Source organism: Dama dama, chromosome 5, assembly GCF_033118175.1.
Source record: "Dama dama isolate Ldn47 chromosome 5, ASM3311817v1, whole genome shotgun sequence".
Classification (NCBI taxonomy): domain Eukaryota; kingdom Metazoa; phylum Chordata; class Mammalia; order Artiodactyla; family Cervidae; genus Dama; species Dama dama.
The window spans coordinates 13296777-13368865 of NC_083685.1; positions in this window are offsets into that span (position 1 = coordinate 13296777).

The window sequence follows — 72089 nt, forward strand, 5'->3', positions numbered from 1 at the left end:
ATGAATCTGGAGTCCATGATCTAAACCACACCATTTCTCTCCAAAAAGAACAAAAAACCAAAGGCTACACTTTTCCCCTGAAGAGACCTCACATCCTAGTCAATTTCTTCAGAGAGTGGCAGTTACCTAAAATCTTACCTGTCTTAGTTGATGAAGAGCTGAAAGTGTGCTTTAAGTCCAGAGGGTGAGCTCAATGGCCCCTCTTCTTTGGTGGCACATTTATGAACAGATGCGAGACAGGAAATAGGTACCCTCCACCCCAGCCCCAGGGTGTCTGCAGACAGAACAAAGAGCAGGGTTTTGTGCCCGGCCAGCATGCAGAGCCTATATAGCATGATTGCTGCCTGATGGTGCGAAATGGATTCAAGGCCCAGGTCCATCTGGTTTGTGTATCGTCAACGAGCTGTTAAAGTGTCAGGACTTAACTTCTCTGGATTCGAGGAAGTCTCATGAGGTTTTATTGAGCAGTTAAGATGGGTGTAAACCTCACTGGTTGGACCCACTTCTTCCCTATGAACTAAGAGACATGAACGGTTCAGAGGATGGAGAAGTACAAGGCTTGAAATAAGAGGATGGAGCCCTTACCCCCCAAATTAAAATGCTGTGGATTTGGAATTCATTGATTATGCACCATCACATAAATTTATTCTCTCCCTCTACACCTCAGTACCTCCTTCCACTGAGTGGTAGGGACAATTACCTTGCCCAACTTCCAGAACTGTTTGGAAGTGACAGATAATGACAGTTGTCATGGTGTCTACAAATGGGAGAAGTAGCCACTCACTTGCTTTTGTTTCCTCTCTCAGAAAGAATCAGATAGAATTACAGGGACCTCTTCTCTTGTTTCTGTTCACCCTCTCTCCTGGTCAGAATGAGACAGTATTTCTATAGTTAGTGTTCGTTGCTCAGTTGTGCCTGACTCTTTGAGACCGCATGGACTGTAGCCTACCAGGCTCCTCTGTCCATGGGATACTCCAGGCAAGAATACTGGAGTGGGTGGCCAGTCCCTTCTCCAGGGGAACTCCCTGACCCAGGGATCAAACCCGAATCTCCTGCATTGCTGGCAGAGTCACCAGGGAAGCCTAGTATTTCTATACATAAGCTTCTCAAGATTCTCAAGAATGACTTGCAGCTGCTTTGGATTCTATGCTCTTGGCTGGTTCTAAAAGTCCATCAGCCTTGGAAAGACTATAAGAACACGGCCCCAGGCAGAGGAAAGGACAACAGGAAGTGTGCTGGTTTTAAAACATGTTTGAAAATTCCTTGGCACACTTCTCATCAAAGGATGGAGCTTAACTCCCTTTCACTTGAATATGAGCCAGGCTTGGTGACTTGCTCCTAATGAACAGAATATGGCAAAGTGATGCCCTTTGACTTTTGAGGTAAGCTGGGCAGTCCCTGCAGCTTCCTCCTGGTTCTCCCGCGTGGGGCACTTGCCTTTGGACTTCTGAGACTTGACACATCTCTCCCTCTCCCTGATCCATCACACCTTGGTTTTCCTGTTCTCTTGTATAATGACCTCATTTCCTCCTCCTGAAAACGGATCTTCTGTGTGGGATTATAGGTAGGGAAGAAAATGGTCAAATAAATAATCATTCAAGCAGATAATTACAGATACGATAGCTGCTGACATGGATATCTGCTCTTTTTTTGTTGTTCACTATCTTATTCCCCCTTCCACCCAAAACTCCCTACTTTCTTTGGGGAGCTGCTCCTTCTCCATACCATGTGGTTTCTGCTAGGCCTGATGGTAATATCTGGCATACTTACAACCTTGGTCCCAAGGGTGGACATGTGACCCATTCTGGCCAATCATAGTTGTTTACCCCTCTGGATCCACTGATTGGCTAAGGGATGGGCACATGACCCAAACAGAGCCGACTGGAGTTCCTTCTTGGAAACGCTGTGGCCAAAAGGAAATGGGAAGGATTTGGATGGAGCTGTCCGTCTGCACACATACTCTCTCCAGTTTATATGCAACATTTTTTTCAGGAGGAAAAAAAATGTGAGTCAACATATAAGAAATCAGCCAAAGCAAGATTTGGGCACAGAGAGAGAATGAGAGTGATTTCAAGTTCTAAAGATCTGTGGGTAGCCTCATCTCTAGAACTCAGCTGTCACATGAGCTAATATAGCATCTTTTTAGATTGAGCTGGCTTAACTTGGGTCTCTGTTACTCACAAAGTAAGAACTAACTCAAGCAGGAAACATATGTATATATAGAGAGAGTTATGAGAGGGCATAAGAGGGAAAACTGATAATGTCCACAAGGATCAAGAAGGCTCCCCTGAGAAAGTGAATCTTGGCTGAAATGAGCAAAATGAATAGACTTCAATTAGATCAAGAGTAGGGTCATGGGTTGAGAAGAGTGTTTTCCAGGTAGAGGATGTGACAAATGCTAGTGGCTGGAGTCAGGAGGAAGAGAAGTTGGTTAAAGAAACAAAGAAGGTGAGTATGCCTGGAAGGGAGGGGTTGGAAACACGGCTGGCTTTCAGTGTAGGAGGGCTTTACTGAGAGTCCTAAGAGCCTGAAACAGGCAATACCTGAAGCTCAGTAACCAACATGCCTGCCCCAGGAAACTTCTTTCTAACTCTCTCTCCATTATCTCTTACATCCAGCCATGTCCTCAGGGCCTCTTCTTTGCAACCTCTTCTCTCTTCTCATCTTTTCAATCTTGATACCTCACCTCCTGTCTCTGGCCCACCTGCAGGAACCAAAAGCCCCTTCTTTTATTATGTGGGGCAGGGGGCTTTTAAACTTGAACATGAATTAGAATCAGAATCACCTGGAGGGCTTGCAAAGACACAGATCCCTGGGAATCCTCCCCAGGATTCTTGATCAGCAGGTCTGGGGTTGGGCCTGAGGATTTGTATTTCCAACAAGTTCCCAGGGGATGCTGATGCTGTGAGTCTCAGGACCAAATTTGGGTACCACTGATGCAGAGCAATTTGTCTCTCTACTGCCCTTCATCTCTCATAGTATGGCCTCCTCTTCTTCAAAGGATCATCCACTCCATCACAGACACATGGCATATCCTCAGTTTATGGATCTATAAAATGCAGATAAATAATGGCACCTAACTGGTAGGCTTATTTTATGTATTTAAATGGTTAGAACTATGACTGATGTTACTTAGGTGTTAGCGGTGATTGCTTTGGCATTTTGTATTTCTCAAAGATAGCCACAACAATACCTCCAATCTCCTATGTTTGTCTCATAATGTGACCTTGATACTCCTCCCACTGAGTGTGGGGACTACATCTCTTTGAAGCTGGTGAACCCTTGTGACTTCTTTGACCAACAGTGTAGAAGAAGTGATGCCTGGGGACCTCTGAGGCTAGCTCATAAGAGTATCATGCAATTTCTCCTTATTCTCTTAAATGACTAATTCTTGGAATGAGCTGCCATATTGTGAGGAAGCTCAAAAGCCCACAAGGAGATGCCTCATGTTGATGTTCTGGCCTATAGCCCAGTTGTGGTCCCAGCCAACAGCCAGTATCAATTGTCAGACATGTGAGTAAAAGCACCCCGTGATTCCAGCCCCTAGCCACTGGATCCCCCACTTCTGTTGTCAAACCTTCCAGCTGAGGCCCCAGACGTCACAGGCAGAGACAAGCCGTTCCCGCTATGTTGTTGTTGTTTAGTCGCTCAGTTGTGTCTCTTTGCGGCCCCATGGATTGTGGCCCACCGGGCTCCTCTGTCCATGGGATTCTTCAAGCAAGAATGCTGGAGTGGGTTGCCATTTCCTTCTCCAGGGGATCCTCCCAACGCAGGGTTGCCCTGTGCAAATTCCTGACCCACAGAATGAGTGAACATAAATAAAATGGCATTTTATGTCATTAAGCCTTGGTGTGGTTCGTGACACCTCGGTAGCAAGCAGAACAATTATTATTAATTGCTGTTACATATTACATATCCCAAGAGACAAATTGCCAAACAATACCACTCCCCAAGAAAGCAGAAAGGGTTGTCATTGATTTTTGCTTTAAAAGATCTTTCCCCCCTTTTCCCATTTTATTTTGTTCGTTGTGTTACTTTAGATTAAGTCACGCAACCTCTCTGTGCCCCAGATCCTAATATGTGAATGGAGAACAAAACTCTATCATAGGAAAGAAAGGACCACAGAGATGAGAGGCAGGAGGACGCTCTGGGTAAAACTTGCTCTCTTGACCTTTGGTACTGACAGCTCATGAATGAGAAGCCTCAGCCCTCCCCCTTCCATGGTCCCCCCAAATCAAGGTTGCAGTAAAAGGCTACAGTTAGCTCCTATGCAGAAACTCAACAGCTGTCCCAGCTTACACGGGAACATTCTATGATCGGGTCAGGGTGGGGATGCAGCTGCTAACCTCACCCGGCTCCCTTCTTCCCCACCAGCCTGCTTGTTTTGGGGAATGAGAGTTCATCTGTTCCTTCTCCTTGGGGCTTGTCTGAACTCTCTTTGCCTCCTTTACGGAACCTCTGTCCTCCAGGCTTGAACTAGCACCTAAGGAAATGTGGCCAGTCTTGCTTTTGCCCTTAAGGCTCCCCTGGCTTCAGCTCAGCTTCCAGGGACAGGGGGCAGAGGGCTGGGGCAGGTGGGTAAGAAGAGTTTGCATGCCTCTGCTTGAGGGTCTTGAGGTTTCTCTCTGCCTGGAGTGATGAGACCAGCATCCCCGGTGCCCTCTCTCTGCCATGCCTGGCTCTCTTCCCTGTCGTCTGCTGCCGTGTGCCCAGCCAGCCTGCCCACTTCTCCCTGCCTGTCTCTGATTCTGATCAGATTCCGGTCCAGAATTTCCTTGGTGGGAATGACCGCGGATGGTGGCTGCTCAGTGCAGGACTACGAAACCCAAACCAAATGCTTCTCTTTCGAGCCAATGGACTCTGCTGCTCTGACCCTGGGACCAGTCAGCTTAAAACCCTCCAAGGGCTCCTTGTTCCTCTCAGGACCCCTCTCAGAGCCTTCAAGGTCTTGGGGGTCCGGCCAACCCCTCTGCCCTCACCTTGTGCCTTAAACCTCCATGCTATCAGGATTCCAAGCATCCTGACAGCCTTTCAGGTCCTTGAATACCATGTGACCCCAGGCCCCAGCACTTTGCTCATACCCTTCTTTCTTCTTTGGTTGCTCTTCCCTCCCTGAGTTCACTCTTCTACCTCTTTGGGATCTCAGTGCAAGTATCATTCCTGTTGGGAGGGCCCCAGGCACCGCCCCCCCCACCTCTGTCCTTGCACGTGCTCAGAGCGCTGAAGCCCTCCCGTCTTGTCACATTCACAGTCACACACTGAGCGTTGCACTGATGTCTGTTTGCAGTGTTAGGTTTTCAGCCCTTTGGGAGCAGGACACTTACTCAGGCTTCCCCTCATCTCCCCAGTAAATACAGCAGAGTGCTGGGTGAATCAGAAGTACTCACTCCATATCTGTGGATAAATGAATGCACAAGCAGGCATAACCCTTTCTGGTGTGTGATCTTCCTTTCAGATTTTTGTTGGCATAAAAACCCTTCCAGAAAAGACAGAACAAAACGCAGTTGTAAAGTAGGCATGTGGCTTTTTACCTGCTGTCCTTTGCTCACTTTCATCCCAATAGGAACCTGCAGCCCTCAGGAGAAGTTCAGGGCAACACGTCTCGGGCTTGTGTTTTGACTTTTCTCCTTATTATCTGTGTGACCTTGGACAAAGTACTTACCTCTTATTTCTCATCTATAAAATGGACTGATAACATGGTCATGTTTCTTTTTTTTAATTTTTAAAAATATTTGTTTATCTTTGGCTGCACTGGGTCTTTGTCGCTGCACACAGGCTTTCTCTGGTTGCCGTGAGCAGGGGCCACTGTCTAGCTGTGGCACATGGGCTTAGTTGCTCTGTGGCACGCAGAATCTTCCCAGACCAGGAAACCCACATTGCCTGCATTGGCAGGTGGAGTCTTAACCACTGGACCACCAGGAAAGTCCAACGTGTTAATAGATGCACAACACTGAGAACTAAGTTGAGCCCAGAGTAAGGACCCTGAGCTTGATATTATATTATTACTATTTATTATTAGGAAAGACTGCCCTCTGCTAGCCTGTGCTACCTCCATCTTCCTGCCCTGTCCACAAGCCATCACGGGCCCCCGTCCTGGTGTTCCCTCATCCTGGTTCCTCTGGATTTCAGAACTCCCTACACAGGAGCCTGGCCCTGGAGCATGACGGTGACCCGTGGACAATGCATCATGCCTGTCAGGGTCCTATTGCTTCAGCGGCTGGGGAGGCAGTGTCCTGCTGGGAGATAACTTCCCATAAAGATGGATGGTCTTCCACTCCTTGACAGCACTCCAACTGAGAGAGATCAGGGACCCTGCTGTGGGAGGGGAGGGGGGTTATGTGTTAAGTGGTCACTGGACCCAGTGTGGGGGGACGAGGAGGGGCATAGAGGCTTGGTTCATTTTTGTATTAATAACACCCAGTCTTGAAGACTGACAGGCCCTCTCTCGTTGTAGAGGTAATTGCACAGTTGTGCAAGGATTTCTTTGCACACCGATGAACCCCAGGGTTTATACGCATGTGTTCTGGGGTCAATTGCTTTAAGAATGAGTCTATGCTTTGCCATTGTATTGATCACTAAACTTGGACCCACTGAACCAGAAAGCAGCCGCAGACCATAAGTAAAAGAATGGGTGTGCTCCAACAGAGCGCCAATAAAACTACTCACAAAAGCATCACTGGGGTTTGGCCAGTAGGCCATAGTATTAATGGTGCCACAGATTGCTGGGAGGGTTATATCAGATAATGTCTTAAAGTGTTTAAATGGTAGAGATGATAACAGTGACCTTAGTGATAATTATGTTGATGGTGATAATGATGATGCTAATAATGTGTCCTGGTGATGATGATGATGGTGAGAGTGATGGCGGTGGTGAAGATGGTGGTAGGGATGGTGATGTTGATGATGATGGTAGTGATGGTGATGGTGATGATGGTGGTAGTGATGGTGATGATGGTGGTGATGATGGTGGCGATGATGGTGGTAGTGATGATGGTGATGGTAGTGATGGTGGTGATGGTAGTGATGGTGGTGGTGATGGTGGTGGTGATGGTGGTAGTGATGGTGGTGATGGTAGTGCTGGTGGTGGTGGTGATGATGGTGGTGGTGATGGTGGTAGTGATGGTGATGATGGTGGCGATGATGGTGGTAGTGATGGTGGTGATGGTAGTGATGGTGGTGGTGGTGATGATGGTGGTGGTGATGGTGGTAGTGATGGTGATGATGGTGGCAATGATGGTGGTGGTGATGGTGATGATGGTAGTGATGGTGGTGATGGTAGTGATGGTGGTGGTGGTGGTGATGATGGTGGTGGTGGTGGTGATGATGGTGGTAGTGATGGTGATGGTGGTGATGATGGTGGCAATGATGGTGGCAATGATGGTGGTGGTGATGGTGATGATGGTAGTGATGGTAGTGATGGTGGTGGTGGTGGTGATGGTGGTGGTGGTGGTAGTGATGGTGATTGTGGTGGTGATGATGGTGGCAATGATGGTGGCAATGATGGTGGTGGTGATGGTGATGACGGTAGTGATGGTAGTGATGGTGGTGGTGGTGGTGGTAGTGATGGTGGTAATGATGATGGTGATGATGGTGGTGGTAGTGGTGGTGATGATAGTGATGGTGATGGTGGTGGCAAAGGTGGTGGTGATGATGGTGGTAGTGATGGTGATGATGGTGGTGATGATGGTGGTGGTGATGGTGGTAGTGGTGATGGTGGTGCTGCTGTTGATGATGATGGTGATGTGATACCTTGGCAAAATTCATCCTCAGTCACTGTCACTGACTGCCAGAATACCAAGACCTATGTTGAAACATCATTTTCATCACAGCCATCCCTGGTAGGACATGGAAAGAAGTTGATTGGTTGTCTCAACCTAGAAAGGGCTTGGGGACCACATACTAGAACAGGCCTGGAAATGAGAGGACCTGGTTCTCCTTTTTGCACAACCAGCACTGATTCTTGTGTGTCCCTGGACAAATTAACCTCTGCCCCCTCATCTGGCTCTGAACTGTGTTCTTCCTAAGCTGAACAGTGTAGACAAGGTGGAAGGGAACTCAGATTCAGTGAACTTGTGTATAATGTCTGTGAGCACAGGTTTCCCTGAAGAGACCATGACTACATTCTTGCTTCTTCAAGACACCTGTTCAAGGACTTCCACACATTTGCCTTTTACACGTTTGTGCATAGTGTGGTACCCAGTACATGGAAGGATGCTAATGACTGTTTATTTTGCTAACAAGGCATTAGGACTTACTCTAAAGGGGCTTCCATCACAGCTCAGATTCCCCAGGAAACAGACTCTGAGATGCAGATCAGCAAACAAGAAACTTAAGAAGAGGCTTCAGAGGTGGCACAGTGGTAAAGAATCCACCTGTCTATGCAGGAGATGCAGAAGACGTGGGTTCAAACCCTGGGTCAGAAAGATCCCCTGGAGTAGGAAAAGGCAACCTACTCCACTGTTCTTGCCTGGAAAATTCCATGGACAGAGGATCCTGGTGGGCTATAGTCCATGGGGTTGCAAAGAGTAGGACACGACTGAGCGACTGAGCGCACAGACTAAGAATCAACACCTGGGGAGGTGACAGGAAGGATGCAGGAGTCAGCAGAGAGAGAAGTTGGGCTGACAGTCTGAACGAAGTTCTCAGTCAGCCTCACAGGGAGCCTAAAGCCAGGATAACCCTCCAGAGCTTCTCCCACTGGGGAGAAGGACACACCTGCCCTGGGAAGATGGGACATCCTTGGGTGAGGTAGCTCTTCTCCGAGCTGAGGCAGCTGCCAGAGAGATTGACAGCTGAGGTTTAGCCGATGACAGCGCTTCTAACAGCGAGGGAGCAGGTCCCGAAGTGAGACCTGGGACAGCACATGTCAGCATCCAGCACAGATATCGCTATTGCTACTAAAAGTGAGGAATCCAACGCTCAGAGCAGCATCAGAAACTGTTCAAGATCTCATAATTTGTAAGGGGAAGCACTAGGATTCAACTCTAAACCTGTTGGACATCCAATCAGTTTTGTTCTTGTTATGCTCAGAACTCACCAGAAGACAAACTTCGGGGAGGCATACTTGCCCACTTTATTGAGTAAATGAGGCAGCAGGGGAGGTTGCCCAGAGAGTCATGGAAGGGAGAGGAAACAGATAAAGAATACATCAACCAGAGGAGACATTCTGTTGAACAGCGGTTGTTTCTGCCATTAAAATAATTAGCTGGTTAGGAAGGGTTATTCCCCAGAGGAGTGGTAATGCCATCACCTACTTCTTCCTCGAGAACAGCTATTCTTTGTTTCCTTCAGAGAGGAAATTCAGAGTGAGTTGCGGTTAAGAACACTGACTCTGGACTATCAAAGACGTGGCTAGGAAGTTCCATGTCTGCCCTTTCTAGCTGTGTGACAGTAGACAGATAACTATCCTCTCTGAGCTTTCCACAATATTTACAGAGAGAGGTGGCATTTGTTGTAGTGATCAAAAAGATCGAACAACAGACCTGTTTAAATTCTATGTACATTTTCAAGGAAATTGTTTCAGTTTCTGTATTTAAAAGGTACTCAGTGAAAGCAATGCCTCAACTTGAAATCATGAGGACAAAAAATTTTGTTTAACGCTTGTTTATGGCTTGAAGAGTTAGGGAATCTCTTGGCATTAACCCCATCAGTTTCCTGCTCATCCACCAACCTGGTTCTTTCATAATTCTTGGTTGATGCATGGTACCCGACACTTAGCTCAGATCTCAACGCCCCCACGTGTAGATGTCTGCCAAAAAGGAGTTTCAAGTGTTAACTGACTCATCGTTATATCTATGGTCACTTCATTCTGTTTCCCTTGAGATCTACCAAGGGAAATCTTCGAAGACTTCATGTGTGAGGAAGGAAGAGAGAGAAAGAGAAGGAGCGAAGTAGGGAGTAGGGATGAAGGAAGAAAGGAGAAGAGATAGGACCAAAGAAGAGTGGGCACATGTTTTCTGCATGGACAAGGGGCTTCATCTGGAGTCATCGTTTCCTGGCTATGTGACCCTAAGCACATGACTGAATTCTTCCAAACCTCCATTTCCTTATGTATGAAATGAGAAGAAAATATCTACTTGAGAAAACTTCCAACAGAGGTTGACTGAGATGCTACATGTCCTACGAAGTATGAGGGTCAACAAATAGCAGGCACTCAGCAGTGATCCCATCTTCTTTATAATCAAGTTTTAAATATTAGCACAGCTCCTTTAAATAGAATAGCACCCAAGAGCGGTTTCTCGGTACAGCAGTGGCTGCAGAATTTGCAGTGCCTAGTGCAAAATGAAAATGGGAGGGGGGGTCCCTTATTCAAAAAATAACCCAGCCCAATTATGCTAAGTGAAGTAAGTCAGAGAAAGACAAATACTGTATGACATCACTCATATGCGGAATCTAAAAAAATATAACAAACCAGTGGATATAAAGAAAAAAAGGAAGCAGACTCACAAACATAGAGAGAATACTAGTGGTTACCAGGTGGGAGAGGGAAAGGGGAGGGGCAAGATAGGCATAAGAGATTTAGAGGTACTAACTATCAGGCCTAGATAGCATATTAAAAAGCAGAGACATTACTTTGCCAACAAAGGTCCATCTAGCCAAGGCTATGGTTTTTCCAGTGGCCATGTATGGATGTGAGAGTTGGACTGTGAAGAAAGCTGAGTACCGAAGAATTGATGCTTTTGAACTGTGGTGTTGGAGAAGACTCTTAAGAGTCCCTTGGACTGCAAGGAGATCCAACCAGTCCATCCTAAAGGAGATCAGTCCTGGGTGTTCATTGGAAAGACTGATGCTGAAGCTGAAACTCCAATATTTTGGCCACCTGATGTGAAGAGTTGACTCATTGGGAAAGACCCTGATGCTGGGAGGGTTTGGGGGCAGGAGGAGAAGGGGACGACAGAGGATGAGATGGCTGGATGGCATCACCGACTCGATGGACATGGGTTTGAGTAAACTCCAGGAGTTGGTGATGGACAAGGAGGCCTGGCGTGCTGCGATTCATGGGGTCGCAAAGAGTCAGACACGACTGAGTGACTGAACTGAACTGAACTGAGCTATTAGGCATAAAATAAACTACAAGGACATATTGTACAACATAAGAAATGTAGCAAATATTTTATCATAACTATAAATGGAGTATAACCTTTAAAGATTATTAATTACCATATTATCTATTTGTAACCCATAATATTATGTATCAAATATACTTCAGTAAAAAACCCGGCCCAGGTATTGCAAATGCTACAAATGTAGAACGAGAAATGATGGGAATATCATTCCTGTTTCTTCTGCTCATTGTCACATAAGACTTCACTTAATGAAACACACCAAGTTATTCAAATTTTAAAGTGACAGTAGCATGTGAAGCCAGCCCTGACTCTGTAACACAACTGAGGTACAAACCTCTGGAACAGACTGGCAGGGGAAGCCTTTTCCTACTCTATTCCTTCCCTGGAAACCAACCTCTGACTTCTGAGATGCAGGAGCTGACACCATCTTTATTCCCAGTCCCTGGCAAAACTTTGCACCTAGCACCTACAGTCATTTTAACTCTCGCAAGCTCCTCGTGAGTTACAATTACTATCTCCAATTTACAGAGCGGGGACAGTGAGGCAGAAAGAGGTGACAGGACTTAGCCCCCAAACAAGCCGCTACTGAGGGTTCAGACTAGAACTCGCACCCTTGTCTCTTCAGCTCTGAGCTCTGGGCAACTCCCTTGCTCACTTGAGCACAGACCTGCACACACGTGTAATGTGTCCAGACCCCACGTCGCCACCAGCCCCCTCTCTGACCCCACTCTGAACTTTTCAAAGACAATAAGCTCGAACCGCAATACATTCAGTCGGTTCCCAAAATAACAAAGGATGCCCGTGGATACATCTGTGACTGACACAACATATTGGCTGGTTTCACTGTTAATTAATGCACAGAGGAATCATTAAATCAGATCAAATTCATTTTAAAAAGCTTCAGCTCTGCTCTCCTCGCCTTCCCATCATGAGGGCTGTGTGGATGTTTGGGGGGAGGGGAAGGGAACAGACACCGCGATTTAATTTTTCAAGTAACACTGTTCAAATAAAAATACATTTGTTCGAATGAGATTGCCCCGAAACAGCGTTTGCATTGATGGCTCTGGGAGTAATTCTATTAAGTCTGAGCAGATTTTTCATCGAGAGGCAGGAAAAGAGGGTGAGAGAGTGAGGGAGGGAAAGGACCGAAAGCTGAGTGTAACGTTATGGAATTGCAAAAATCAAATATTTTAACCCATTTTTATCTCAGGCTTCTCCACGAAAGTTGTTCACTGTTCTGTTGCCTCATGTGGGAGTCAGACATGCCTAAGTCAGCCTTCCCTTTGGTGAGCCTGGGGTTCAGCTGGGTGGGAGGCCACAGCTGGGCCGACATGCCAAGGGCCGTCTGCTGTGCCCGGTAAGCTGGAAATCAGAGTGGCCCTGGGAAGTTTTCTCTTCACTGCTCCTGGACAGAAAGGCAGCTTGAGAAACACTTGTGTGTGTGTGTGTGTGTGTGTGTATGCACACATATATGGGTACACGTATATACGCACGCATACCCACATGCACATGGTCAATATGCGTACATGTATATGTACATACACACTTGCATGTATACAGTATACAGGCACATAAACACATGGACACACACACATGAACATACCTATATACATATATATATATGTATATCACCTTTGGATGAGACTGTGTATATAAACATACATATACAACATGTATACACCTTTACATGTGCATGTAATTTGTGCTCAGTCGTGTCTGACTCTGCGACCCCATGGACTGCAGAGGCTGTCCTCCGCAGTCCTCTGTCCCATGGACAGAGGCTGCTAGGCTCCTCTGTCCATGCTAGGCTCCTCTGTCCATGGGACAGAGTCCTCTGTCCTGGTAGGCTCCTCTGTCCATGGGATTTCCCAGGCAAGAACACTGGAGTGGGTTGCCATTATGCATAAAACATACACACAGACATAGATATACACACATGAATATACACATATGTGTGTACATGCTTCTGTACACATGTATACAATCATCTTTGGAGGAGACTATGTACATGCTTACACATACATGCAATATGTATACACATCTATATGTGTATGTATAACATAAGCAACATTAGGTAAGACTATACACACACACACATCTTCATGTATACATTGTCAGAGTCTGAAAAGGCAAAGAGTCTGAAAAATAAATTCAAGTGTCATGTGCGGAGTGTTTGTCACATACTGGATACTGTGTCAGGAGCTACACAAACCTTAGCTCAGTAGATCCTCACAGTAACTTGTCAGGAATGCTACACATAAGGCGTTACGAGCTCCATTTTACAGATGAGCCAACTGAGACTCACACAGGGAACTGATTTTCCCCAAAGCTACCACTGAGTGACCTAACTCTGGTTCTTAATCTATCTTATATTTCTGAATCCGTTTACAAATTCCCAGGAGGTCTTCGAGGAAATCATGAAGTGCCCATTTTCTCAGCTTTCCCATCTGTTCAATGGGAGGAAGGATTCCTGCTTGTCTCTAAATCAGGAAGCTGAGGGGGAAGCAGGCAGGACTCAGGAATGATCTCCTGACTTCTTCCCCAGTGAAGAGCTGTGCCCTTTTACTTTGCTAAATATTAATTTCCTAGGGCTCCTATAACAAATGGCCACCAACTACCTGGCTTAAAAAAAACAAACAAACAACAACAACAAAAAACTGAACTTCCCTGGTGGTCCAGTGATTAAGAATCTTCCTGACAATGCACTGGACATGAGTTTGATCTCTGGTCTGGGACAATTTCACGTGTCTCAGGGCAACTAAGCCTGTGTGCTACAAATGCTGAGCCCTTGCTGGAGACCCCAGGAGCCACAACTAATGAAGCCTGGGCCCTAGAGCCCGTGCTGTGCAGCCAGAGAATCCATCACAATGAAAAGCCTGTGCACCTCAACTGGAGAGTAGCCCCTGTCTACCACAACTAGAGGAAGCCCGCACACAGCAATGGCCAAAAAGAAAGAAAGAAATAGATAAAATTTTTAAAATATATAGTTAAAAGAACCCAAAATTTATTCTTCCACATTTGTGCAGGGCAGAAGTCTGAAATTAAGGCATCAGCAGGGTCGCACTCCCTCCAAAGACTCCGGGAGAGAATTCTTCCTCATCTCTTCCAGTCTCTGGTGGCCCCAGGTGACTCTTGACTTGTGGCTGCATCATTCCACCCTGTGCTCCCCTCTTCACATGAGCATCTTCCCTCTGCATCCTCTCCCCTCCCCTTCCTAGGATACTTGCTATTGGATTTAGGGTCCACCTGACTGACGCAGGATGATCTCATCTCAAGACCCTTAACTTAATTCCATCTGCAGAGACCTCTGTTTCTAAATAGGGTCGCATTCACAGGTGGGTAGACACATCGTTGGAGAGCCTGCCATCCAACCCACGGGACTCTTAGAGAATTCTCTTTCCTTTTTGAATCTTCCTTTCCCCATTACCCATATTATCTTTCAACATACTGTATATATTTTATCTCTTTATTTTTCTTATTGAATGTCTATCACTCCCTACTAAAATATAAGCTCCTGGAAGACAAAGAAGGGGATCTGTTGTGCTCACTGGTGCATCTCAAGAGCTTATAATGGTGCTGGCACTCAGAAGACTCTTAAAATGTATCAGCTGCCTTTTATTATTATTAGCTCTTTATGTGTCTGTCTCCTTGACTCTAACACAAGGAAAACAAAGCCAGGGCCTCCATCTTCTTTCTCATCGTACCTGCTGTTTGACATGTAGGAGGCATCCAATTAAACCATCTGAAATAGTTGCTATCTTTGTGGAGCTCTAAGTATCAGACCTTATTGTAAGGACTTTATGTGTGGTGCATAATTTAATCTTCACAACAATTCTTTGTGAAGCGTATCATCAGTGTGTCCATTTTACAGAAGAACAAACTGAGGCCCAGAGAGGTAAAGTCACCTGCCCAAGTCTATTACTGTTATTTAGTCACTAAGTCACGTCTGACTCTTTTGTGATCCCTTGGACTGTAGCCCACCAGGCTCCTCTGTCCATGGGATCTCCCAGGCAAGAATACTAGAGTGGGTTTCTATTTCCTTCTCCAGGGGAGTCTTTCCAACCCAGGGATCAAACCCGCATCTCCTGCATTGGCAGGCAGATTCTTTACCACTGAACCATCAGGGAAGCCCGCCCAAGTCCACAGACAAGGCCATAAATGTACATCTTGGGTGAATCACTATAATACCACTGTTTCAGCACTTCCATAAGTTCTAATATCCATTCTTTAAAAAACAACATGCATGCACCTACATATGTGCGTGCGATGTGAATATATATCCATGCAGTCACCTTTGGAGGAGATTATATACAGATACAAACACACATATACATATACAATGTATGTGGACATAAAAATATATACCCAATATTTGGCCAGTGGGAGGGACAGATGGCTCAGTCATTTCACGGCAGGTTGATACCCAAGCTGGACCAGCTGATGGGAATCTCCAAGATGAGATAAATAAAGTAGGAAGCCAAGCCCTCACTTTATTGGGCTTTCTGGAGCAAATGTACACTTATTTGCTATATGTCACTACTGTTTTTCCCAGTCTGGTCCACTAAGGACATTTTTCCAGGTGCCCACCTAGTGGGTGGAATGTACTTTTCTATGGCAGGGCTGCAGTGGCATGTGGCATCCAGAGTAAGTAGAAATTGGAGACCCCTGATGTCACAAGTGACGTTTGAAGTCAGCCACTTCTTTGGACTATGTCAAAAAATGATGCTGAAAAGGGACCCCAAAGAACTATGGAAAGGACTGGGGAGCAAGGGTCTTTGTGGAGGAAAGAGAAACTGGATCCCATGCAAAATTCACCAATAGCAGTCCTCAAGATGAAGACTATTGGGAACTCTCTTTATTGGATGGTTTGGAGACAGCTGCTCAATGTCACATCTCAGGGACTTCCCTTAAGGCATGTACAAGAGAGGTTTAGAAATAACAGATGCCAGGGAGATGAAGGGAAGATGATCAGTCTTCATGAAGCCCCTACTGTGTGTCAGTCCTGTGGAGAGTTTAGCAGCCATTTAACATCATTCACTCTGGTGAATTTTTTTTAGTAGCTCTGCCTGCACATGAGAATGGCCTTCCCAGGTGCCTCAGTGATAAAGAATCCGTCTACCAATGCAGGAGACGCAAGAGACATGGGTTTGATCCCTGGGTCAGGAAGATCCCCTGGAGAAGGAAATGGCAACTCACTCCAGTATTCTTGCCTGGAGAGTCCCATGGACAGAGGAGCCTGGCAGGCTACGATCGACGGGGCTGCAAAGAGTTGGACATGACTGAGAGCTCACGCACACACATAAGAACCATACAAGGATGTTTTAAAAAGACACAGGACATCACAGAGCACTGAACTGAGTCCTGTGATGACCTAGATGGATGGGACAGGGGTGGGGTGTGAGGGAGGCTCATAAGGAATGGGGTATATGTAAACTTATAGCTGACTCACAATGTCCAGTAGAAACTAACACAGAACTATAAAGCAACTATATTCCAAGGGGGAAAAAAAAAAGATTTAGGATGCCCAAGACCCAACGGCAGAGATGCTGGATCCTCTGGCCTTGACCATGTCTTGACAAAGGTCTATTTCAGAAGCACCTCAAATGATTAATATGAGACTGGAGTTAAGAATCAACTGGTTGATTCTTTGCAACAACCCTCCAAGGATGACACTACTTGTACCTGCATTTTGGAGATGATGAAACCGAGGTTCTGAACGGCTAAGAATCAAAGCCAAGGCTGCAGAGCTAGCATGTGACACAGTTGGGATCCGTGCCTGCCTGGGGGTGTCCGACTCCAAATCCGGTGCTCTTTCTACTGCCAAGGTAGCAGGGCAAGCTGGCCCTCTAGACACCTTCTATTTCATCCCCAGTGGCCATCAGTCACGTAGACCTGGAAGGATCAATGCCATCAGGGTCCAGGTGGCCTCTATCCAAACACTCCTTCCCAGAGGAATGAGCTTCAGGGACTCTACGTTGCACAACTCAGGCTGGACTCCTAAACCCTGAAGTAATGATGGAGGTGGGCTAGATCAAGAGCAGAAGATGAACTCAGGGTCTGCAGTTTATTCTTGTCTCTTTTCTGATCCCAATAATACTCTTTTCTAAGATCTTCAACTGTTGTTGCTGTGGTTTAGTCACAAAGTTGCGTCCGACTATTCTGCAACCCCCATGGACTGCCACCAGGCCCCTCTGTCCGTGGGATTTCCTGGGCAAGAATGCTGGAGTGACTTGTCATTTCCTCCTCCAGAGGATCTTCCCGACCCAGGGGCAGAAGCTGTGTCTCCTGCACCAGCAGTTGTATTCTTTACCGCTGAGCTACCAGGGAAGCCTTCTTCAACTTACTTCTAACGAAAGAGGAAGCATGCAGGTTCCCGCAAGGAGTCTCAGGCTCCTGATGGGGAAAGAGGCCACTTCATTTTCCTGTCTCTTTACTGCCTTAATTAGCCATTTGGTGACCTGATGGTCTCTTTGATATGCATCCAGCATTGGTCCTGAAACATGGGGGATGTCCGCTGAACAAGAGGCAGTCAGACTGTCACTACTGCTGTCCAGCAGGCTGATCCAGGCTGGGTGCTGACCTGCAATGAGATCATTGAGTCATCTGTCCTCTTCCCCCGGCCAAAGTGTTGGTGGCGTGTGGAACACAGCTGAGGTGACGGTGTCGAGGCCATTGGGCGGCTGACTTCAAACCAGAGGCCCAGCACAGCAAACAACAGAAAACAGAGAAGGCCTTGTCCAAGTCAAACTGCAGCAAAGCCAGAGGAAGGCTGAAAGTCAACAAGCAGGACAGGAGGAGGATCTCTGGGACGCTCAGTGGGTGACAGGACCTGGGCTTAACCCTGTCTGCATAGCTGGCCTGTGGGAGCACAGAAATTTCCCCTGTTTACTGAATTATTAGGGTGTGCAATACACCCAGAGAAACAACTACCGTAAGGTTTGAGACAACTGAAAAATCACTGTAGTCTAAAGAGGTGACATGGCTAAAAAGGCATCAAAATGATCTGGTGGATGCTTTAATAAAGGTATACTGACTGTAGTAAAGGAGGTGATTCATTCATTTCCCAAGTATTAATTGAGCATCTATTATGTATTATGGTTATTCAAGTTGCTGGAGATAGTATAGGAAGCAAACAAACAAAAAATCCCTCCCACAAATCCTTGCTCCTGTGGAGCTTTCATAGCATGGGAAACAGATATTAAAAGAATAATGACTAAACTGTATTGTATTTTAGAATGTGCAATAAAGAAATATAAACGAAAGGAAGGTATTATGGAGTTGGGAAGTGGTATGCGGTTTTAAATGGGGTTATAAGAAAAGATGTCTATGAGAAAGTGATATTTGAATAAAAGTCCTGAAAGAGTTGAAAGAGCAAGAGAGAGAGTACACAGATATCAGTGGGAAGAGCCTTCCAGGCAGAGGGAACAGCCAGTGCAAAGGGCCTGAGGTGGGAGTGCATGTGGACTATTTGATGAATTGCAAAGAGGCTATTGAAAGAGTTGAGTGAAGTGAGGGAGGGGCCAGTGGGAGAAGAGGTTGGAGAAATAATGCAGGCCAGGGTCTGCAGGGCCTTGTGGACCAGGGAGCTGACTTTACCTTCCATTCTGAGGGATGCAGAGAGTTATGGGAGGGTTCTGGCCAGAGGAGTGACATGATCTGATATAGGTTTCAACAGAATCCCTCTGGCCGCTTTTTGGAGAACAGAATGTAGGAGGCAGAGGCAGAAGTTGGGAGACCAGTTAGGAGATTTCTAGATGGACTTCCCTAAAGTGAGATGGCTTGAAGGATAGTAGTAGTGTCAGGCGCTCAGTCGTGTCTGACTCTTTGCAACCCCATGGACTGTAACCTGCCAGACTCCTCTGTCTATGGGATTCTCCAGGCAAGAATACTGGAATGGGTTGCCATGCCCTTCTCTAGGGGATCTTCCCAACCCAGGGATTGAACCTGGATCTCTCACATTGCAGGACGATTCTTTACCATCTGAGCCACAAGGATATCTGTATCTATATCTGTACATCATCTATGTTTCTCTTTATATGCTCTCTCTATGTATAATTGTATATGAAAATCCAGTGGATAGATGAGATAGATGGATAGACTTCACAAATATAGAGAAGTATTTAGATAGTATTTACTTGGAGATTCATCTGTCAATCTATTGTTAGGCCAATATATTGATAGATGGATAGGCTGATAGATCAAGAGTTCAATAGATTGATAAGACTTGTGCTGGTGCTCATGCTCAGTTGCTATTTTGTGTCCGACTCTTGTGACCCCGGGGACTGTAGCCCGCCAGGCTTCTCTGTCCATGGGATTCTCCAGGCAAGAATACTGGTGTGGGTTGCTGTTTCTTTCTCCAGGGGATCTTCCCGATCCAGGGATCTAACCTGCATCTCTTGCATTGGCAGGCGTATTCTTTACCATGGAGCCCCCTGGGAAGCCCCACTAGGCTCCCTGTATCCATATAATGATGTTTGTAGGAAGAGTAGTGATAGACACATTTGCAGAAGGCCTACTCTTGGCCTACTCTGTTCCAAGTATCTGTTAAGTGCTAATTTCTCTGAACTTTCTTAGTCACATGATAACGTTAACATCTTGCTGTCATAGCTTCTCAGGGCCACCCAACAATAAGGCTGGATTTCTACATACTCTCTGCATCAGGTCCCATGCAGATACTCAGAACTTTCTAGAAAATGAACCGTTTGACTCAATGGCCTTACTTCCCTGAGGCCCCTCTTGGTCCCAAATTTCTTCCTCCCAGAACAGGCTGTTCCTTTGGATTCCGTGGGTGCCTTTTATCTTATCGAGCCCTTTCCCCTCACTTTGCTAGCTGTCACGTTTGTTATGCTAGGATAAACTTTTGGCCGATGTAGCACATACTCTGGGGTCAATGCCCTGTGTTATCCCAGGGATAGTTCAAATATTTGTGGCCTTGTCAACCTCCATCTCACTGGACGTGTGTCGTGGTGGAGCGGGAGGGGCGTTTTACTCCTGGAGACCAGCGTGAGCCAGTACCTGGTGGGCAAGAGGCCCTTCCTGGGAGACTGTGGAAGGCATGTGATAAATAGACCAGTTCCTGGCTCCAGGTTAAAAGGAGCTGGCTGTCGAGAAGAAAGAGGGATGCTAGTGACTCCTTCATGCTCACTTCTTTCGCACACATTGCAAAATGTGATCTTCGCAAAGGCACTAAAACAAAGGGATTTTAATGACCATTTCACTGACTGGAAAACTGAGCCTGAGAGAGTTGAACGGCTATGACAAAGGTTCTTAAAATGACTTGTGTACATGACTCTTCAGCGGTATGGTGAAGTCTAGGAACGCCTTCTCAGAACCGTGCTTTAAAATTCCTGAAATAAAATACATAGGGGTCTTCCCCGGTGGTCCAGTGATTAGGACGCTGTGCTTCTACTGCAGGGGGCATGGGCTTGATCCCTGGTTGAGGAACTAAGATCTCTCATGTCATAGCTTGGCCAAAAAATAAAAATCTAAAAATAAAAGAAATTAAAAAAGAAAAACAAGGTTACAAAGGAAACCCACTGCAAACAGAAAAAGGCATACAGTCATACTTGTATTTCTTTATCAATTCTTGAAATAAATCATAGCAGCAGTTCTAATAACAACCCCGGTGGCAGAAGTGTCATGACACTAAGGAATGCTAAATTCACTGACTCCTTAAGGTGACAAGCCAATATGGGTGATAGTTACTGGGGACCACGTGGTAGGGGCTGCTGATCCTGCCACATGTCTGTTACCCGCAATCAGAATGGAAAGGGATGCTCAACTGCAGTTCAAGGTCAGGGACAACAACAAAGACATGATATACTTTCCTGCTGACCCAGTTGAGAGAAGCTCTGAATTCCAGCATGGGGCCCTTGGGGATCTGGGGTCCCAAGAGTGAGGACCCCCAAGCTGGTGAGGGGAGGTTTGGGGAAAGGGCAGCTAGTTGTGCCAGGCTCCAGAGACACACTCAACCACGGCAAGGTTCTTGTCCCGAAACCCCCGTCTCCCCATATTGCATCCTCTAGCTTTGTCCCCATGTGAGCCAGTTAGCCATGACCGGTGGCTGGGAGGGCAGAAAGAGCGCCTGCCTTTGAAGCGCTGGGCTCCCTTTGATGTGCAGATTCCACCAAGGTCCTTCCTGGAGTTGGGCAAATCTCAGCTGCCTACTCTTATCCCTCCCTTTGTGAACATTCCCCGTAACAGTTCAAAGACCTCTCTCGCACTGTTTCTGTAGGTTTTCTTGTTTTGGCTTCTTGGGCTGGCTAAAGTGGTGGTCCAGTGGGCTGGACACGGACTCTCTCTCTCTCTTTTTTTCTTTTTTGGCTGCACTGAGTGTCTGTTGTGGCAAGGAGGCTCCTCATTGCAGTGCGCCGGGCTTTGTGGCGGGCAGGTTTAGTTGCCCCTTGAGAGGTGGGATCTTAGTTCCCCAACCAGGGATTGAACTCATGTGTACCCTGCATTGGAAGATGGATTCTTAACCACCGGACCTCCAGGGAAGCCCCAGACATGGACACAGACTTCTGGAGAGAACTTTAGAGTTTGAAGAAGGTATCGTTGTCAGGTAGTTCTTATTGCAGGCCAGGTTGAAGAAACTAAGGGGCCTTGTTCCAGGAAAATCAAAATATGATAAAAATGTAGCTGCCTACTGGTTAAGGCATCAGGGCTGCTGGACATACACAGGGTTGAGCTGAAATTCCTTACTGGGTAGGTATAACTTTGGTGAAGTCACTTAAGCTTTCCAAACCTCTCTTTATTGATGGGGAAACTGAGGTAGGCTCAGAGAAGCTAAGTAACTTGATCAAGGCCACACAGCCGTAAGACGATGCTGGGACTAGAATACAGGTTTATCGGACTATAGAGACAATCAGTGACTTAGGAAAGAAGGGAGGCAGCCCCTTAGCCCCAGCAACAACAAGAATCATAACAGTTTAACCAGAACAAAAGCAGAAGTTCATTAAGAAGCATGGACTCCATGCTGGGTACAACACTGGGGATTTGGACTTGTTTTCTTGAATCTTCCTAAGGATACTGAAAGGTAGGGATGATCCCTCACTTTCTACAAATGAGAAGCCTAGATCAGAGAGGTGATGTGACTTTTCCAAAGTCACACAGCTGCAGATGGCAGAACTCAGGTGTGGCTGAACCAGAGCCCTTTCTTCAACCAGTCTCCAGAAGCCAGGTCCCCAGGGTCCCTCTTGGAGTCAGGAAACTATTATTTCCATGACAGAACTCTATAAACCGTTCCACTCTGAATGGACTGACAGTGGCAACTGGTCCCCTGGGATCAGAGTCAACACTGGCCATCTGGAGGGTATGGCATGAGGGAAGGGAGTCTGAATTTTGGAACAGGCTGAAGGAAGAGGAAGCCACGAAGGGCCAGTAGTTCTTTTGGAAGAGGAAGCCATTCGTTCAGCAACCTAGCAGGCTTTCCAGGGCTGGCTGGGGCTGTAGGAATGACATGAGACTGTGACTTGTATCCAACCTGACTTAAAGGCTGCAAGATGGGATAGTTGCTGTCTGAAATATTCTCCGACTGAGAACCATGAGCATCGCAGAAGCATGGCAGCATCTTCGCCACCCCCTTCCTATATCCAAAATGCCACAACCTTGAGCTCAGGACGACTCCAGCGTCATGCTCCAGGGGCATCATGGGACCCGGGCGTAGGGGCTGACATTCCAGGCAAGGGGCCGAGTCCTGTCTATTTCCCTGGCCTCCCTTGCAACCCAGAGCTCACATCTGCAGCCCATCTGGCTGGGTTGAGAAGCCCAGTCCACCGTGAGGGGGAAGGAAGTCTCTCTCTGTGGGTATTTCAGGCCTGACCTGGACAGCCTCACCCCCTCCTCCTCGGCCAAGATCAGGGGAGAAATTCAGCCCAGTGGGCTGCTTGTCAGGGAGGCTGCTGGCCTCGACTTTCAGACTCCTGAGTCATCTCTCCTTGGGCCCATCCTCTGCCTGACTTCCTTGCAGGGGCCTTTGATGAACAGATGAGATAATGGACATGCTTTGAAAAAGATGAAACACCAAATGAAAGGGTGTGCTGGCCCCGGCAGTGAGTGCAACAGACTGGTTAAACCTTGGACTTCCTTCCTGTCTGGGGCAAAGACTGCTCCCAATTTCTGCATCTCTAGGACAGCCGGCTTGCACAGTGAGCCCTCCTCCCCCCACGCCCACCCCCCACCCTTAGAGAGAGATGCAACTCAATAGTCTTTAGAGCACATTACATCTACCAACTGGGAGAATCATCACCACAGTCGTGAGCAAGGGGTATCAATTTACCCACTTTACAGACGAGGAGACTGAGGCATAGAGAATTCAAACATGCCCAAGATCATATGGCTACTTGGGACTGACCCAGGATTTCAACCTAGACCTATTCATTCCAATGAAGACTTATAAAACGTAAGGGGTTTATGTGCGAAGTCTTCACTTAGAATGAAATATAACTCATCAATAGGAGCAAGAAATATGGGGTTTTGCAAAAAGATGTCCCTCCCAGCTCCTCCAAATCTGCAGAAAAGATGACTTTTTCCCCTCACTGCAGCTGGGGCTCTTGGCATCAGATGTATTGGGCGGTGGTCCCTCTGTAGAGAGATGAGAGATTATAGGATCGTGCAGTTGGAAGGGAACTTGATGGTCATTTAGGGACAGCATCCCCTCCACTAGAGCAGTGCCAAGAGGCTATCCAGCCAATACTCAGAGACTTGCAGAGATAGGGAACTTCTTCCTGAAAAGTGGCCTATTTCTGTTCTCACGCAGCTCACAGTCACCTAGGCAAATTAACAGACTCTGTTGAAATACACAATGTGTTCTTTCTATTACCCAGAGATGAAGGAGGAAGTAGGTACCCATGTATCCACAGTTACATTGTGATAGCAAAATATTTGAACCAACATGTAAGGCCCCCAATAGGCGAGTGAATGCATAAAATGGGCTTCCCTGGTGGCTCAGAGGATAAAGCGTCTGCCTGCAATGCGGGAGATCCAGGTTCGATCCCTGGGTTGGGAAGATCCCCTGGAGAAGGAAATGGCAACCCACTCCAGTATTCTTGCCTGGAGAATCCCATGGACAGAGGAGCCTGGTGGGCTACAGTCCACGGGGTCGCAAAGAGTTGGACACGACTGAGCGGCTTCACACACATATAGTCCTTTGATGGAACATTATAGAGTCATGAAAAAGCATACACTGAGGCTAAACAAATCTCTATGGATAAATCTCAGAAACACAACTGTGAATGAACAGACTGGCTGCTGAGTGTTTCATACAGTTTGCAGAGTACTATGGATGTTTAAAAAAAGCAAACACAAATAAGCTATACATTTTCTATGTGAATATATGCATGCAAAGGCATTTGCAAGGGCTATGGAAGTAATTAATAAACTGACGAGAGTGGTTCTCTCTGGTTGGGAGGGGAGAGAAAAAGGCTCTAAATTAATTTGCAGAGTTAAATGATGTTTTTAAGGACAGTATATTACTGTAGAGTTTAGGTAATTAACATTTACTTGAAAGTCTTTAATGAGAAGTTCTTCTCATTATTATATTATACTGCCCTATCTCAAGCCTCTTCAGTTTGACCTATCTCCTCGCACACAACCCCAAACATATGTGACGGTAGGGTTTGCATTTTTCCTCGATCAAAAACTACCATTCCTACAACCCTTGACTCGTTGCCTGTTTCCAAGCTCCTTATTTCACCATGTTTTCTTTCCCCTGCACATGTTTCTATTTCTCTTTCTCTCCTCCTTCCATCCTTCCTTACTCCTCTCCCTCCCTCCTCTGCCAGTTTTTTTAGAAGATTTTTTTGATGTGGACCATTTTTATAATCTTTACTGAATTTGTTATACTATTGCTTCTGTTTTATGTTTTTGGTTTTTTTGGCCCTGAGCCATGTGGGATCTTAGATCCCTGACCAGAGATCGAACTCACACTCCCTGAATTTGAAGGTGAAGTCCTAACCACTGAACCTCCAGGGAAGTCCCCCTCCTATGGTCTCTGAAATTAAAGAATTTAAAACAGAAAGAAGGAAATAAGATCCAGCCATATTCCTACCATCCACAATGAACTGTTATGAATCTGTCGGTATCTTTTCTAAATATTCTTTTTTTTTAATATTTACAGTTTAAAATTACTCGATAGCGCTCCCTGCAATAGCTCAGCTGGTAGAGCGGAGGACTGTAAAATTACTCAATAATACATGAATTGATAGTTCTTAAATACAATTGGAGCATCTCAGTACAGCTAAGTCCCCCTCATGCTCCCAGCCCTACCTACACACACATACTATCATGAACTTAGAATATATACTCCCATCTAAATTTAACTTTTACATACTTATATATGAATGTTTGAAAATATAGAGGGCTTCTTGGGCATGTAATTTCTTAAATGGAATATGAATCATTTCATGGCCAGAATTCTTTCTCCAAATCACTTGACTTTGAGAAAGCTCTCTGTAGATACTTATAGCTCAGGTTCATCTGCTTTGATTTCAGTCTTAAAACACGTGCAAGTGTGTTATCTGTATCCACTCCCTAGTCAGTGGGCATCTAAACTGACTCCAGTGTCTTCTACCACAAACAATTCCATAATGGACATGCCTGTATATGTCTCTTCGTGCACAAGTGTAAGAGTTTCTCTGAGGGTGATACCACTCCTTCCTTGAGAAGTGACATGCGCTCTTTCCCCTAATAAAACAAGGGTGTTCAGCACTGAATCCAGTCTGCTAAATGTGGTCCCATCAGAGCAGTCAGTCAATGAAGATTTATTGGAGAGCTTATTAGGTGCCACAGTTCTAGGCATAGAGAGAGAACACAAAACAAACATTACCCCCTACCTACTTAAGAGTTTATCATCTCACCTCAGAGACCAACAGTAAGCAAATATTCCAGGCTGTTAAGTAAACATAAATGTGCAATATTCTGTGAAGAAGAATGAGGCAACAGGAGCAATGACAGGGGGCCCAGCCCTAGACCAAGATCAGGGAAGGCTTCCTGGAGGAGGTGACACTTAATTGTGTTCCAAAGGGTGGATGAGTGGAGAACAGGATGGTAGACAAACATTTCAGCAAAGGAGCTTGTATGCATGCTAAGTTGCTTCAGTTATGTCTAACTCTTTTCAATCCCATGGACTGGAGCCCACCAGGCTCCTCTGTCCACGGGATTTCCCAGGCAAGAATACTGGAGTGGGTTGGCATCCCTTTTCCAGGGGATCTTCCCGACCCAGGAATTGAACCTGTGTCTCTTATGTATCCTGCATTGACAGACAGCTTCTTTACTACTAGTGCCACCTGGGAAACCTCAGCAGAGGAGAACTAGAAGTAAATGTGAACAAGATGAGTCTGTTCCTACCTCAGGACCTTTGCACTGACTATGTTCTCTGGTTGACATACTTTTCAGCCAGTTCCTTTATGAGATCCTGGAAGCTTTGTGACTCCCCCACATTTGTGGTTTGTGTGACCCTGGCTGTCTGCTTGCACTGATTCTTCCTGTAAGCCAACCACCCAATTGCCCCTTTTTGGTTCCTTTGAGGAAGAGAAAGGTGAGGAACTGCTCTGTCTTTGTTGGTAGGCCTGGTCAAGAGAATCCCTATTAAAGCACATGAGGCTCACAGCTTCAAGCATGGACTCTGGAGCCAGACTACTTGGATGCAAAGCCCAGGTTTTTTTCACTTTCCAGCTGTGTGACCTCTGGCAAGCAAACTTCCATTTTGAGCAGGCTGTAAAAATAGGGATTTAAAAATGAACCTATGTATGAAACAGAAACAACACCGGGGACATAAAGAAGAAACTGGTGGTTGTCAAGGAGGAAGCAGTGGGAGAGGGTCGGAGTGGGAGTTTGGGGTTAGCAGATGCAAACCGTTATCTACAGAATGGGATAAACAGCAAGGTCCTACTGTATAGCACAGGGAACTATATTTGGTGTCATGTGATAAACCATAATGGGAAAGAATATGAAAAAGAATATGTATGTATGACCGAGTCACTTTGCTATATAGCGGTAATTAACACAGCATTGTAATTCAACTATATTTCAATAAAAAATAAATTAAAAACAATAGGGATGAAGGGACTTCCCTGGTAGTTCAGTGGTTGGGACTCTGTGCTTCCAATGCAGGGGGCTTGGGTTCAATTCCTAGTTGGAGACCTACAATCCTGCAAGCTACGTGACTGCGGTCAAAAACAAACAAACAAACCAAAAGGATAAAAATACTCTCCACCACTCAGAGTTCTAGTGAGAATTAAATGAGAAAATGCATGTAAAGCACAAGGCATGGAGCCCTGGACACGCCGTCAATAGTAACAAAGACAATAACGGTAATAGTAACAACTCGCAGCCGCTGCTTTAGAGGAGAGCGGGCGGAAGTGGAGGCTCCCTGGAAACAGAAGGGAGAATGTCCCAAGCTGGAGCTCCAGAACACCCCCAGAGACAAAGGCGGGCAGTTACTGAATGACTGATGGCTTCGAGCCCCGCCGCTTTTCCTGGAAGCCTTTAGCCTTGAACCCGAGGGTGTCTCTCCAGCTGGACCGTGGGCGTGGAGCTGAGCAAATACACCATTATTGATCAGCCCCTGTGGTCCAGAAGCTTCCCCAGAGGCCGGGATGTGAGTGAGTGGGAGGTCCCCTCGGGGTCTGGTCAGCTGTGCCTGCACAAGAGGCCAGCAAAGGAGGACGGGGTTTGGCGGGGGGGTGGGGGCGGGGGGGTGGGGGTGGGTGGGGGGTGGGGGGGGTGGGGGTGGTGAGGGGTGGGGGGGGTGGTGAGGGGTGGGGGGGGTGGTGAGGGGTGGGGGGGGTGGTGAGGGGTGGGGGGGGTGGTGAGGGGTGGGATGCCTCTCAGCCTGGTTCTGTGGGGCCTCTGACCTCTGTTGTCGGGAGCGGACTCTTCCTAACTCCTGAGGGGTGCCGGCAGGGAGAGTCAGTATGGTGGGTCCTTGGGACCACTAAATCAATAGGAAAAAGTTTACTGTTATTGCACTTTAAATAAACAGTAATGCACCGTCCTAATCGTGTATTTTCTTGCTAAAAACTTCCTTTGACTCTGTGACATGAGTCCTATTCTATTCCCATTTTCTTTTTTAATGATCATTAGCTCAACTCTTTGAGTGCATTCACTTCCCCCCACCCCCATGAGTGGTGTTTTTTTTTTTTTTTGGCAAGGGATCTTAGTTCCTCCAGCAGCGATTGAACCTGTGCCCCTGCAATAGGAGCATGGAGTCTTACCCACTAGACCACCAGGGAAGTCCCAATCTTCATTTTCTAGAGTAGGGAAACAGGCTCAGAGAGGTGAAATCACTCCTGCAAGGCCAGTTTTGTCAGCTGCAAACTCGGTCTGTTACCTATTCGTCAGTCGGCACCATCCTCTTTCTTCCTCTGTCTGCCACTTAGCAGCAAGGCTCTTGGACCAGGAACTTAACCCCTGTGGGCCTTGGTTTCCTGGACTGTGCTGTGATGTGAAGAAATTGCCTCTGAGAGTTGTCAGAATGACTGAAACAAGTTGGTGGATGCCCAAGGCTTGTGGCAGTAGCTGGTTTGCCACCACAGTGCAGTTGCAGGTTATTTGAATGATGATGATAATTTTTTCCCTTGGTGTTTATTGCTCATTTGTATTTCTTCATTTTGCCAATGGAAGGGACTTCCTTCTCTTGATTTTCATTTTGATAAAGAGTCTTTTGGAAATGGAAGAAACCGTGTGCTTCTCTAGAGGGACAAGGGGCATTCTGGTACTCAGGAGTATGGGATGGGAATTGATCACAGGGGCTCAGTCAGCCTGGACTTTTAACTCCCTGTAGACTTCAAGAGGGTTTCCCTGGTGGCTCAGCAGTTAAGAATCCGTCTGCCAATGCAGGAGATACAGGTTCAATCCTCGGGTCAGGAAGATCCCCTGGAGAAAGAAATGACAACCCACTCCAGTATTCTTGCCTGGAGAATTCCACAGACAGAGGACCCTGGCGGGCTGAAGTCTTTGGGAGTCACAAGTCAGACATGACTTAGCGACTAAACAACAACAAACCTTCAAGAGCGAGATGGAACTGCAGGGTGGCCCTTCAGAGAAGGTCAGCATGGTGGCCTTCAAGCTGGGAGACCAGCAGAAAGACCCTGCAGCAGGGCGAGGTGGGGGTCAGAGAACTGAGAGTTCCCATAAGAAAGTTAAATGAGGTCCTCTTTGGGACCACCCAGAAACACACCAGCCTCATCGCAAAGATGCAGGGCCTTGGAAGAGAAGATCTATCTTCCTCCCTCCACTGAAGAGACCTGAACTCCCCAGGGGCCTCTTGCTGGGCTGACTTCCTGCCTGGGACCCTTCCAAACCTTGTCGCCTACGACCCTGGCTGCCCAGCTCCCCCTTTCCAATATCCGTTCCCTCCTTGTCCCCCTGCCCTCAGCCCTGCCCCGGATCCTGGCAACATCCTGTTCTTCCCCTGAACTGAACTCCCCCTCCAGCTTCCCAGTGAGATAGGAATCTTAAATAAATGCTTCCTGTCTCTCTTCCACCTTATCTCCCGTTCCTCCCCAATGGCTGAGGTTCAAGAACCACAGGCAGCCTTGCGCTCCCTTCTAATTTTAAACCTGCCCTCCGAGGCGCTCTCCCCTTCCTCCTTAAGGTTCCGGGAAAGGCCAGGGGGTGTCAGAGGTCCCTGTTGACCCGCTGAGTCAGCAGAGGCTGAAGGCATCCTTCTGAAGTCCCCAGGGAGGGCGTCTGGAGCTGAGGAGCCTGGGTGAGGCCATTTTGCAGCGCCTGCTCCCACGAGAACTGAGTTCTGCGTGGAGTAGATGTGTGTGTGCTGTGTTCAGTCATGTCCGGCTCTTTGGGACCCCGTGGCATGTAGCCCACCAGGCTCCTCTGTCTGTGGGGTTCTCCAGGCAAGAATACTGGAGAGGGCTGCCATTTCCTCCTCCAGAGGATCTTCTCAACCAAGGGATTTGACCTGCATCTCTTGCGTCTCCTGCCTTGGCAGGCAGGTTCTTGACCACTGAACCACCTGGGAAGTAGATGCCTAGATTTCAATCCTGAGGTCTACCTAGGTCCAAATCCTGACTTTTTGCAAAACGTTGAGCTATCTTTGGAAAAAGATCAAAGAAGTCGTCTAGCCTAGATTACGGAAGCGACCTTGGCCACTATAATTAACTACAAGGCTCCTGAAGTCTTCTATGTACCATGCCATTATAGACATTCATTATATTAATAGACACACCATTCTAGACGTCCCCTTCTTCCTCTTCTTAATCATGCCATCCTTCTGTGAAACTGTCATCCCCCATTTTTCCTGCCTTGTCTGACTTTTCACTCCCCTTCCTCAGCTCTCCTCCTCAGCTTGAGGATGTCCCAGGGTTGGCCTCAGTTCATCCATCACCTTTGAATGTGCCTTCTCCCTAGGTCTCAAAGCCATCAACACCCCTATGTGTCCCTTCATCCCAGCACCTCAAGGTGGGGATGTCCAAAAGGGAGCTTATCACCTTGCCCCAAACCTGCTCTTACTTCTCAGTTCTCTAGCTCATCCATGGTGTGATCAGCCATGCACTCAATCAAACTAGAAAAATCTTGGGGTCCTGCTCAACTTCATCTCCTTCCACACTCGCCCCACCTAACCAGTCATTCTACTTCCCATGGAATCCCCAAGCCCATTGTTGCCCTGCATCCCTGTGAACACAGCACATGCAAGTGAATGGGCAGGAAAATGACTGTGCACACAGGGCTTTTGGAAAGCAGCCCGGGCGGTACCTTCAGTGTCTGTCTTTGGTCTCTGTGCATGTGGAGACACAATCTACAAAGCCATGTGTTCTAGTTTATATAGCTGTCTTCTGGTGCTAGGGATTATCTTAGAATCAAAATTGTGACAAGCTCATGGATTTTTTCTTGTCATCGTTCAGTCGCTAAGTCGTGTCCAACTCTTTGCAACCCCATGGACTGCACCATAGCAGGCTTCCCTGTCCTTCACTATCTCCTGGAGTTTGCTCAGATTTCATATCCATTCTATCTAATCATCTCATTCTCTGCCAGCCACCTCTCCTTTTGCCTTCAATCTTTCTCAGCATTAGGGCTTTTTCCAATGAGTCGGCTCTTCCCATCAGGTGGCCAGAGTACTGGAGCTTCAGCTTCAGCAATATCCTTCCAATGAATATTCAGGGTTGTTTTCCTTTAGGATGGACTGGTTTGATCTCCTTGCAGTCCAAGGGGGTTTCAAGAGTTTTCTCTAGGAGCGCAATTCGAAAGCATCAATCCTTTGGCACTGAGTCTTTCTTAAATTCATACTTTTTTTTTCCAGCTCTGATTCTCCAGAGGGTATTGGACTATCACATTGTCTGTTTCTTCTTGCACTAATTTTGGCATTCTTTATTTTTCAAGAAATGTTTCTGTCTTACTTGCTGCTGCTGCTCAATCACTTCAGTCGTGTCCGACTCTGTGCAACCCCATAGATGTCAGCCCACCAGGCTCCCCCGTCCCTGGGATTATCCAGGCAAGAACACTGCAGTGGGTTGCCATTTCCTTCTCTGTCTTACTTAGGTTCTTGAATTTATTGTTTAGTTGATAATACTCCCTTTCTTTGTTTTCTCATCTACACAGTTGGAATAGATTTAGTCTATTATTTATTTAGTTAACAATGCTGAGTGAATACTGTCTCCATATGGTTTAATAAATATAGAGAAAGGCATAGAGTGGAAATTATCCCCCTCTTGCTTATTTTCCCAGTTCCATTCCTTCTAGGGGTGATGAGGTGAGGTACTTTTTTGGTGCATGCTTCTATATATTTTTTTTAATAACATTAAAAAATATTATACAAGAAAACACAAACCTGCAGACCACCCTGAAACAAACTCTTTCTTGATCATACCATTATACACGTGTGCGTGTGTACACATTTGTAAGTTTCCCTTTCATCTTTATTCATGTAACACCCCCCCCCCCACCCCCGTATACAGAATCTACAAGATGTGGCGAATTCCACAAGATATTTCTTTCTCCCAAATCCCTAACTTGCTTCCTTAACTAGGTCAGGCTTAGCATTATTTCCACACCCCATCACTCGTTTGCTGGAAGACTAGTACTTCATCTGAAAGTTGAACAAACACAGCTATTAACAGGAGAGGACCACTGGGAGGATTAAATGAAGATATGTCTGCAAAGCACTTAACCTTTACCTGGCCCTTAGGAGCATCTAGTATATTCCAGTATTATTGTTATCATTATTACTATTATTATAAGGAAAAAGGTTTTTTTAAAAATTATTATCATGTTCTTTCTGGGTCATGTCCTGAAAATTTCACTTCTTGATAAATCATTACAGACAGCTAAGACAGGGCAGTTCCCTTCTCAGCCTGAGAATGAGCAGCACTGCCTTAATTAGCAGCCACTGGGAACATCAGAGTGTCTGTCCTCTCGCTGTTTATATTAACAGCTTTCATTAATCACACATAAGATAATAGACATCGCCATCCACCACACCATGTGTTAAAAAAAAATACTCAAGTTAATTGTGTCGGAATAGATGTCTATACCCTCGGAGAAAATGTTCAGAACTGAAAACATATGAGCATTCTTTTCTTTAGATTCTACTTTAGTTGAGTAACTCCTCCTTGAAAAAAGTTTAAGAGTTGGGGGATTGATTTGTGTTTCCATCACATGACAGTGACTTAACCAACATTACTAACATGCTTTATACAAACAGCAACAGTCCTTTATTTATTTATCTTTGCCCTGCCATGCATCATGTGGGGTCTCATTAATAGTCCCCTGACCAGGGACCGACCATGTGTCACCTGCATTGGAAGCATGGAGTCTTAACCACTGGACCACCAGGGAAATACCAACAGTCCATTTTTGAGTCAGTTTACCAGTTGGGAAATTGAGACTCAGAGAGACCAACGCACCTGCCCAAGTTCACAGAGGTGGTCACTCCCAGTACAAAGCAATAGATGCAGTGGTTAAGTGGCGGTACATGGATATTTAAAAAAATAACCCAGGTAGGGTGCTTAAAAAAGAACCGATCACATAGGACATGCTGTGTATGTGCTGGTGAGTGATATTGCTCAGCAAATGTTAACAATTTTGGACATTTTCACAAGAAGATATATGTATATATTTTAACAGCCATATATTAATAGTTACTCTAAGGCAGGGGTTGGCCTTACCTGGTGGCTCAGAAGGTAAAGAATCCACCTGCAATGCGGGAGACCCTGGTTCCATCCCTGGGTCAGGAAGAGCCCCTGTAGAAGGGAATGGCTGCCCACTCCAGTATTCTTGCCTGGGAAATCTCATGGACAGTGGAGCCTGGCAGGTTACGGTCCATGGGGTTGTGAAGAGTCGGACAGGACTGAGCAACTAACATTTTTCACTTTTCAAGGCAGGGGTGAGCAAATTATGATTTGCTGGCTAAATCCAGTCCCCTGCCTGTTTTTGTAAATAAAAATTTATTGGCACACAGTCCTGCCCATTCATTTACATATTGCCTCTGACTGTTTTGAGAAAACCATGGCAGAGGTGAGGAGGTACAGTCAGTCCCAGCAGACAAGCTTTAAGACCCACAAAGCCTAAAATACTTACTACCTAGCTTTTCACAACTATTTGCTGGCCTGTCTTATAAAGGATAACAGTACCTATTGTTATACATCAGATTGAGTCAATTTGTTCTATTTTTTAAATTGAAGTATACTTGATTTACATTACTATTTAAGCTTTGGGTGTAAAAAACTGATTCAGAATTTTTAAAGGTGATAGCTTATAGTTATTATAAAATATTGGCTTTATTCCCTGTGCTATACTATATATCCCTATAGCTGTATTCTCCTTGCTATTGCCTCTGTATCCATGTATTTTTGTACACTGATGCTGATTTACCTGTAGGATACATTGTTAGGTGCTGGATTGCTGAGGCAACTAAAATGTAGGAAGCTTCTGAGAGCAAGGGCTAAGAACAGTGACTTCCATAGAGTAGGCTCCTGACCCCCATTGTTTAGAGAGGAGAGTTAGCTGTGAGTCACATTCAGCGCTTTCTAAGTCCTTCACTCAGAGCTGCACAGAATCACAAAATCAGAGCAACTCAGAATCCACCTGACGATAATTCCATCAAAGTTGTACGCAGTGATCTGGTAACAGGTATTTTTCACGGGACTGTGTTGGGTCAGGTGCTGTTCCAGGCAACAGGGATAAGACATTCAGAGAATTCAAATTTTGTTTTTTTTTTTTTTATTGGGGTATTTACAATATTGTGCTAGTTTCTGCTGTACAATGAAGTGAATCAGCCATACGAACACATATAACCCCTCCCTCTTGGACCTCCCCCCATGCCAACCCTCTAGGGCATCACAGAACACTCAGTTGAGCTCGTGGTGCCAGGCAGAAGCTTCCCACTCGCTATCCATTTTATACATAGTAGGGTATGTATATCAGCCCCAACCTCTCCATTCATCTGATTCCTCTCTTCCTCACTCCTTTTCCTGTGTCCACATGTCTGTTCTCTGTGTCTGTATCTGTATGTCTGCTCTGCAAAAAGATTCAACTGTACCATCTTTCTAGTGCAGTGAGTTTTAAAGGTGTTTAAATCTAGAAGTCATTTGAAAACTCACAAAAGCTGTGGTGTCCCTATCCATTAAGTTGCCCATTCACGTAAAATTTTGCAAAAGGTTTCCAGGGATTGATAACTTCCCCTGAAGCACTTTCATTGACTTTCTTCAGCTCTGGGGTTAAGAGTCCCTCATCTACAAGGACAGACTGACCCATAAAGGATCAGTCTTTGGATCTTATAAAGGATCTTATCTTATAAAGGATCAATCTTATAAAGGATCTTAAATGGTGTCTCTGGAGCATGTACAAACTAGAATGCATGTCCACAGAGTGAGATACTCAGCACTGCTTTGTGACAGAGCATGGAGTAGGGAATATCAGGGAAGGGCTCCCATAGGAAATGGGGCTCGAAGGGTATGTAGGAGTTCTCCGAATTGTCTAGAAAGAGGAGAGGTAGTTTCACTGTGGAAAAATCAATTAGGGTGAGAGCAACTCTGAGAAGATCCTAATGTTGATGCTGAGAAGTCTGGACTATTTCTAGTTTGTCAACTGACTCCGGAAAACAAGAGCAAATGTCTTAACCTCAGTGTTCCCTCTCGTCTCCCTAGTACCCACATGACTGCATCAGATGAGGGCCAGCACAGCACTCACTGACTTTTTAAAGTTGTCTGAAATCCACAGATTAAATGTTCCATGTTAATAAAACATCATCATCATCATGAATGCCCAAAAGGGTCAGTTTCTTGGTTTCACATTTCACAGCTAAAGTTATTTTATTTTTTCCCCTCCATAGTCTGCTTGACCAGAGTTGCAAGAGCCATTTGGATGTCTTTCTTCTTGTTCTGTTCTTGACAGTTAGTATTTGAGTTAGGAAAATGGTAAGAAGGCTTCTTGGTCATACCATCTCTTTGAAGTGTGTGTGTGTCTACTTGTATGTATGTGTGTGTGTGTGTACACTTTTTCTGAAAACTCAAGTGCTCTGGATTATGGAATTCGGGAACATGAAGACACAGGTGTTGTTGGGTAGTCGCTCAGTTGTAACTGACTCTTTGCGACCCCATGGATTGTAGCCCTCCAAGCTCTTTTGTTCATGGGATTTCCCAGGCAAGAATACTGGAATGGGTTGTCATTTCTTTCTCCAGGGGATCATCTCTGCCCAGGGATCAAATCCACATCTCCTGCATTGGCAGGTGAGTTCTCTACCACTGAGCCACCAGGGAAGCCCAGACGTTGAGAGCTGATTCCAAAGGTTTGACTTGTAGGTTACTGGTAAAGAGTCTGGGCTGATGTTCTGGTTCAAATCCTATCTCAACCTATCTCCCAGTGGTTTCCTGGGACTCCTGGAACAAAAGACCACAGGCCGGGTTGCTTCATACAACAAAAAGTCTCTCAAAGCTCTGGAGTGCAGGAGGATGAAACCAGGTGTTGGCGAGTGTTGGTTACCTTCAAAGGCTCTGGGGCGGATCTCTTTCATGCCTCTTTCCTATCTTCTGGTGGTGCCAACAATCCTAGGTGTTCCTTGGCCTACAGACACATCCCTCCATTTTCTGCTTCCATCTGTGTTCCCCTCTGCTTATCTCTTTGAAATGACACTACTCATTGCATTTAGGGCTCCTGTAAATCCAGAGGAATTCCATTCTGGGATTCTTACTTACACTCGAAAAAATCTTATTTCTACATAAAATCTTATTCACAGGTTCTTAATGCATATGTCTTTGGGGAGGCACTATTCACTTCAGCAGAGACATCACTTTGCCAACAAAGATCTGTCTAGTCAAGGCTATGGTTTTTCCATTAGTTCTGTATGGATGTGAGAGTTGGACCATAAAGAAGGCTGAGCACCAAAGAATTGATGCTTTCAAACTGTGGTGCTAGAGAAGATTCTTGAAAGTCCCTTGGACAGCAAGGAGATCAAACCTGTCAATCATAAAGGGAATCAACCCTGAATATTCACTGGAAGGCCTGATGCTAAAGCTGAAGCTCCAATACTTTGGCCACCTGATGCGAAGAGCTGACTCATTGGAAAAGACCCTGATGCTGGGAAAGATCGAAGGCAAAAGGAGAAGGGGTTGGTAAAAGATAAGATGGTTAGATAGCATCACTGACTCAGTGAACATGAATCTGAGCAAACTCTGGGACATAGTAAAGAACAGGAAAGCCTGGCCAGCTACACTCCATGACATTGCAAAGAGTAGTCATGACTTAGTGACTAAACAATAACATTCACCCCCACTACAACCACATCCTCTGATCCTTGGGTATGTTCCTTACCCAACGCTGAGCCTTAGCAGTGACCTCATCTGGAACTCGTAGTCACTCATAGAAGCTCAATTCAGAAAATAAGATAATGCACATTAACACTCTCTGCACCAAGCCTAGCATGCTCAGTGCACACACATGAAAGGGCGGGGCTGTTATCCGCAGTAGCAGGAATGATATCAGTGTCGCTGTCTCTCAGCCAGGAGCTCTGACATACGGAGGGTGGGGCAGTGCAACCTCAAACATCTGGACAACAAGACCATGGTGCTTTCCAGCTCGGGCTGTTTGGCATCCTGTAGACCCCAGAAGCAGATGACAGAATGTCAAGATGATTGACTACCCTCTTCCCTTTCCTCCAGACACTGGCGGGTTGACAGAACCTAAACATCATGGATGTTTTCCACTGAAGACACACACGCTTATTTTCCCGGTCAGATGCCAGTGGTTCCCATGGGCCGTAGGACTCAGCGGCTGTCCCAGAATGGTGTCAGATCATACACAGTCTAGAGGTCCATCAAGGTCTATTACTCAGATGGAATGAGTGAGAAGTGTCACAAACTTCAGAGGTCACACAGTACTGAACAAATTATTTTCTGCCTTTGAGCCTCACCTTCCTCACCCTTCAATTGGAATCAGTCCCAAAGTGATTCTGATGATTAACTAAAATCACATGTATAATTTCTATACACTGCAAGAGCCCATTAAAGCTCGCCATTTTTTATTGTTATCATTATTCATAATAAATCATAAAGTGTATTAGTTCAGATGACTCACATGAAAGGATCATTGATTCAGTATCACCCCGACTGTGTTTTGCTTGGCAAGTGAATTCGATGATTCCAGATCACTCATTCTTGGAAAATACAGGCTCAGATCCTAATCCCTTCTCTTTCCACTTAAGTGACTTCCTGTCTTTGGAGTCTTGGTTACTGCTTTTGCAGAAGGGCAATGTTCTTTATGAATAACAATGTTTTTGTTATGAAACAGGGTTACTCTGGAGGTGCAAACAAAAGCCTAGGTGCTTATTTGTTGAGTCAGAAATTATTTATTGAGTCTTGACAATGTTTCAGGCTATGGAAAGGCATGGGAGATATGATGGTGAACAAGACACAAATTGTTCTTGCTTTCAAGAAGCTTAGTAGAAGAGAGTATGAGTAATCATGAAATGTACAAAGGTAACAGCATCTTATTCTCATTGATCATTATTATGCCTTTCCCTCTCACAGCTGATACATATTGGTGGAATAAATTTAGCAAAGTTTACTCAAATTTGTCGATTTTGGGATGTCAGTCCTTGTGTTCCACAGGATGATGTGGTAGGTTGATACATTCTTCTGCATCCTAGACCTCTTTGCCCACCATCTCTCATCCAATGGCAGCATTTGTGGGGCATTTTACAGATGCTATAAAATAGTTTTTGAACCCAGAACTTTTGCTTTGTAGGGTTTCTGGCTTTCAAAAATCTAATCCCTCTGAATGGCACACTTAGAAAATGGTTAAAATGGTTAAATGTTGAGGCATGTATCAGAATTTCATTTATTTTTATGGCTGAATAATATTCCATTATGTGTATATACTACATTTTCTTTATCCAATCAACTTTTGATGGACATTTAGGTTATCACCACCTTTTGACTACTTCGAATAATGCTTCAGTGGACATTGGTTCATTAGTATCTGTTGGAGTCTCTATTTTCAGTTCTTCTGGCTGTGGAATGATGCGGAAGTACCCAGTCATATGCTAATTCTATATTTAACTTTTTGAGGAACTGGAAAGCTGTTTTCCATAGCACCTGCACTAGTTTGTATTGCCACCAGCAATGTGCAAGGGTTCCAATTTCTCCACATCCTCTCTAACACTTGTTATTCTCCTGGTATTTGTTTTTTTGGCAACATTATAACCATTCTGGTAGGTGTGAAGTGGTATCTCATTGTGGTTTTGATTTGCTTTCCCCTTGGGCCACAGCTACTGAACCAGCACACTCTACAGCCGGCAGGCTGCAACAAGAGAAGCTCAGGCATTGTAACTAGAGAGTAGCCCCTGCTCACCACAACTAGAGAAAGCCTGCATAGCGACAAAACCCAGCACAGCCAAAAACAAATAATAGAAATGCATGAAAACTAAATAAGAATTCTCTCAGTCTTGGGGTTGTGCAGACAAGAAGATGAGAATTAGTATCTGAGAGTGAGCTTCTCCTTTAATTTTTCACCCTAGGTGCCTCTTGTCTCTTCCTCAGTGGAGCCCAGGCAGGTGGCAAGTCCCCTGCAGGGACCCGAAGGGGAGAAGTCTAACTGGGCTGCCTTGACTAATGGGCCCAAGATAAGAGTCTGATGAAGCTGAGCCTGGGGAGTGCCAACGCCCTCTCATGGTCTCAGGAGTGGCATGGAAGTAACTAAGGAAGGTGGCAGGGCTCAGGTGGCAGGGACTATGCAGAAGTGATTTTTAGGGGCTGGTCCAGAAGACAAGCACCGAGAACACGGGCTAGGGTGGAGAATGGCAATGGGGCTGAGGAGCCAGTGTGGCCCCACAACCAGATCTTGACCCAAAGAACCTGCAGATCCTAGCCATCATCCAAGAGAACTATAGGAGTGCAGAGGATCCATGTAGCCTAAGAAAACCCTGAATTGACTATAATTGGCCTCAGCGAACTGACAAAGCTCTTGTGATCCAGTGGGATCTACATTAAGTTCCACTGTAGACAAAGAAAGAACCATTGTGGTGTGAGATTCACATCATTACCAAAGATGATCTCCATATGTGAACAGAACACAGGAAGGTGATATGTTTTACCTCAATTTCATCTCATATTCCATGTCACTCATCTCCCCAGGAAAGGAGAACTGTTTTCGAGCCTGTGTTTCCATTTCAGGGCAACCATAGGCAAGCAAAACAGTGATGAAGAGGCAGAAGTCTCTACAGTGGTGGTTTCTCCCTGGGGATGATTTTTATCAGATTGCGGGGGGGGGGGGGGGGTGGGCATTTGACAATGTCTGAAGATGGCTTTTGGTTGTCAGAACTGGGGATGGGGCACTTCTGGCATCTAGGGATAGGGACCAGGGAAGCTGCAAAGCATCCTGTAAGATGTAGGGCAGCCCTCTGTGATGAAATCCATCCCCAAATGTCAATAGTGGAGAGGTGGAGGAGCCCTGGTGTACTGTGATGTATGTCATGCTGCCTATGCAGACAGAATGTAACACATCATCACACTTTTCCTGCAGCACATCATCAGCTTGCAGAAAGAGGACCAGGTTGTGCGATGTTAGGCTCAGATGTCTCTGACTAGCTAGAAGCCTTGGGTAGACCCCTTCAACACCAAGAGAGATTCATTTCCACGTTGTAAAATGTGCATTGTGAGTCCTGCCCTGCCTTCCTCTCAGAGGTGGAAATGAAAACTGTAAACTGCAAAATTCCAAAAAGCATCTTTATAATAGATAGCAATAGTGAGAATGAGCTAGCTGTTGAAAAAAACTGGAAAATTCTCGAAATTCTTCCAAACACTCCAGCAGGAGTCTAAATCCCAGCCCAGACTGACTTTCTTCCAGATGTTTATGTACTTCAGGAAGTGTAACACCAGCTGCTATAACAAATAGCACCAAATGTTAGTGACTCAACACCATAGCAGTTTATATCTTATTGATGCAATAATCCAACTTGATTGGGTAGCTCTCCTAGATGACTTTTCATGAGTAAGAACTCAGAGCCTCAAGAGCCCATTTGCCTTCCTTTTTTCCATTCTTTCTTTACATTTTCCATCTCAAGATTCGTGAAGACCTTGCTTCTACTTTCACAGATGGTGAGAGAGAGTATGGAGGTTCATCAGGGAAATTTTCTTGGGGGGCAGACCTAGAGGTGGCAGGCATCACTTCTTCCTGTTTTCCACTGGCCAGACCTGAAGTCACATGAACCCAATTGACCAAAGAGGAGGCTGGGAAATGTACTCAAACTACATCTCTGCTGAGGACAAAAGGACAATGGATTTGGTGAGCACAGAGTACCTTCTGCCTTAGCATCTTCCTTTTTTTCTCCCCACCAACACAATATATCGAAAGTGAAAGTTAAGTCGCTTAGTCGTGTCCGACTCTTTGCGACCCCATGGACTGTAGCCCACCAGACTCCTCCATCCATGGGATTCTCCAGGCAAGAATACTGCAGTGGATTGCCATTTCCTTCTCCAGGGGATCTTCCCCACCTAGGGATCGAACCCAGGTCTCCCGCATTGCAGGCAGATGCTTTAACCTCTGAGCCACCAGGGAAGCCCAACAAACATATGCAAATTCAGTCTGGATAGGGTTCTGAATCATGGAGATGTGGGAGTTTATCTTCCATAAGCAACATATACTCCTTTTGAGGATATTACACTCCCCCCCCCCCCCCCCCCCCACCAAGTCTGAGTATAAAGAGCATCAAGCCTGGATCTTGCTTTGCCTGAGTGCAATTCTCTTCTTTCATTCAGCAAGGGTATGTAGTCAGTGCTGTGTGCCAGAACCAATGCTAGATGCTGTGAATACAACGGTGAGCAGGCAAGGGGAAAACAATCCTGTCTTTATGGCACTTGCCACCAAAAAAAAAAAATCCTGTCTTTATGGCACTTGCAGTTCCCAGGTGATGCAGTGGTAAAAAATCTATACGCCAATGCAGGAAACTCAGGTTCAGTCCCTGGGTGGGGAAGATCTCCTGGAGAAGGGAATGGCAACCCACTCCAGTATTCTTGTCTGGAAATTCCCATGGACAGAGGAGTCTCGTGGGCCACAGTCCATGGGGTTGCAAAGAGCTGGGCATGACTGAGTGACTGAGCACTCAGGCACGCATGGCGTGGCACCTGCATCCTAATTGGGGGGGACAGTGAACAAGCAATCAGTGGACTGTTCTTAAATGCATTCAGCAGATATCAGCCTGCCTTTGTTTTAAGAGGGTTTGGACCAAGTATCCTTGCCTAAACCAACTGAGCAGGGCCAGTCGGATTTTTCTCTTGGAAATTTGAAGTGGGAATTAAGAAATGCTAAAATGTTGACAGTTCTGGAGGCCAGAAATCCAATGTCAAGGTGTCAACGGGCTCGGTTTCCTCTGAGGACTCTCCATTAGCATGCCCAGCACCATTCTCCTTTTGTGTCTTCAAATGGTCATCTCCTCACACACATATATCTCTGGGGTCCTTTTCTCTTCTTGGAAGGACACCAGTCAAACTGGACTAGGGCCCTATCTTAACAGTCTTAACTTAATTACCTCTTTCAAGGTCTTATTCCCAAATATTGTGACATTCTGAGGTACTGGGGGCTGGGACTTCAATATCTGATTTTGAGGAGAGGGGACACATTTCAGGCCATAACATCTGGTCAGGGCCAGATTTTTTGTCCTCCCGTTCTGTAAGAACACTTTTTTCATTACACCAAGTCTTTGCTTTTTTTTTTAGATTTTTTTTTATGGGTACCATTTTTTAAGTCTTTATTGAATTTTTTACAATATTGCTTCTATGTTTTTTTTTTTTTTTTTTTTTTTGGCCCTGAGGCATGTGGGACCTTAGCTCTCCAACCAAGGATCGAACTTGCACCCGTGCTTTGGAAGGCCAAGTCCTAACCACTGCACCACCAGGGAAGTCCCAGGTCTTTGTATTTGGTTCCTCTCTGCTCCTTTCAGTTGCAAAATCCCTGCCTGTTTCTACCTCTGCCTGTCTTGTACTCATCATTCATTTATTCTGCCACAAACATGCCTGGTCATATACTTTGGGACACACCCAGGGACACAACGATGAACAGAACTTGGTTGATGTCCTCAAAGAGTTGGCGCTGCCAGCTTCTGTCAACTGCAATCTCAGAATTTCCAGTAAGAATTAATTTTGATGGCTTAGGCATATATGGTCTTAGACCATATCATCTGCTAACTTGGTCTCCCCAGAAAGTGTTTCTCTTGACTCAGGAACAGATACCATGGCACTGGGCAAGTCTATGGTTTGTTCACCGAGTAAGAATCACATACACATAGAGTTTGGAAAGGTGCAATTTCACAAAGAGAGACTTCAGTTTGCAATGTACAGTCGTGGGGTTGCAAAGAGACAGACACTACTGAATGACTGAGCATGCACACTATGCTCATATTAAATTAATGAGCCTTGTGCTGCCTAACCTTTACCCTACATGCATTATTACTTCTATATTAGGAGGCCGGTCTAACTATAAAATCACAGATCTCAAACAGACAAATCAGAGGCATGATGAAATATTCAACTTCCCCGGCAACAAAATGAAAACAAAGCAATGACTTATCATGTTTCACCTAGCAAAGTAGCAATTTTTGTTTCTTTGTTTTTAACGAATTAAAATATCCAGTTTGGGGCCAGAGTTTGGGAAAATGGACCACATGATAAGCTGTGATGGAAGGAGAATATTGCTCAACCTTTAATTTACCCAACGAATCCAGCTTTGCAAGAGCTTCAAAGCGGCAAATTTACTGCAAGGAATTTTCTTAAGGATATAACACAAAAGTTCAACTATGAAGATGTCTATTGCCATAACATTTGTGTTTGTAAAAATGGGAAAAGCCAAATGTCTAATTCAATCCTAACTACTGAGTACATTTTGGTATCTCCAGAAAGTGGAATGTTCAACCATCACTGACTGATTCTGTAAAGGGCTCTTTAATGACATGGAATATGTTCAGATGCATATTTGAGTGAGGAAATGAGATCATACTGCATGATAGAGAGTATGATCCCATTCTGGGGGAAAAAATGAACGCACAGAAAAAACACTCAAAGAATGGACACTAAAATAGAAACAGTGATTATTGTCAGGTGGCAGGCATATAATTGGTTTTCGTTTTATTCTTTTGTACTTCAGTGAGATAATGTATCATGCTTAGCACCGTCTGACATGGAAAAAAATCACTAAATAGATGATTACTTTTGATATTATTATTCATACGATGACTTGAGTAAATATCAACTTCTCAGGTTTGCTGTTAGATGTGAGCAAGATTGGAAAGCACCTGGTACACAGTTGGCCTTCAATAGATTTTTTTTTTTTTTTCTGGGAGAGAGGGTTTTGTACCACAGTTCAGTTCAGTTCAGTCACTCAGTCGTGTCTGACTCTTTGCGACCCCATGAATCGCAGCACACCAGGCCTCCCTGTCCATCACCAACTCCCAGAGTTTACCCAAACTCATGTCCATTGAGTCAGTGATGCCAACCATCTTAGCCTCTGTCATCCCCTTCTCCTCCTGCCCTCAATCTTTCCAAGCATCAAGGTCTTTTCAAATGAGTCAGCTCTTTGCATCAGGTGGCCAAAGTACTGGAGTTTCAGCTTCAACATCAGTCCTTCCAATGAACACCCAGGACTGATCTCCTTTAGGATGGACTGGTTGGATCTCCTTGCAGTCCAAGGGACTCTCAAGAGTCTTCTCCAACACCACAGTTCAAAAGCATCAATTCTTTGATGCTCAGCTTTCTTTATAGTCCAACTCTCCCATCCATACATGACCATTGGAAAAACCATAGCCTTAACTAGATGGGCCTTGTTTCCCTAATAGCTCAGTTGGTAAAGAATCTGCCTGTAATGCAGGAGACCCAGTTTGTACCACAGGAGTTGAGAATAAGGATTCTTTAGGCAGGTGGACTTAGATTCAAATCCCCCCCTTTGGCCCTTTTTAAAGCTGATCAAGAATGTAGGCGAATTAATTATGTCTTCTGAGCCTCAGTTTCTCCATTTGCAGACAGACAGTTTCTCCATTTGAAGATAGTTTCTCCATCTATAGCCCAGGGGTCCCCCAACCTCCGGGATCTAATGCCTGATGATCTGAGGTGCAGCTGATGTAATAATACTAGCAATCAAGTGTACAATAGATGTAATGTGCTTGAACCATCCTGAAACCATCCCTCCACCCCAACATCTATGGAAAAACTGTCTTCCATGAGACTGGTCCCTGGTGCCCAAAACCAGCCCCTGGCCCTGGAGACCACTGCTATAGACTAAGATTATTGTGAGCCTGAAAGATTATGGGCAAACATCATGTAGTCCACAGGCAGTTTAGTCTCTGACTTCTACCATATTGTGTGAAATAATAAGCATTCGATCTGTCAAACCAAAAAGTGCAATTTTAAACATAAGAAATACATAGATCTTGAAGAACTAGACCTTTTGCCTACATCTTGTTGGTTTTCAGTACAGTGAAAATGCATTTGGCAAAGAGCTAGGACATCACCAGTTTCAGGAAAGGAAAAGAGTGTCGAAAGAGCTTATGAGAGCCAAGAGGTGATTTCGGGAGAGAGAAAGAAGGGAAGAAACTCTTGTGACCTGAAAGGAGTCTAGCTCGAAGCTTCCCCTCCACCCCGACCCCACAAGGCTTCCTTTAAGGTAGATAGGAAAGGTGTTGGACACACGAGTCTCACCAAGTTTACTAGAATCATCTACTTTCGATATTGCACAAATTCCCTGTGAGCTCCAAAACAAGGTCAGCTCAATTAGCAAGCTACCTTCATTTGACTTGTAAAGAAGTGATTTGCAAGCAAAATGCACAGATAAAGATATATTGTTAAGATGGGCATCATATATTATGTGTACACATACATGTGTATCTCCAAACTATCATCATTCCTTTTTCCCCTACTTAATTGGTTTATCTTTCAGCTTTATAGGGATATAAATGGCATATAACATTGTGTAAGTTTAAAGTATACAATGTGATGATTTCATAAACATATATATTGCAAAGTGATTCCCACAATATTAGTTAACACATCCATTATCTCAAATAGTTAAAATGCTTTTTTAAAATCTTTTTTTAACTTGTTATTTTGTAGAGTATAGCTGATGAACAGTGTTGTGATAGTTTCAGGTGGACAGCAAAGGGACTCAGCTATGCATACACAGGTATCCATTCTCCCCCAAACTCCCCTTGCATCCAGGCTGCCATATAACACTAAGCCAAGTTCCCTGTGCTATACAGCAGGACCTTGTTGGTTAGTCATTTTATTTTTTAACATAGCAGTGTGTATAAGTCGATCCCAAACTCCCTAACTATCCCTTCCTACCATCCTTCCCCCAGAAACCATAAGTTCATTCTTTAAGTCTGTGAGTCTGTTAAAACACTTTTTAAAAAATAATGAGACCTTTTAAGATCTATTCTCTTGTTTAGTCGCTCAGTTGTGTCCAACATTTTTGCGACCTCAGGGACTGTAGCCTGCAGGCTCCTCTGTCCATGGGATTTCCCAGGCAAGAATACCAGAGTGGGTTGTCATTTCCTTCTCCAGGGGATCTTCGTGACTCGGGGATCAAACCTGAATCTCCTAAAGTAGCAGGCAGATACTTGACCACTGAGCCACCAGGGAAGCCCTTCTGCTCTGCACTGGGGGCACAGTCTTCGCCACTGGACAACCAGGCCAGTCCCTAGGACTCCTCTCCTGCCGTGGGTAAATGTGGGCTGATACCACCAGTGTATTCCAGAGTAGGCGCACGCCCTAGTCCCAGCCAGTCAAAGTGTTCCCTCCTCCTGGTTACTGATTGGCTCAGGAATGAGCATGTGACTCTAATTAGACCAGTGGGAGTCATTCCTGGGAAGAATTACTCTTGCTGCTCTCTTAGCAACTTTCACAGTTACCAGGTTGTATGTTAGATTCCTCAGAACTTATTCATTTAGTAACTGTAAGTTTTTATCTTTTGACAACCTTTACCCATTCCCTGCCTTATCCCCCTGTCCCTGGCAACCACCAATCTATTCCCTTTTTCTAAGAGTCAGGATTTTTTAAATTCCAGGTATAAATGCCATCTTCAGTATCTGTCTTTCTCTGTCTGATTTATTTCACTTAGCATAATACCCTTAAGTTTCATCCATGTTGTACCAAATGTCCTTCTTTTTATGGCTGAATATTTCATTACACATAATTATATTAATTATATATAATAATATGCTATATATAATAATTAGCAACATGTCACATTCCAGCACATTTATATACATATGTATATAAACAATATACATGTGTATACACTCTGTAATGTAACATAGATACTATATAAAGTATTTTTCATTTTCTTTTCTTTATCCATTTATCTGCTGGCAGACATAGGTTGTTTCTACATCACAGACACTGTAAATAATGCTGTAGCTCCTACACTAACCCTAAAGCTTGGGGAAGTGAAAAGGTAGAGACCCACAGCAGCTGACTTTGACCCAGACGAACCCAGGAGAGTGCCAGAGGAGGGCAGACTTCCCAAAATGAGGGCATTTATTATTTAAACATTGATTGTTCTGTTTAAGTCTCAGAGATGGAAAAGGCTTTCCATTTGTAAAAGTCATTTTTTAACGGCAGATCAAAGTTGGCCGACATTTTGCTGGACCATGAGTGCTTAGGGATGCCAAAGAGGTGTGTGTCCAGCCTGCCAGAGTAGGATTGCTAAGAACAGCACTGAACCCCACTTACCCATCTGGCCAGGAGATATAACAAGCTTCATCAGCTCCTTGTTTCAGTCAGGGTCCTGCCAGGAAAATAAAAACTGTTCTAGATCTTTAGCATGGAGAGAATTTAATACAGAGAATGAATTACCGAGGTAACAGAAGAGTGCAGAAGCCAAACCGTCCATGGCAAAGCGACAGACCAGCAATAGAATGAGATGCTAGCATCCCGAGGCTGGAGGCACAACTGAAAGAGTCAGTGCTGGCTGGCAGGAACTCAGTACATGGCAAGGGCTGCTCTGCAAGAACTGGAACCAAGAAGAGACACTTGGTCAAAGTACGTCACAGGGCTCAAATTCAAGGGAAAGAGACACAGACTCCACCTCTTGACTTGTGGAGTGGTATTCACATATAAGGAAAGAAGGAATTGATAGTGTCCATCTTTAGGGACTGTACCACAATAGGCATTTTGGATTTTTATGCTGTCTTGATGAACTGACATTTTTGATCCTTTTATCATCAGCTCCAGGTGGCTCAGATGGTAAAGTATCTGCCTGCAATGCAGGAGACCTGGTTTGCTCCCGGGGTTAGGAAGATCCCCTGGAGAATGGCATGGCAACCCACTCCAGTATTCTTGCCTGGAGAATCCCATGGACAGAGAAGCCTGGTGGGCTATAGGTAATGGGATCACAAAGAGTAGGACATGACTGAGCGACTAACACTTTTCTTTACTAGGTACTCCCCATGTCTTGAATTCTACCTCACCTGATATTAATATAGCCACCCTAGCTTTTTTATGGTACATGCATGGTATATCTTTTCCACCTTTTTAATCTATCTGTGACTACATTTATGATATATCCCTTATAACACAATATAGTTGGTTCTTGATTTTTCAGCCAATCAAATGTTCTCTGTCTTATAATCAGAGTATTTAATTCATTTATCTTCAATACAAATATTCATAGCTGGATTTGTCTACGATCTTGGTTCTTTTTTTTTTTTCTATTTATCCTAGCTCTTTATCCCCCTTTTTCCTATATTCTTTTGTACTAACTGAATATTTTTAGTACAGCATTTTAATTTCTTCTATTGTATTTTTAGCACATGCATTGAAGATTATAATATGCTTCCCTAACACAGTGTAATCTGAATTAATATTTTACTTATCACCATATAACCTGAATTAATTTTATACCACTCATTTTATATAATACACTTGAATTTATCTCTGCTGTCCTTTACACTATTGGTATTATTTATTTTACTTATATAAAGTTTATAAGCCCCACAACATATTACTTTACAACTTATTAGTATGTTTTGCTGTAATCAATTGTCTCCTAAAGAAATTAAGAAATATATATTTTTAAAGTCATTTGTATTTACCCATATATTTACCATGTCTGGCATGCTTAATTCTTTTGTGTTGATCTAATTTTCTGTCTAAAGAACTTCCTTTACCATTTCTTGCAGACAGGGTTGCTGGTGATGAATTCTTTCAATTTGTTTATCTTTGTCTTTACTTTGAAAAATTCTGTGCAGCAAAGTATTGACTTTGATCTTCTCATATGTATTTACTTACTTTTACCTGAAGGTACTGCCCCAAAAATATAAAAGGGAGGATGAGAAAGCTGGCAAAATCAAGGAGAGAAGAATTCAGGTGGCATAAATGTCTACTAATGAATCCATTTGTATCTGACACATACAATCAAATCTCTGATTCCCTATTGGGGTAATCCTAGCTTACATTTACCTCTTTCCTGGGTTCCTATCTCAAAACAGGGTTATAAAATTCAATAGGGCAAATTTGATGTTTAGAGTCATCAGAAGCCACCGCCTGCTTTCTCATTGGTCCTGCATAAGCCCTTTTTATGGTCATATTTTTCCTCACAATGTACAAAATCAGGGTGAAGTCCCCACAGTCTTAATCCTGAACAACTTTCCTTGAGTAACAAGCCAGGGTTTGCTGTTAAGCTCTAAGCCTCCTAACCTGTTACTTGTTTTCTTGTCTTGATCCTCCTTGACCTTTTTCTTAGGTTCCCTTCCTTATACCAATTCAGTCTTCCTCTGTCAGTGTCCTGTCAAGAAACTCTATTAATCTCCCAGTGGAACGCTGCCTTTTGGTATAGCGTTAACCAACACATTCTAATCACAGCATAAACCCTCAGACAGTAGGTTTCCATTTCTCTCTACCCCCTTTCCACTTTGTCTCAGATCTATAAGTAAGATACAGCTCATTTCCTTCAGTGAGGCAAGAGAATACTCTGGTTAAAACCATGGGTTTCAGAGTTAGACCTGGATTTAAATCTTGGCTCTGAAATTTTTGTAGATGAGTGATCTTGTCTAATACACCTCACTTCTCTCAGCCTCAGCTCTGAATCTGAAAGGTGGGGAAATAAACTCTTATGAGGATTAAATGAGATATGAAATATAAAACATCTTAGTCAGGACAAAGTCAATGTTGTCAATCTTTAAAAACTCTTCCTGGGACTTCCCTGGTAATCCAGCGGCTCAGACTCCGTGCTGACAATGCAGGGGGCATAGGTTTGATCCCTGGTCAGGGAAGTAAGATCCCACATGCTGCACTGTGTGGCCTAATGATAATAATAGTAATAAAGTAACTAAAAAACAACCCTTCTCCTTCCTTTTGCATCTTCAGTATGAGAATAACAATGTTGGGAAGGTCAAGTACACACTGCCATATTCAAAATGGATAACCAAGAAGGACCTGTTGTATAGCACATAGAACTCTACTCAATGTTCTGTAGCAGCCTGGATGGGAGTGGGGTTTGGGGGGAGAATGGATACGTGTATATGTATGGCTGAATCCCTTTGTTGTTGACCTGAAACTACCACAACATTGTTAACTGGCTATACTGCAATATCAAAAAAAAAAAAGAAAAGTTTAAAGCTTGAAAGAAAATAAAATCCAAAGTCTTAAAATAAAGCAATGTTAGCTGCACCTTTTGCTTAGTTAGATTTTGGGGATTTTTCATCACTATTCAGAAAATCTAGACATGGTATCTCTGATAGTTCATCCACTGTCCAAACAAATGGCTTATTACTGAATTTCTCTCATTTAAGTTTCTTAAGACCTCACTCCCTCCCCTTAGGTCTCTAATTCCAGTTGGTAGAAGTCAAAATGAACCACAAAAACAACAGAATCCTTTTCCAGGATTGCTCAATAAAATCTGGTTATACCCAAGGCCCCGGGCAGTGTCACTGATGCAGCAGACATGAAACATATCTTCTTCGAGGGGAGGATGATTTACAGGAATTCTCTGGATCTTTCTGGTTGCTTTCATGAAATGGCTCCCTTAATCCACTATCCTCTAGATGAATTGCCAACATTTCCAAAACCACCTCCCATAAATTATCTATATGGTAGAGAGTTAGCATTCATCAGGGATAAGATTCATGCCAGACATTGGACAAAGTCCCTCAGGTAGATTATCTCTCTTTGACTCTTCAGTCCTGTAAGGTTTGTCCTTAGCTTCATTTTACAGATGAGAAAACTGATATTCAGAAAATGTAGATTATTTGCCCAAGGTCAACTGTTAGTAAGTAGGTGGGTCAAACCAGATTCAAACCCAGTTCTGTTTGTTTCAACCCAACTCTGCTGTCTCCTTGCAGAAACCTTCAACTTCCAAATCCTTGTTGCATCAGGAACAAATCTATCATGTTGTAATATTTTTATGTTTTAAGTGTTAGTTTTCCTAGCATCTTCCCCCATCCTACCCACTACATTCATTCCATTATAAAACATTCAATACCTGCAGCCTTTGAAAGGAGAAAAGAACCTGAAAGCTCCAGTGGAATGAAAATACTAAGGCTTCTTCAAACTTAAGTAGCATTAGAAGCAATTACATTTGTGCAAATGTAGAAAAGCCTGTTGCTATTTCTGATCACCCCACACCCCAAGGCAGTAAACTAGGAGGAAAGCTGTTAACCATTTCAGATCACAGAGTTCTAGCAGCAAAGACCCAGTGCTTTATTTTTCCACCCTCTACTGTCAGTATAATAGGATGGTACCTCCTTTTTTTTTTTTTTGAAGTGAAACCAGTATCTGCTTACTCAAATAAATTAATGTTTTTATTTTTCCTGAGAATAGTTCTACATGGCAATTCTGGTGCACGTCTATATGACTCATCTGTTGGAAACAAGACACACTCATAAAACATAACCTTAAATCTTTGCATTTAGTGATAGTTTTTATACCTTTTCCTTTATTTTTCTTTCATAATGTCATCTATGGACCTAAACACAGTATTGTTTTTCCAAACACAAGTGTACGTCTAAAAGGAGAATCAAAGAGGATGATGAAAAATGAGGCAAAGCAAAATGTATTTAAAAATGTATGAAGATAAAAATAATGTCACTTGAAACGTGCAAAGATGTAAGACTTGCAAAGACATGGACTGTTAAGTCTGAGGGAGAGAGGAAAAAAATTCTGCCCAGTTGAGTTCAGAACAGGAACAGTTGCTCTTAGTTATCTATTGTTGTGTTACAAACCACTCCAAAATGGAGGAGATTTAAAAGGACAGTTTATTTTTGCTGACAGCTCTGCCATCTGGGCTGGGCTCAGCTGTGCAGTTCTTCTGCTCCATGTCTGCTCCAGTCTGCTGCGGCTGGAATGTCTAAGACAGATGTGAAAACTTGAACAACTGGGGCTCTGGCAGGAATGGGTAGAATAGCTGGGGTCTATGTAGCCATCATGCTCTCTCCCCACATGGCCTTTCTCTTGAGGTCCTCAGGCTTTCTCACAGCGTGGTGAGCTTGAGATCACTGGACTTCAGACAGGTAGAAGCTGCCTGGACTCAGAAGCCCCAGGACTCCATTTTTTCTGTTCTATCCATCAAGCTAAGTCAAAAAGGCCAACAGTGGTTGAAGGGGAGGAAAAAACACCCCACCTTTGGAGGAGATGACCAACCCATAGAGACAGGGAGGATTCATTCAATAGTGATCATTGTTGGAGACATTCTACCACTTAGGAGCTAGGAGGCTGCTTGATAACAACTCTGTCAAATACAAGTTAAGATTAGTGGAATATGCTATAGCAATGAAAATGAATAAATTGTAGCTACATGCAAATGCACCAGCAAATCTTCCAAACCTCACCACCCTACAAAAAAAAAAAAAAATGCATAACCTATGATTCATTTTATGAATTTTAAAAGCAAGCATAGTAAACTACGTTGTTCAATGATGCATATATAGGTGGCAAAACTATGAAGAAAAGCAAGAGAAAAATATCATAAAAGATAGATTCACGGTCAATTCTAGATAGACTGTAGGTAGTTATAATCAGGACGTGACATTGGAGGCTTCTGGGTGCTAGCAATAGTTTTTTTCCTTGCCCTGGGTGACGGTCATATGCATATTTGATTTCATTGTTAAATTGATCATGTATGCATATTTTCTGTGTGTATGTTATACTTCTAAATTTTTTTAAAAAAGCAAAAAGTCAAATTTTGGCTAAAACATAAATTTGTCAGATGTACATTTGCTGTGTGCAGCTCAAATGAGTGTGGACCTGCATCTCTGCCTAAAACCTCAGGTTCACTCATGAGAATGACAGCTGATGATTTTGGAAGTGGTGATATGTCCCAGGTTATCATTAGGTGCTTTTTGTTGCTGTTGTGTTCATTCATTCATCTGTTCTTTATTTTTAAAACTTTTTATTTCGTATTAGGGTATAGCTGGTAAAAAATGTTGTGATAGTTTCAGGAGAACAGTGAAGGGACTCAGCCATTCCTATACAACTATCCATTCTCCCTCAATCCCCTCTCCTGTCCAGGCTGCCTCATAACATTGAGTAGAGTTCCCTGTGCTATACAGTAGGTCCTTGTTGGTTATCCACTTTAAATATAGCAGTGTGTACACGTCCATCCCAAACTCCCTAACTATCCCTTCCCCTTGGACTAGGTGCTTTAATACACTATTGTACATAAGCCAGAGAAAACCCCAAGTGGGTATGATGTCCGTTTTCCAGAGAAATACAATGGCTGGTTAAGTGCAGCTCCAAGATCACACAACATTTGAGCCCAGTCTGTTTGACTTTGAACTTCCTCCACAGAAAAGCCCTTGGCATGGGGATCCTGAACATCAACAGGTTTACCCATCTCCTGTGCTCTGGCTGCTCAGATCCAGAATGGGCAGCACCCAGGTCACCACCAGCACAAAAGCATCATTGTCCAGGCCTCGTTCTCACTGGGGAAGTGCCCATCGCAACCACTGGGGGACTTGGATAGGTGTCAGGCCCTGATGGAAGGCTCTCGGCTTGGCTGCTGGCTGTTGACAGGTTGAGTGGCTGCCTTGGCTGTGCCAGGCTGTAATAAAGCTGCCCAGCACCCCAGATCTGCCGACCACGGGAGTTCAAGGGCAGTGGAGACTGCCTCCAAATCCCAGGAATCGCAGGGTGTTTATTCTGAGGCCAGCCTCCCATCGCCCACTGCACTAGATGCCGCTGCTGTCTGGAAGGGCCGAGTCTGGACAGAATCCTGATTAAATAATAGTGTAATAAGGAGCAGGTCTCTGTTTGGAGTTTTGCAGATTAGGCCATTTCAAAGGGACAAGAGGGAAGTTTTAGGTCCCTTATTGGGGTCTATTATACCACGACCTACTAAAATGTACTGGAGAAAAACCTCTTGTTGAAAAAGAAAGGGGAGGAGGTTCTGCAATGTTTCTTTTGAGAAATTATTTAGCCTTATGATGGTACTTATTTTTTCTGGGTACTAGAAAAACAGAATACTATGTTGTCATTAGTAACTTTGGGGGGTGGGGAACAAAGGGGGATGTTCTCAGTAATGACAATGCTTACATTGTCAAAACTCTTTCAAATCCATTACTGTCTTCCAACTACTCTGCAAGGGAAGTGCGTCAGATAGCATTAGATTAAATTAAAAGATGAAACTAGGCATTAAAGGGGATCTTTTCTAGAATTCATATTTAGAAAGTAAGTTATTTTCTCCTTGCTTCACATTCAAAATTGAGGAAGAACTTTTTAGGGAATCATGATTATGGTAAAACTAACTTGTATACCACTGATACTAACATTAAGATGATGAAGATAGAGAATGGGAAAGGGACAGGGAGAGAGAGAGAAAGAAGAGAAGGAGGAGGAGGAGGAGGAGAAGGTTGGGGGAAGAGTGAGGATAAATAACTGTGTGTCTTAAGCATCAACTATCCCATGGACAGAGGAGCCTGGCAGCCTACAGTCCATGGGGTTGCAAGAGTTCGACATGACTTATCAACTAAACCACCACCAACAACAACATGCATGATTTATTATTCAAGGCTCTTTCTTACCTACTCTTCCCTTGGAGGAGTTGCCCTCCACAGTTCCAGAAGGGAATGCCATATCATATATTGGCATATGCTGGCAAGGTGATTATATATTGGACACCCAGCCCAGGTTGAGTCAGTCTAACTTCTCTGTCCTAGGAATTTGGAATTGGGGACTCTGAGATAACTGACTTGGCTCTGCTGAAACTTGAAAGCTAAGACTAGGACTGCCACACTGGGGGAGACTGTTAACAGCAAAGAATAGCCCTCTACAAAGAGAGAAAAGAAAGTAAGAGTTGTGATTGGAGATGTCCTGAGCACCCAGAGGAAAGGATAATGAAAATCAGGCCTTTGTGAGTTCCAATTATATTACTATGTGCAATTTGAGGGCTTCCTAGATCCTTCTCTTTTCTCTTCAGTTAATTTCAATGGTTTCTACTTCTTGTAACCAAATGATCATGGTTATCACCCCGAGCCTTTCACCACCTTATCCAAGTTTTACTAGTTGATAGAAAAAGTACCTGAAGCACAGACTGGGCAAACTATTTGCTCAGCCACATCATCAGTACTGCAAAACTGAGGCAAGAATCAAGGTCCCCTACAGCCTGAAATCTTTTCCTTACTAAAGGTGTAGCTGAGGAAATCCACAGGCATTTGTGCTCATATCCTTATTATTTGGCCACTCTATTCAGGACTCCTTTGGTTGCCAAAAAAAAAAAAAAAAAATCCTATTCAGGGTCATGTGCAAATTTTTTAAGGAACATTTTCTCATATAAACTAAGAAACCTATTAGTTCCAGCCATGATTACATCCATAGGAATAAGCCATGTTGGCTGAATCTATTTGTCTCCCTCTCAGCTCTACTTCCTGCTAGCTGGCTTCATTCTGAAATAGACTGTCTTCACTGTGAGACAGATGGCTGCATATAAGCTCCAGGTTTCTATCTTTCCAATTTATCAATTCAGGCTGGACCAAGAAAGAGACTTTGCTCATTCTTCCAGCACTCCTCCCAGGAATGACTCTCACTGGTCTAATTTGAGTCACATGTCCATTCCTGAGCCAATCACTAACCAAGAGGAGGGCATGCTTTGATTGGCTGGGACTAGGTCATGCCCCTACTGGAGAATACAGTGGTAGTAGTCAGCCCACATTTACCATACAACAGGAGAGGGGTGATAGGGACTACCCTGGTTGTCCAGTGGCTAAGACTCTGCACTCCCAGTGCAGGGGACCCAGGTTCAATCCCTAATCAGGGAATTAGATCCCACATGCTGCAACTAAAGATTCTGCATGCCACAAGGAAGGCCGGGAGCAGACAAATAAATAGATATTTAAAAAGAGAGAGAGAGAGATGATAAGAGAAAAAATGCTGGGTCTTGTTATGCAAAGAAAGGAGAATGGATAGTGAGTGGATCAAAATGATAGACATCTAATACCTACGTGTTCAATTAGTCCTGTGGTGGACCTATCATTATACAACATTATCTGAAATTCTCCTTTGGGTCAGTGGGTTTGGACGGGGATTTTAGGAATTAGGCAATGGTAGATGTTTTGATGTTTTGAAATAGGTTAGCTCATAGTTGTCATTTTACAGCTAAGAAGTGAAGAGACCTGCCCCAGGCACACATCTGTTGGGAAAGAGGCAGGCTTGTCCCTGATACCCAGGCTGGGACACCAACTTGGCCTCATACCCTGGCGTCTTCCTTCCCGGGGCCGCTTTGGCTCACCCAGCAGCGAAGCATCTGGCAGTTTCAAGATTTCTCACCATTTCCCAGCAAGACTTCTGGCAGTGCCTTGACCAAAAAGGATATTCCAGACACTATAACAAGATGATATCAGAAATCTAAATGCAAAACAGGCATTCTCATGTTCCCATTAGTCAATGTGACTGCATGTTACAAATCACTGTTTTCACATTTCACTGTTACCAACTAGTTCGCTTTTTTAAAAAAAACGTGCGAAGAAGGGAAGGGACAGATGTAGTTTCAATGAAACCATTCTTTTGGATGTTAGAGGAAGAGAAATCACCTGGACGTGTCATCAAATGAAATCTTGAAATTTTTTCTAAAGACCTTTGGAAAAAATCAACTATTATTTGCTTTTGATGGTTGAATCTTAGATGAGACAAAGATCTAGGGACAGAAAACCACGTACATTTAGTAACATTGGCAGGAACTGGGCAGTGGGTCCACCTTTTCTGACAAGAAATAGTTGGTGTATTTTTCCAGTTTCTACCTCTCCCTTCTTCATCATTACTCAGCTGAGTCTTAGTAGTCACGAATCATTACACATGTACTCTCAAAATCCAGAGACATTCATCATGGTGATATCCCTGTACAAAGAGGTAAAACAAAACATTGTATATGTATGACTGAGCCCCTTTGCTGTCCATCTGAAACTACCACAACATGGTTAACTGACTATACTTCAATTTGAAATAAAAAGTTTTTTAAAAAAAATAAAAGTGAAAAGGTCATATAAAAAAATTAAACATTGTCTCAAATTGTTGCATGTTTTATGAAAAAATGATAGAGTGCATAATTTCACTATGAAATACAGTGAAGAATGTCTTTTCTAAGTTGAACAGGCAGACCTATAGTCTTTTATCACTCACTGTACTTGAGGAAGGTAAGTTCATGATCCAGTGATGACATTCTCAAGGCTGAGGTGAGAAAACTGAGGTTCAGGGAGTTCGCGAGACTTGATCAAGACTGTACAGTCAGCTAGTGTTGGCCACGAACGAGAACCTGGGGTTATTAACCCTGGGTGCCAAGAGCTTCATTACCTGGCAGCATGGGCCGTCATCTGGGAGATTTCCTATCAGATCAAAATTAATGGCACCCTTTGTGATGAACATTCTGTAACCTCCCTTTACTAGGCTGGGATGAAAATGATAGATTATAAAAACTACGTATATAATTTAGAGATAACATAACCTACCTACACACATAATTCATACATGCACATACATAACTGCAGTATAAATGAGAAATAGGACACTGAGGATGAATGACAAATAATCCCGTATGTAGAATTGCCGTGAATGCAGCAGCTACTGTTGCTGATTGCTGAGTGTGTGGTGCTGCACTGTGCAGGCAACTCAAATCCTATTAGTGGCATTTCCATCTTGTCCTGAACGCAGCCAAGTTCAGATTTTCCTTGGATTACATGGTAGTGGCAAGTTTGGAAAATGCAGGATACATCGAAATGGAGGAAAAAAAAGATATGTGATTATATTTATAAAACAGAGTTAGGTTCTGGGCTCAGATAATTATGGATGTGTTTTCACCTATGAAAATGTCTAGTGGTGGATTTGAAAGTTCTGTGAGATACAGGGTAATCTTTTATAGGGTTCTGTTTATTGCAGAACATCTCAAATCCCTGACCCTTGCCCATTAAATGCCAGTAGTGTACCCCACAATCACTGAGACAGTTAAAGAATGCCCCCACAAATTTCTGACACTCTCCTTAATTGGTAACATTACTATCATTGGAAACCACTGTTGCAGGCCTTTCTCAGCTTCATTCTGGACCACTTGGTTGGGTCTATACAGCTGGAGGGCCTTCCCAGGTGGCACAGCAGTAAAGAGCCCACCTGCCAACGCAGGAGACTCAGGTTCAATCCCTGGGTCAGGAAGATCCCCTGGAGAAGGAAATGGCAACCCCCTCCAGTATTCTTGCCTGGGAAATCCCATAGACAGAGGAGCCTGGCGGGCTACAGTCCATGGGGTCGCAAAAGAATCAGACATGACTTGGCGACTAAACCACCACCACCATACAGCTGGAGAGACGCCCCAAAGGATCATGAGATATTTTGAATCACTGGAAGCTATACCTAATGACCCCAGTTCCTGGGGATCTGCCCAATCTGTTCAAATAAGGAGCATCCTTCAGAGATTACTTGGGAATGGATTCAGAGGAAATTCTGGGACGACCTGAGAATAATATTCCAAATGCCCACATATGTACTCTCAAGCAAAAGGAAACCTCCCAATGGAAACCAGTAAGAATGGGTGGGAATTGGGGGCCAGCCCTCAAAACCTTTAGCATGGTGAGAAAAGATGATTCTAGAGGAATGCCAGGTCCCAAGAAACAGGTAAAATAGAGCAGAAGTCCTGTGCAACCAGAAGATAGCCAGGAAGCTGGGCCGGAGGCCATTGTTATGCAAATGAATGCACAGAAAAACCCCAAGCTCCAAGTATTCCCTTGAACAGTGGCTTAAGAGAGCCCTCAAAGATGTTTTTACCACATGTGCAAGAAATTAAAATTAGGCTTAAGCTCATCTGAAGAGCCACTTTGACATTGCCATATGGTGGGAGCAGAGCTGCGTTTTGGATTTAGCAAACATCTTAAACTATTTTTCAAATGATTTAGGTTCAGCAAGACCCAAAATGTATTTTTTTTCCTTCAAGTACCTTTCCCCCTCATTTTAAACCCTAGGGTATTTTGAAGAAAATTCAAGCCACATGGTTTTGTTTCATTTACACTTAACTCATCAACATATTGTTTTGCAGGAGTCATTTGATGTCCAAAAGGACTTTGTAAAATATATGCTAAATGTATGTGTACACACACACACTTAACAATACTCTCCCGAGGAATAAGGAACTACGTTTTGCCAAGAATTAACTGTCTGTAAACACCAAAGAAACAAAGTCAGATGAATCCCTTCAAGTTCTCAACCTGGCAAGAGAAAGTTCCCCCTCCCAGCTAAAGGCGAACAGCAAATGTTTGTGTGGCAGAACAGCCAAGTCCCCGGAAGCCGGGGAGAGTGCATGCTCTGACTCTTTGCAACCCCATGGACTGAAGCCCACCAGGCTCCTCTGTCCATGGGATTCTCCAGCAAGAATACTGGAGGGTTTGCCATTCCTTCCTCCAGGGGATCTTCCCAACCCAGGGATGGAACCTGTGTCTCCTGCATTGCAGGTGGATTCTTTACCTTCTGAGCCATCAGGAAGTCCATAACTATAGGACCAGAACAAAAAGATGTAGGGAGACTCCTTGAGCATGGGAAGCCAGAGGCCAGCAGAATGTGGATGGTCTCAGCTTTGCAAAGAAGTGTTATGAAGGATTTAGATCTGTGCCTTTATGGAAATCTATCCTGTCCATGCTGGTGGGTTGCTTTGAGATAGATGGATGGATGGATAGATGGACAGGAAGAAAGAAAGAATAGGTAGAGAAAATAGACAGAGAGAGAAATACATATAGGAAAGTGAAAGTCACTCAGTCGTGTCTGACTCTTTGCGACCCCATGGACTGTAGCCCACAAGGCTCCTCTGTCTATGGGATTCTCAAAACAAGAATACTGGAGTGGGTTGCCATGCCCTTCTCCAGGGGATCTTCCCAACCTAGGGACTGAACTCAGGTTTCTGGCATTGCAGGCAGATTCTTTACCATTTGAGCTATCTGGGAATGCATATGCATATATATTTATGTGTGATATATATATTTATATATATTCACCATCATCATTACTGTCATTATCTAGGAGGGAAAAAATCCTTCAAAATATAAACAAACAAATCTTACAAGTTACATCAATATAGAAAGTAGATAAATCAGTATTTTTCTCAGACTAAATTTATAGCATTCAAAGGTTACTATATATCAAACATAAAATCAGACACTGGGAAACGAGACTGTTGTGATGAGCCTATACAGTGAAATCAGTTATTAGCTCTGACATTCGGAGTCCTGTACAAATTCATTCAACTTCTTACTGTATAGTTCTTAGTTATCACAAAGTTATCAACACATTATGGATTAAGAGATATTGGGCTTCCCAGGTGGTGTTAGTGGTAAAGTGCCAGTGCAGGCAACTTAAGAGATGCAGGTTTGACAGCCATTCCAGTGTTCTTGCCTGGTGAATCCCGTGGACAGAAGAACCTGCTGGGCTACGGTCCATAGGGCTGCAGAGAGGACACAACTAAAGCAACTTAACACTGTGTGTGTACACAGTAACTGCAAATGGTAACATTAAAAAAAAAGAATAGAATCTCAGGATGTCCTTTGGTCAACCTAATCTAGAAGAGTGAAAGGATAGCCAGAAATTCATGCTTTAGGATTGTATCCCTAAAATGCTTAATAAGTATTTCTTGTATAATACATACAAGTTAGCTAAGAAGTAACTTAATTTACTTCTAGAGCAGTGAGCACCCATAATAAAATGCTGCCCCAATGTAATGTGGTCCACATCCAATTTTTATTGCAACCCAATGTCTTAAGGCAAATCCTAGCCACAAAGATATCTCTACCCTCATGACAAAAACCAAACCAAACCAAACAGAACTCAAATGAATTAATATTACCACTGATTCATAAGGATGTGTTTCATAGAAGTAGCAGAAAAGTGGATCAATGGCAGCATAAGCAGTTAAGATATTTGATTATCTCATGTGTTATTAATAAAGGCAAAAACAAGAAAGATCACATGATTGTTGTCTTTAAAAGAAGCACCATATATGCTTTCTACATTGTGAATGAGTTTACGTTTGTCTTGCTCACATGAAACCTTCCTCTAAAGTGTGGATGGATTTGATTTGACAAGAAGATGACCAGGTATTATGACAGAGAGACAGAAAGGCAAGAAAACATTATCCTAACTGCCAACATGCCCCATGATCTGGCATTTGCAATTTAAATCTCACTTCCCATGCCACTCCACTCACCTGAATCAGAGGCTTCACTCTCTGGACCACCACCAACAGAGAGGATTCAACTGCACCAACTAGGCTCCAGGTCTTTGCCTGGGCTGTTCTGTGTGTTGACTCTCTTCTTGCAGATCCTGAAATCCAGTCCATCTTTCTGTTTACTAAGAACTGGCTCAAAGGCCTAATTCTCATGAAGCTTTCCCCAATCCTCCACACTAGAATTAATCACTCTTTGAATCTCTCTTCATAACTCTACCATAATTACTATTACTCTTATTAATCATTGCCTTGGGTGATTTGATGACTTGTGCCAAAACGTGTGCGGGGAACTTCACAAACATTATGTCATTTAATACCCACAACAACCCACTGAAATCATTTCTTCTTCCTCCTCCCTGTTCTTCTCCTTCTTTCTCCTCCTCTCCCTCCTCTTTCCCTTCTTCTCTTCTTTTTCCTCTTCTCCTCTTTCTCTTCCTCTCCTTCCCCCTCCCCTTTCTCTTCCTTTTCTCCAACATCATCAGCATCATTTTCTCTCCCATCTCCTCTTTCTTCTCCTTCTCCTTCCCATTCTTGTTTATCATTATTATTCTCATTTTGTAAGCAAGAAAACAGGTTCAGAGAGGCTTAGCAACTAATTTAAGCTCGCACATCAAGCTAAGTGAATGAATCAGGCTTTGAATCCTAGTTGGACTTGAACTGCCTCTGTCAACTACTGCTGACCATTCTACTCTATAGTACCTCCACACTTCATGCTTTAGCCAGGCTTCACAGCTAACCATACACCTGCCACCTCCCTGCTGGCCTATCAGATATTTATGGGCAGTGATCTTTGTACTCTTCATCTTTAAGTCTCAGTAAATATTAACACTTATTTTAAAAACTAGTTTTAAAGGGGAAAATCATTCCTGTGGCTAAACACACACACACACAGGGTAAAAAGGGAAATAGAGTGAAAAGTCTTTCATCCCTGACCACCCCCTCCCCCATGCACCTGGTTCCCTTCTGCTCTAACCCAATTAGTCATATTGATTTCTTATTCATCCTTCTAGAAATAGTTCATGCACATACAAGAAAGTATGTAAATACACCTCTTTCCTCCTTTTTATTTTTCAAATTTTATTATTATTATGCCACACCACAAGGCTTGTGGGATTTTAATTCCCGGATAGAACCCAAGCCCTTGGCAGTGGGAGTGCCGAGTCGTAACCACTGGACCACCATGGAATTCCTTCTTTCCTCTTTTTTAAAATATAAATTGCAGTATGCTGTAAATAGGGCTTCCCAGGTGGCTCAGTGGTAAAGAATTTGCCTGCCAATGCAGGAGACGCAGGTTCAGTCCCCTGGAGATCCCCTGGAAGATCCCCTGGAGAAGGAAATGGCAACCCACTCTAGGATTCTCGCTTGGGAAATCCCATGGACAGAGGAACTTGGTGGGCTACAGTCCATGAGGTTGTGAAAGAGCTGGACACGACTTAACAACTGAACAACGACAGTGTAAATATCATCCTGTGCTTTCTTGTTAACTACTTATTCTTGCTGTTATTATTAGTTATTTTTCATCTTGCTGACAAGGCTATCTAAAAAGAAAAAAAAAACTTGTTAACCTTTCCTTCTATACTGAGCATAAATATTTACTGAGGTCTGATTCAGTTTGGAGGGAAAAGAAGAACCCTTTCTTCTAGTATTTTGGTGTGTTCATTACTGTCCTCCCAGTTAGACAGGAGCCCCTCTGGGCAGCCCTGGGATCTAGTTCACAGTCCTTTCTACCCTCTACCCAATTTGGAAAGCCTCGTGTTTGTTAGTCTGGCCTAAACCCCAGAGGGAGGGACTGAAGGTCCAGGCTCCAACATTCTGAATGTGGCCAGAAGCACTAACTCATGATGTTTATACATTTCAGCAGGTAGGTCCGGGTAGCGTGCAGTGGATTTGGAAATCTGAAACTACACAGAGGCTCTTGGTCAATACACAGTGGCTACCCAGCTTCCATATGGAACTCTAATGTACCCTTTCTTTAATCTTGTAAGTTCTCTCTGGTTTTATCTTTGATTGGCAGTCTCACTTCTACTTTCTGTTCCTGTTGTGAGAAAGCCAGAGGGTCTCTGAGCAAATTGGTAGCTTTCTCTCCCTTCCATCAGATGGTCCCATCAACACCACTTAAGTTGAGGAAAGAGGCAAATGATGTGGCATCATTTTTTGCTTCTGGTAGAATACGCCTTCGTCCTGTTCCCATAGTGGCTTTTCCAAATCCTTAGAATGTAATGAGGTTGATAGCAAGGGAGGGGCACGGGTCAGCTGAAGTACATAGGTTTCCAGCAACCAGAGAATAGTTTCCTTACACTTCTCTCCTTTCACCAAACTTCTTCTCTGAGTCTCCTCCAATTTTTATACCTTATGCCCCTGTTCTACCACCCAAGATGCCTGGCATGGGACTGGCAGTCTCTGACTCAGAGTTCATTTTTCACACTCTACCTCCTGAGTCTAGCCTATTGCCCACACTAAAAACTGATTTTACCATCAGCCGCCTACTCGAGGTTACATTTTCCGGTGCAATTTCCTTGAAATAATCCCTCTCTCCCCCAAGCAATCCTCACGACTGGAGTTTACACCTCTTCTTTTCCCACCCCTGCCCCCTGGATCCCTCTCCACATAATTCCCCATTTCCCCTCCCCACGATGACCCTACTTTTCCAATGAAGATTTGCAATCTGTAAGTGTTTGGGAGAGCTGATGTCTAAGCTAGCAGCTTCTGTTAAGTAGGTTTTAAGGGCCCAGACATTTTTATACGAATTTAGATGGCTGGAACACCCAGCCACGAAGGGTTTTATGTACTGTTGGCATAGACCTCTTTGCCAACTAAACTTCAAGACGTTTATAGGTTTGGTAGAGTTACACGGCCAGTCTTGGAAGGCTTTCTTGCAGTTATGTAATCACTGGAAGAAAAAAGAACGGTGTGGGGTGTGTGTGTTTCCTGCCTCCTTGCTTTTCCTCTTTAAGAAAAAAAAAAAAAAAATCTTAATACAAAGGAATGTGTGAAAGGCCCAAATGTAAAAGCTTCAGGGCCTTTGGATGATGACTGAAGAGTGAAAGGCCAGGATATGTTCAGCGCAATTGTCTACGTTCAAGCGCTGACAAGATGGAACAAGTCTTAAGGCTTCCTGGGGATTCTGGCAGAACAGCCTGCTAGATCATTCTCTCTTCTCGACTGTTTTAGAACATGCATCCCCATGTGTATTAATGAATTAATTCTGTAATGACTTTTTCAAGAGCTGCCTTTCCTGGAAAAACAAAAGCTTCATGAGGCTAAGATGCTTGCTGTTGTTCTTTGTTGCTGTTTAGTTGCTAAGTCATGTCTGACTCTTTTGAGACCCCATGGACTACAGCCTGCCAGGTTACTCTGTCCATGGGATTTCCCAGGCAAGAAAACTGGAGTGGGTTGTCATTTCCTTCTCCAGAGGTTCTTCCCAACCCAGGGATCAAACCCTAGACTCTTGAATTGGCAGGCAGATTCTTTACCGCTGAGCCACCTGGGAAGCTTGATCTCATGTTTAATCACTATACAGGCAGACCTCAGAGATACTGTGGGTTTGGTTCCAGAACATCACAATAAAGTGAGTCCCACAAAGTTTTTGGTTTCCTAGTGCACATAAAAATTATGTTTACACTACATTGTAGCCTATTAAGTGTGCGATAGAATTGTGTCTGAAGAAAACGATTCCATACCTTAATTAAAAACCCTTTATGGCTAAAAAATGCTAATCAACACTTGAGCCTTTACCAAGTCATAATCATTTTGCAACAGTAACACCGAAAGTCGCTGATGGCAGATCACCATGACAAATATAATATGAATGAAAAAGCTTGAATATTGTGAGAATTACCAAAATGTGACATGAAGACAGGAAGTGAGCAAAGGCAGTTGGAAAAATGGTGCCAACAGACTTGCTCAACACAGGTTTGCTACAAACCTTTCATTTACTAAAAAAACGCACTATCTTCAAAACGCTGTAAATCAAGGTGTGCCTGTATAGCAGTCCAGTAGAGTACCTGACATGCAGTAGGAGTCCCCCAAAATACCTGTTTGATGAGTGAACACATTTGCGTCCATAATTACATTCCTGGGATCCAGCATGCTTGGCATATAGGAGAAGCCAATAGATACTTGTGAAGTAAATGAGTGACTGAAGCCTTTTTTTCAGGTCAAGCTGTTTTGTCTTTTGAAGGATTCTGTACTGTGTCCTGAGCATTGTGATTGCCACATTATGGAATTTCTGAACTCTGTTATTATCCATTGAACTATCCTATTAATTATAAAGCTCACGTTTGCACAGTGGTTGATAGCTACAAAGAATTTTCACAATTTAAGAAGTGTATTTTATTTAATTCCCACAGTGACACCATAGAGTAGGTTTTATTGTCATCTCATTTTTATGGGTCAGAAAACAACTGTTCTGAAAGTTAAAGGGAACTATCAAAAACTCAAAAGGGCACATAGAGTGCTAAGCATTAGGCTGGATGTTTGACCTTTGAAGTATGGGATTTTTCATTTATAGCAGTTTGGTTAGCCTGCTGCTATTCCAGGTTAACCAAAAGATCTCTGAGGCTTATCAGAATACAGGCTTATTTCTTGCCCATTTAAGTGACCCACTTCTCCCAGGTTTCCAAAAAGCTATCAGTTTTCAGAACTAAAAATCTTTGCACTCATAACTCCTTGAAGTTCAGGCCAACCAGGATGTTGGCCACCCTGTTCACTCAATAATAATGCAAACTGGGACAGTTTCCCACCATTTTTAGGTATGCCTTCTGGAACATACGGCTTCTGAATCCTAACAGGAGAAGAAAGGACTATGGAACCACATGGAATATTTTTATGGGCTAGGTGTGCAAATAGCGTATATGAGTTCTACTCACTTTCCATTGGCTAAAACTCAGTCATGTGACTAGAGTCTAGCTGCAAGGGAATCTGGGACATGTAGTTTTCCTGTGTGTATAGGAAGTGTTTCTCCACTTTACCATACGTTGTTATGTCTCTCATTTGGCATTTTCTACAAGGTTCATATGGTCTCTAGCAATCTGGGGATGGTGGAGAAGGAAATGGCAACCCACTCCAGTATTCTTGCCTAGAGAATCCCGTGGACAGAGGGGCCTGGTGGGCTGCTGTCCATGGGGTTGCACAGAGTCAGACACGACTGAAGTGACTTAGCGTGCATGCATGCAGTCTGGGGAAGCACAAACTGTATGTTTTAAAATATAACTTTTTATTGTATTTTGTGTTCTCTAATAATTAAGCAATTCATGTTATTATGTGAAACACAGAAAATACAGCTAAAGAAAGAGAATGAAAACAAAATCACCCCAAATGTCATCATTGCCATAGTATAATATTAACATTTTTGAATATCATTTTTATACCTTTTTCTATGTATGTGACCATACTTTTTCCTCACAAAAGTATCATAACATGTTTACATTTTATATTGTTTCTTCACCATCTATAAGATTTTCTGGACTATCTTTTCATAGCTATATACATAATTTTTAATGGCAGAAAAGTATTTTATTTTATAGATGGACCATAATTTATCAAGAGAATCTCATTTTTAGGGACACTTTAGTTAAGTGGAAAAGCTCTGGAGCCAGGATCTCTGGATCCAAATGCTGGCTCTAATACCATTGCTACACTTGAGTAAAAGAAACCCATACTCTGACAAATATTATATGACTTACATGTGAAATCTAAAGAATAATACAAATGAATCTATATACAAAACAAAAGCAGACTTGTAGACATAGAAAGCAAATTTGTGATTACCAAAGGGGAGCGGGAGGGAGGGACACTCCTAGGAGTATGGGATTAACAGGTGCAAACTACTACACAAAAATAGACAAGCAACAAAGATTTACTGTACAGCACAGGGAATTAAACTCAATATCTTGTAATAACCTATAATGGAAAATAATCTGAAATATATATATATACACACACACACATATATATATATATATAAAACAATAATTCATAAGTGTATTAATCACTCAGTTAAGCCTGACTCTTTGTGAGCCCATGGACTGTAGCCCACCAGGCTCCTCTGTCCATGGAATTCTCCAGCCAAGAAAACTGGAGAGTGGTAGCCTTTCCCTTTTCCAGGGGATCTTCTCAACCCAGGTAGTAAACTCGGTCTCCTGAATTGCAAGCAGACTCTTTACCATCTGAGCTACCGACTAAACAATAATTCAGTGAGCAGCTTTTTAACTGAATATCTGTTCAAATCCATAATTATTTCTTTAGGGCCAAAAAGAAAAAAAACCCACATTTGCTAGGCAGGAAATTTTAGGGTCAAAGAGGGTGCACATTTGAAAGTCTTTTGATATGTTAATGAGCTGCTTCTAGAATTAAATTGGTTGAACGTATTATTCATTAGTTATAATTCCCTGACCATTGAGGGTTTGGACACTAAATTACCTAGGTTGTTAGTGACATTTCGAACTTAAAACTCTTAGCGGGAGAAAATAAGTCCATGAATGAAAAGCTGGATTAACCTATACAGCAACTAATTAATAGCAGTCTGCTGGCCCGGGAAATCAAAAAGCATATAATGAAGGCAAAGGGAAAGCCCAGAAGTTCTTTAGTTGACTGTGGGCTGTGTTCAGTAAAGAGAACATTCTTTAGATCGCTTCCTGTTCTTGGAAAAGGCTTTGGCTGCAAGGTTTTATTCTACTCTCCCCTACCCCCTTCCCAGCTTTCCTCATCTGCCTTCCCACACAGGGGTTTTCATCCTGTGTGTAGAGGAATTCTGCATTCACTTTGCTCATCTTTCCCTTGAGAAATCACTACGCCTCTGTGACTTACCGTCAGCCCCCGGCAGCTGGAGGTTCAGAGAGGTGGCCTTGGCAGGTGGAGCTTTGGGGCAGGTGTTATTTCCTTTTGGAAATGAGCTCTGGGAAGGTGACAGAAGCCCATGGAGTGGCGTTTGGGGTTTAGTTTTACTCCAGAAACCCCAGGAGGACAATATATCTCATGCATTTTCATCTGACTTTTGGAATGGCTCATTTCCACCTGTACCAAGTGTGGGAAATAAGGAACACGTGAATAGAGCTATGCTGTTTGCCCAGGTCTGATCCATTCCTTCTCCAACAAACTAATCTGCATGAGCTGCCTCAATGGGCCCCTTGCCCTCTGGCTTCCATTTGGGTTTAGCCAGTGGGAGGCTCCAGCTGGAGAGGTGGAGGGAGCGGGGGAAAGAGGTTGACGTGTTTAATCCTATGACTTCCTCCTCCTTTCCAGGGGCAGGTTTGCAGTGGTTGCTTTTCTTCTCATAGCTCTCCTGCAGCTTTAGCTCTCACTGAGTTTTGATAACCTTGCACATGCAAGTTGAGTAGATAGCATCTTCCTGATTTTCCAGAGGGTTCTGCATCATTGCCAGTTCATTTTTCTGAACTTTGTCCACAGGGTTATGAAGAAACACTCCCCTTCAGGGTGTGGTGAGTCCTGCCAAGGCTCTGTTTGAGGCAGAAACTGTGGATTCCAGGAAGGGACCAACCTGATGCTTTTTGCAGCACAGTCAAGGGATAAGAGAATTTAATGGTTAAGAGACTGGGCTCTGGAATCCAAGAGGTTAAAGTCCTGCTTCTATTACATTCCAGTTGTGTGGCCTTGTACATGTATCTTCATCTCACTGATCCTCAGTTTCCTCATCGCTAAAATAGGCACAATAATAATACATACCTCCTTGGGTTGCTTTCATGAACCAATGAGATGGTGCCTCTTAAGTATCTGGCATTTTATTGCTGTTGCTACTTGCTCCATTGATCTATTACTACATAACTAATCACTTCCCTGGTGGTCCAATGTGGTTAAGACTCTGTGCTTTCAATGCAGGGGGCCAGGGTTTGTTTGATCCATGGTCAGGGAACTAGATCCCATGTCACAACTAAGACCCAGTACCATCAAATAAATAAATAAATATTAAAAGTAAGTCAGATTGCTTCAAAGTTTTATCCTTCTAATTGTCTTTCTGGTCAACCTGTCCCTATTTTGAGTCAATGCTTAGCACAAACTCAGGTGTGATTCAGGGGTCCCATGTATAACAAAGATACCCCTATAATTAAGGAACTTCCAAAGATTTAGAGTCTCCAAACCAGGGACAAAGGTCAATAAAATTATTATACAACACACGCATTATTTCACATAATGTACAAATTTCTATAAGAAATATCATTTTGTGTACTTAAAATGAAGGCATTATGAATATATTAAAATATACAGGATGTGAGCCTGAGCTTTCTTGAGCCCATGTTTTAACTTTTTTCTTACTATCCTCCAATGCCTGCCTTTAATGAGAAAGCTACTTTGCCCAATTAAATGCCTCAACATTCCGCATCTCCAAAGGAGAATCTTAATTGTTCCATGCTAGGTGAATAGTAAAGTTTATTTTAGAGAGAATTTGATTTAGTCTTTCTCTCTCTTTTTTTTTTTTGCAAAGGATTCTGGGCATTAACAGATCTGAGTTCTTGTCCCGATTCTGCCCATTAAGTACAGTTTGATGAATGGCTTTATCTCTCCAGGCTCAGTTTCCCCAGAAAAACAGAGACTGGATTAGCTATCTCAGAGAATCTTACAAGCTCTAAAAGTTTCAGAACTCACTGTTACAAGAATCTACAAAGTGGAGGTATCATTTACAGTTGGGATGACCTAAGATAATAAATAATACCTTCCAACAGGGGAAGCACACATCTAGACATTCCCTCTTTTCTTCATCTTTGCACAAACGTTTTTGAGTACTTGTATGTGCCAGGGAATCCATTAGATGTTGGGGATATAGCAAAAGAAAGGCAGGTATGGAGCTCACCCTCACAGAATTAAAGAGTGCTGGAGCCAAACATTCAACCAACCATGCAAAATGTGATAGACAAAGTGTGCTGTTTGGGGCACACAACAGGAGACCTAACTTCATCCAGAATTGGGGATGGCTTTCAAGAAGAAGTGGTGTTTAAACTGAGACCTAAAGGATTTAAAAACCTTAGCAGGTTTCTTTTAAAAAGAAGGTCAGTCACTTGTGTTCCAGGATATTCCAGGCATAGAAAGGAATCTCCATGAAGGCCAAAGGTTGGCATATCAAAGTTTTTGCTATAGTAGACGGAATAAGTGCCCAGCCTATAGTTGGCCCTCGGATTTTCTGATTGAATGAGTGACTACATGAATATATATTAATTCCTTAATTAAAATGTAACCTTAATTACAGTGCCAGGCCAATGAATGCTTTTAAAATCCTACAACCCAACACTGGGAACACTTCAGTTTTTCAATAAATTTCACTTAACAAATAGATATCGGTATCTATAAAAGCTAGTGGAGGGAGGAGGCACAGCTTGAAACTGATACTCATTGAACACTTCCTATGTTCCTAGCATTGTTCTAATTTCTAATACGATAACTCGTTAAGTTCTGATAATCAACATCTATAAAATGCCCAGGCACAGGGAAGCTCAGTAACTTCTCAATGTTCACAAAGTTATGAAATGCTAAAGCTAGGATTTAAATGCTGGCAGTATGCTCTTGGCTATGACATCATGCTGATCATGTTGGAAAAGAAGACAAGTGAGATCTCATTCTTCAGCTCAGAAGAATACCACATCCTCAGATATTTTTACTCTAAAGACCACCTGGACCAGATGCATTGAGCCAGACGGTAAAGAAAAATACCAGCTAACATTTTAAAAATGTGCTTATGTACCGGATATTAAGGAAAGGAAATGATTAGTTTGCATAATTTCACTTCATTCCCAAATTAACCCTAGATATAGGGGTTATTATTATAAATCCCACTGAAATTGAGGTTCAGAGAGGGTGAGTAACTTGTCCATGCCCACCCAGTAGAAGGGGCAAGGTCTAACTAGTCCATGTGAGTATAAGATTCTAGTCACTCAACCATTGTTAATGCTAAAGCCACTGTAGACACAACCCTAAAAGGGACACCATTGGAAACACGGCAGTGTGGCTCAGCGTTTCATATATTTTTGAGGACTGATGCTCACAGGAGATCTTCGGCTGGGTCCAGACACAGCCTGGAGCCACAAAGGTGTCTGCCTCCGCCGATAAGTTCCTCCCAGCTCTTGTACAGACAGCCAAATGCCTCACACCCTCCCCTGGCTCCTGGAGGAATCACTTTCACACTCGAGGGAGGTGGAGACGGTTCTTATCTTGACACTTCAAAGAAAACCTTCCCCCTTGACATCTTCCTGCCCTAAACAGCGCTGATGTGGAAGCCGGGTGATGAAGGGTTTGCCTCCTTCCTTTGATCCTAGGGCAAGCTGGGTGACTCCTGCTCTTCCAGGCCTGAGGAATGCTGGGCCCCACTGACTTTGCTTTTTGTTTCCTCTAATATTTACAGCTTCCAGGGGCTCCTTTGCTTATTCAGTTTTGGCTAAAGAAAACAGCCAGGACTTAAGGACCAGATTTCCAAAACGAAGAGAAGTGTGTATCCAGTGGTAGAGTATGGACTGGTTTCACCAGTGGGATAGTTCGCATGTTGCTCAATGCTTCTTAATACCTACATTTCCATTCTGCTTCTGCTCTAGCCAATGCTTTGTAATGTGGGTATCATGCACCCCCGTGATAATCTATTGACAGCTATGAAGTCTCTTTCAGAAAAACTTGTAGGCAAACAGAGACGTGTGTGAATGTGATTTCAAAGGGCTCCCAAGCTCCCTGACACACTCCATCGCTGGCTACCTTGGTGGGGTGGGGGCGGGGCAGGTCTATGGATTCAAGTTAAGAACTTTTATTATTTATTTATTTATTTTTAAGATTTTTTTTTTGACCTGGACAATTTTCAAAGTCTTTACTCAACTTGTTACAATATTGCTTCTTCTTCTTTTTTTTTTAATGTTTTGGTTTTTTGGCCCTCAGGCACATGGGGTGTTAGCTCCCAGACCAGGGATTGAACCTGCACCC